The following is a 72,089-nucleotide window of genomic DNA, read 5'->3' as shown; positions in this document are numbered from 1 at the left end:
TACGAGAATAGCGTAGCTGAAATCGAATATCTAAAATCGATTTACTCACCCGTCTTCACCGTGCAGGATCGATGTCCGCAGCTCGCCATGTCGATTCCGGAACTCCGTTGGTTTTGGTGGAGTTCCGGAATCGATATAAGCGCGCTCAGGGATCGTTACCCGTCTAAGATCAGACGCGATATATCGATCCCTGAGCAATCGATTTTAACGCGCCGATATGGCGCGTAGTCTAGACGTGGCCTGAGAGAAGGTACCTGAAGCAGAGCAGTGCTAGGGAAGGGCAAAGGGAGCTGGGGAGCTCCAGCCTGGTAAACCCCCAGGCTTCAGGCCTTAATAAAGGCCCAGAAAGGTACAGGGGCTGCAGAGGGGCAGCCTGAGAATAGGCAGAGGCAGCTTGTTCTACCCCTTGCCAATGATGAGTGGCCATTACAGACTGCAGTCTGCCCCAGTGAGCGGGGCTAGATGATGTCTGGCAGTGGCCACTGAGGCAAGGTGAGGATAGGGGGTTGGGGGTTCCCCTGGGAGGGGAGACCGAGACTGTGGGTTACTGCTCGGGGCAGAACCCTGATGTAGGGGGGCATGGGGGTCCAGGACGGACATGGGGGCCAGCAGCAGGCGAGACACAGGCCTGCAAAGGGAGCTCTGGGCTGGAAGAGCTAATTCCCAGGATGACCAGCAGGAGGCCCCACACTGGTGAGTCATCGCCTTGCTAAAGGAAGCATGTATAAGGTCCCTGAGGTGGGCTCATGGGGAGTGAGTTTGTAGAGTTTCTCCTGGAGTTGTGTGAGGAAGGATTTGATGATTAAGGCTAAGTTTTTGTCATGGCTATTTTTAGTAAAAGTCATTGACAGGTCACTGGAAATAAACAAAAATTCCCAGCAGCCTGTGACCTATCCCTGACTTTCACTGAAAGTATCTCTGACAAAAGAGATACGTGAGTTCAGCGTCCACTGCTCCTGGGGCTCCCGGGTCCCTCATCAATGAGGTGCATGGGAGCTCCAGGGTCCCCCTGCCCCTGGGGATGGGCTGATGTGGGGTCTCCTTGCCCAGGCAGCTGGTAGCAGCAGGATCCCCCAGCTACTGGCCCTGGCTGCAGCTGCAGCTGGGGAGCTGTGCAGGATCCTCCACCTGGCTGCCGTGGCTGGGCAGGTGCACAGGGTCCTGCCACCTGCCCGCCACCGCTGGGTAGATGCTGGGTCTGCCAGCTGCCTTCTGTGGCCTGGCAGCTGTGGGGTCCTCCCTCCACCAGGTTGGGTGCTGGGAGCTGTGAGAGCAGGGCTGGCTGGGAGCACAGCAGAAAATGATTCTGTGACTTCCATGACCTCTATGACATAATCGTACCTTATTGATAATAGCCTCAAATTCATAGGTGAATTGTAGTGCGGGGTATTCTTTGAGTTCTTTGTTGTAGGTGGTGCTGGAGAGTTGTCAATTGGCTTCATTGATGTAGTCACCATGGCTGATGAACTGCGATGGCACCCTCTGCTGACAAAGGGGTCACACAATAAAAAGGAGTGTTTTAAAGTATATTAAGAACAAAAGAAATCCCAGCAATGGTATAAGTCCATTACTAGATGGAGATGATAAAACTGTTGATAATTATACAGATATGACTGTTCTGTATTTGGAAAGAAGCAGAATGATGTACTGGTCTCACATGAGGATGATGAAGTACTTTCCAGTCTACTAGTAACTAAGGAGGATGTTGAATAACATATTCTTGGTGTGACACCCTGTATCTCAGGGAAACACCCTGCACCCCCATGTTCATCCTTATAATATGATTGTGTGGCATCCAATGCAAAGTTTGTCTTGTTGGGTGTCTTCAGAAGGCTTGTGATGCACTGAGCATTGTTGTTAGAGTGATGTTATTGGTTGTAATTTCATATATATAGTTATGAGACTGAAAATGTGTCCTTGTGGCTTAAAAGAAGCCCAGGCAAAATCCCTCCAGGAACAGGGGGCAGTTCACACCCCATCAGGGCATGTATGGGACAAACCCAGCCCAGCCTCACAGGAACACTGGCCAGGCAGCAACAAAGGATCTGTTGGACTCTTGAGTGAGTCACCCCATTCCCTTGGTCAGTCAGGGACTCGGATGAAGTAATGCTCACCTAACCCTGAAGGGGGGGGACAAAGCCAAGAGGGAAGGAAGAACATGATAAAAGGGAAAGATGTTTGCCATGCCCTTCCTCTCTCTTCCACCTCCATCTACAGACACCACCACCAAGCGACTGACGCGCTGATCAAAGGGGAGAGCCTGGCTGAAGGGCAACCAGCCAGCCTATGGTGAGAAGCATCTAAGTTTGTAATGGCACTTAAAGTGTTAAGATCAGCTTAGAATGTGTTTTGCTTTTATTTCATTTGACCAAATCCGACTTCTTGTGCTTTGTCTTATAATCACTTAAAATCTACCTTTTGTAGTTAATAAATGTGTTTGTTTATTCTACCTGAAGCAGTGCGTTTGTTTTGAAGCATGTCAGAGACTCGCCTTGGGATAACAAGCCTGGTGCATATCAGTTGTTAAATTGACAAACTCATATAAGCTTGCAGCATCCAGCGGACATAACTGGACACTGCAAGATGGAGGTTCCTAGGGTTATGTCTTGGACTGGAGATATTAGCTAGTTTCATTTAGTTGCACTATCCAAGCAGCTTACATGCCAGAGGTTGTACGTGAACAGCCCAGGAGTAGGGGTTGTCACAGCAGAGCAGGGTAAGGCTGGCTCCCAGAATCAAGGATTCGAGTGACCTAGCTGATCACTGGTCCAGATAACACCAGGGGAACATCACACTTGAGATAAATATTTTTAAATGAGCAGGCTTGATAACTTGCATCCCAAAGTCCTAAAAGAGTTGGCTGAGGAGATCTCTAGCCTGGTTAACTATAATAAACCTTAGAATATCAAAGAAATTCCAGAAGACGGAAAGACTACTTATGTTGTGTCAATATTCCAAAAGGGAAAGAGGGATGATCCAGGTAACTATAAGCCAGTTAGCCTGACACTAATCTAGGGGAAAATAATATGAAAGCTGATACGAGTTTTAACTGGTTCAGAATTAGAGGTTAGGTGTATTGTGGTGATGTAAACACAGAGAACCACTGCTTTAGGCAGTAACTAGAGAATTCCTTGATTAGGAAGTTTGTATGTTTGTTAAGCTCCCCCTGCAACAAATTCTGGTCCTTTCTGGTAACTTGTGAGGACCAGGAACTCTAATTAAGTTTGGCGGAATTTTATTTTTATTTTTTGATAATTTTGACAGACTATCAATGTTTATTTTTAAGCATTATTTGGATGTTTGTCAACTTAAATTATCACAGTAGTGCAAAATTATGTGTTTGAAGTATTTGTTTTTATTTTTATCTATTTGCATGTGCACAGTTGCAGGAAATTGTTGTCAGATAATATAATGACAAGCACTGAGATTCAAAAAGTTAAATATTTATAACTTTTAAAAACAAATTGTCAACATCACATGTCAAAATATACAAAATATCCTTAAATCAAAATCTAATAATTTTTCAAGGAGCACTTTTCTTACTTTGCCTATCTGTCAACTTTTATTTTCTATAGAAAAACTTTTTCATAGATTGTTGTGCGTACTGTAAAAATCAACATTTATGGAATAAAATCTAATCTTTCCAACCAGGGGCGGCTCCAGGCACCAGCCCAGCAAGCGGCTGCTTGGGGTGGCCAGTGGTGAGGGGTGGCACATCTGGGTCTTTGGCAGCATTTCGGCAGCAGGTCCCTCACTCCCTCTTGGAGCGAAGGATCAGCTGCCGAATTGCTGCTCTAGACTGAAGCGGTGGTGGTAGAGCTGCAGATCGTGATCACGGCCTTTTTTTTTTTTTTTTTTCCTGCTTGGGCAGCAAAAACTGTGGAGCCAGCCCTGCTTCCAACTGACCTATAACTACTCCTTGCCTCCCTTTCTTTATAATAAAAAAATTAAAACATATTATAAACCAATGTATATATACACAATGATTCAAAATAACTTCATATTCCTTAAAAAGATGTACTTGTTTCGTGACAGAGTACCTGAAGAGTCTAGATTCTTTCTTTGTTGTGTAGGGAAATATTGAAGATTAACCCAATTCCAATGGAGAAGTCCTTTTAGACTCTCCACTTTGAATCCTAGGTGAAGGTCATTCATTTGTTTTGTACTCCATAATGCCACTAAGGCTTGTGGTCTGTTTCCATGTTAAAATCTAAGCCAAACAGATATGCCCTGAACCGTTGGCAGGCCCGAGTGACTGATAGAGCTTCCTTTTCCACTTGAGTGTACTCCTGCTTGGTTTCCAAGATGCTTCTTGATGAGACTGCAACAGCTCTCTGGTGTCCTCCTTTTGTGTAAGTGTTGCTCCTATACCAGTTGAAGATGCATCTACTGCTATTGTTTTCCGAATGTCATGCCAAACTAGGTGGAGATATCAGTAGTTCTTTTATTTTATTAAATGTGTTTTATTGTGCCCTTGCCCAGATCCACGTATTGTAACCATTTAAGGAGATCTCTTAAAGGTGTTGTTTGATGAGCTGAATGTGGTAAGAACTTCCCAAAGTGATTTGTCATGCCCAGCAATTTTCTTACAGCAGAAATATCTTTGAGTTCGGGTAAGGAGAGTAATGCCTTCAGTTTGTCTGAATCCAGCTGAATTCCCTGTTTGCTCATTATGTATCCTATATATTTCATCTGCTCCTTTCCAAATTCACATTTCTCTTTCAGAGTGAGACTGTCTTTTTGGAAGCATCTCAAAACTGCCTGGAGTCACTCATCCTGCTCATTTCTATCTCTGCCATATACCAACAGATCATCTGCATGGCAAAGGACAACAGGCATACCTGTTATGATCTGAGAAATTCTTTTCTGGAAATATTTGGTTCTGAAGATATGAGGAATGGAAGTCAACTGAAACAGAACCTTCAAAATGGGGCGATGAATGTGATTAATAATATAGATGTTGCAGCAAGGGAAATTTGCCAGAAGCCTGCTGTAGCATCTAACTTTGAGAACACTTTGGCCTCTGATAACTGAGTTTATGCCTTGTCAGCTGTGGGACGCATGTCTCTTTCTCTGCACGTGCTTTCATTAAGTTATGTAAGGTCCACACAAATGTAAATGTTGCCATTGGACTTCAGAACTACAACCATCCCCACAAACCCGTCAGTGAGTTCTTCTATTTGGGAAATATCTGCCATTCTCTTTCATTCTTCTTCGGCTTGCCCTAGCAAGAATATAGAACTCTGCCACGGGGCTGTGAGAACAAAGGGAGTCACTAATGGCATTGGTTTTGTTTTGTACTCCCCTGACAGCTTTCTTAGCCCTGTGAAGATGTGTGGATACGTATATAGTTCGCTTTTTGGCAATTAATGCTTTCCAGTTTCTCTGATAGGTGCAGTCCTTGTATTGCTGGCAACCGTACTAGGGGAGATGTAACTCCTTATATTACGTATATTATTTGTCAAAAAACTTCCTGTCCTTTCTCCAGTTTCCCAGGGAACGGGCCATAAATGTAATGTATTGTAACTAGCCCCATGTAGAAACTCATTTGGTCTTTGGAAATTTCCACCCTGGGATCAATTCTCTCTCTTTCTCTCTCTCTCTCTCTCTCTCTCTCTCTCTCTCTAAATAACTTATATATATATAGAGAGAGAATCTTCTGGAACTGCAGTGACTGCTTCCCCAGTATCAGTTTTAAATGTAAAGTTTAAACTGTTTAGATTCATGCTTGTATGTCAATATGTCTCTTCTATTGAGAATATAGTCCTAGAAGTATAGACTGCTTGTCATCTGATGATAATGCTCCCTCTTGGATTGTTTCCACTACTCTTGGTGACCTTCATTCTGCTGCCTAATGTCCCATTTTGTGGCATCTCCTACATTCTGCCTCTTTTGCTGGACATAGTTGCTACCTATGGGTTGACGTCTTGCCACATCTTCCACAGCTTTTCCAAGCTTCCCACCAATTGAGGTTTTTTGGTTACCCACTCTCTAGTGAGGCGCTGTTTCTTATATTATAAATTTGGTCTGACTGCCCCTTTCACATTTGTATCTTTTCTCTTTATTATGTCAGTATTGTCTGATGCTGCCTCCCCTATGCTGCCAACATGTAAGTCACATTACTGTTTCTTTATGATTTCTTGCATTCTCACTTATGCTACAACTTTTTCTAACATGAGATCTGAGTCTAACTGAAGCCGTGCTAATAAATTGGTGTCTCTTATACCAACTATCCTGTTTCTCATTAGTTCTTCTTTTAATATTCCATATTTGCAATTTTCAGCAAGACTATGAATGGCAGTAATAAATCTCAGCTGTTTCCCTTTGTTCCTGTCACCTCTTGTTAAATCTGGCCCTTTCGTATATATTATTCTGTCCATAGGCGCCAACTCCATGGATGCTCTGGGGCTCAAGCACCCATGGGGAAAAAAATAGGGGGTGCTCAGTACCCACCAGCCATAGTGGTTCCTGGCTCCCTGAGTTTTGTATCTGAGGTCTGCTCGCAGAGCATGCCCTAGCCCCAGCAAAAACAAGTCAACCCCTATGAGTCTGTCTGCCTATGAAGTGGGCATCAAAAACTTCTTTCATTTTGGTTTATTCTTTCTTTTCCCCATCAGTGAGGTGTAGGGTATGAGCAGCAGCATTACCCAAGGCAAATATCAGGGCATTTGCCTGCTATTCTTATGCTTTGTATATTAAACCAGAAGCTGCCTGGGTCACTAAAATCAAACTTCTCTAACAGAGCCATTTGCACTATGGGCATCATGGCTGTACTGAAAAAGGGTTCTGCATCCTTCTTGCTGGAGCTTTCACTGGTCTACTAGAATTCTTTGAAGTGACCACCAAGCATGTGGAAAAGGGTGATCCAGTAGATATTGTGTACTTGGACTTTCAGAAAGCCTTTTAACAAGGTTTCTCACCAAAGGTTCTTAAGCAAACTAATCAGTCCTGGGATAAGAGGGAAGATCCTCATGGTTTAGTACAGGAGTAGGCAACCTATGGCATGCATGCTGAAGGTGGCACATGAGCTGATTTTCAGTGGCACTCACATTGCCCAGATCCTGGCCACTGGTCTGGGGGCCTCTGCATTTTAATTTAATTTTAAATGAAGCTTCTTAAACATTTTAAAAACCTTATTTACTTTACATACCACAATAGTTTAGTTATATATTATAGACTTATAGAAAGAGACCTTCTAAAAACGTTAAAATGTATTACTGGCACGCAAAACCTTAAATCAGAGTGAATAAATGAAGATTCAGCACACCACTTCTGAAAGGTTGCTGACCCCTGGCTTAGTAACTGGCTAAAAGGTAGGAGACAAAGGGTGGGAATAAAAGGTCAATTTTTAGAATGGAGAGGGGTAAATAGTGGTGTCCCCCAGGGATCTTTACTAGAACCAGTGCTGTTCAACATATTTATAAATGATCTGGAAAAGAGGGTAAACAATGAGGTGGCAACATTTGCAGATGATACAACATTACTGAAGATGTTCAGTCCAAAGCAGACTGTGAAGAGATACAAAAGGATGTAACAAAACTGGGTGACTGGCCAACAAAATGGCAGATGAAATTCAATGTTGATAATTACAAAGTAATGCACACTGGAAAACATAATCCCCCATGCAAAATGATGGGGTCTAATTTAGCTGTTACCACTCAAGAAAGAGATCTTGGAGTCATTGTGGGTCGTTCTCTGAAAATATCCACTCAATGTGCAGTGGCAGTCAAAAAAAGCTAACTGAATGTTGGGAATCATTAGGAAAGGGATAGATAATAAGACAGAAAATATCATATTGCCTCTGTATAAATCCATGGTATGCCTTCACTTTGAATACTGTGTGTAATTCTGGTCACCCCAACTCAAAGATATATTAGAATTGGAAAAGATACATAGAAGGGTCACAAAAATGATTGTGTCTGGAACAGCTTCCAAATGAGGAGAGATTAAGAAGACTGAGATTCTTCAGGTTAGCAAATGGGGGAATATGATAGAGTTCTATAAAATCGTAACTGGTGTGGAGAAAGTGAACAAGGAAGTGTTGTTTATGGTCACCCAATGAAATTAATAGGCAGCAGGGTTAAAATAAACAAAAGGAAGTACTTCTTCACACAATGCACAGCGAACCTGTGGAACTCATTGCCAGGGGATGTTGTGAAGGTCAAAACTAGATGTTGCCAGGGGATGTTGTAAAGGTAAAAAAAGAACCAAATACATTCACGGAAAACAGGTCCATCAATGGCTATTAGCCAAGAAGGTCAGAGATGCAACCCCATGCTTTGGGTGTCCCTAGTTTCTGATTCTCAGAAGCTGGGAGTGGATGACAGGGGATGGATCACTCAATATTTGCATCTCTTCTGTTCATTTCCTCTGAATCATCTGACATTGGTGACTGTTGGAAGACAGAATACTGAGCTAGATGGACTATTGACCCAGTATGGCCGTTTTTATGTTCTCATGAGAGTCATTCAAAGCTCATAGCCACAGATTGTAGTCTTGATAGTTTCTCCATGATAAGCCTTCAGTAAGGTGTCAAGCAGGGCAGCTATCTGGATTGCATTTCAATGGGTTTGCCTTGGGCTAAGTTAGATATAGTTCTGCACACAATACAAAATGGCATTCACAGTTTGATACAGACATATCGCCCTCTGTCATATCAGTCATAAATGTTCTCCTTAAAATGTGAAGAAAGAATGTTAGAGAGTTAATAAAAATTCATTTCAATAACGATGTTTCTAGAATTCTTTGTGTGGGTTTAAGACTAAAAGTCTTTCTTTTGCAGAAAGGTGGCTTAAAGAGGCCCACTTTTATGACAGGCGATGTGTACACTACAAATTTTGGTCGATGCAAGTTAGGCCAGTGTACAGCTGCCAGACTGTGTATATCACTTATGCTCATGCATATTTGGTTGCTTGCATGGGCACTCCATGTACTCAGTGGAAGTGCTTGTGCTGATGCAAAGTGAGGTGCGCCCTAGGTAGGTATCCCAGTGTGCCACACACTGTCATCTGGCACAATGCCTTTTGCGAACTTTTCACAATATGTTGGGTAGAAATGACTCACTCAGGGATCTCTGGGAGCTAAGAGTCAAATTCTCGGCAAGCAATTTTCTCCATCCCATAATGACATCCATACCCCATAATTTTTGCACTTTTTTAAAAAAATCCCACAAACCTGTGTGATACTTTTCAGTGTCTGCCATCTCTGACAGAAGCATAAAGCCTGCAGACCTCTGCACTATTTTTATGAACTTTGCAAATACAGGACACACAATTCTCCTGTATTTGCAGACCCACAGGAAGTACTGCAACAATTCAAGCTGGTGGTGTTCGAAGACCAGCTGCAGATGGTGGAGTACAACTTCTTGGCCCAAGAAACAAGCACTGACAGGTGGAATTGCATTGTAAAGCAGGTTTGGGATGACAAGCAGTGGCTGCAGAACTTTTGGATGCAAAGGCCATGTTCCTGGATCTATGTGCTGAATTCGCCCCACTCCTCCAGCACAGGGATATTAAAATGAGAGCTGCATTGACACCAGATTGCTACCAATCAGTAGGAAATCATTTTGGAGTTGTAAATCCACAGAGGGATCATTACCATGAAAGTATGTAGAGACATTAATCATCTCCTACTATGCAAAACTGTGACTCTGGGCAACATGCATGGCATAGTGGATAAATTTGCAGCAATCAGGTTCCCAAACTGTTGTGGGGTGATAGACAGCATGCATATTCCTATTTTGGCACCTGCTCATCTTGCCACAGAGTGCATCAGAAGAAAGGGCTATTTTTTCTATGGTTATGCAAGTGCTGGTAGATCACCAGGGATGCTTCACCAATATCAATGTGGTCTGGTCAGGGAAAGTGCGTAATGATGGCAAGCTTAAGAATACAGGAGAGTTCAGAAAGCTGCAAGAAGGGACATTCTTTCCCAGCCAGTGGATTACTACTGGCAACACTGAAATGCCAACAGTGATTCTGAGGGACCCAGCCTACCCTTTCCTCATGAAGCTCTACACTGACCACCTCATCAGCCCCAAGAGAAGATTCAACTACCTGCTCAGCAGGTGCAGATGATTGTTGAAAGTGCTATTGATAGATTGAAGGGATGCTGGTGTTGTTTACTCACTGGATTGGAGCTCAGTGAGAAAAATGTTCCAATGGTTGTAGTTGCCTGTTGGGTCTGCATATCTGTGAGGGTAAAAGAGGAAAATTTGCCGCTAGGGTGAAGGGTACAGATCGATCAAGTTGTCTGCTGAGTTTGAAGAGACAGACCCAAGGACCATTAGAAGAGCTCAGTATGGAGTCATGAGGTTGAGGGAGGCTTTGAAACAGCACTATAGCCAGAAACAGAGTAGCATTCTGCACTGCACCATTCTCTGGCCCTGGAGCTTTGGGTGCTGCTGGGAACTGGGTAGTGCTTGTTGTACACTTAGAAATAGGACAGCGTGTTTTCCTGAAACTATGAAATATATGGTGCTTGCTGTAGGTTTACAAGGACTGTGTGTTTTCAGTACCACTATGCATTCTGAAATGTGTTGAGAACGAATAAAGATAATTTTACTCTCCAACAATAGAAATGTATTGAGTGGCAACACCAGTGCAGAAAAATGACGTGCACAAAACAAGAGGCAATGCAATACAACCTTTTAACGTACATTAATGGAATGAGACTTTAACACTGGAAAGGCAGCAAACATTTGTGTCCATTTCAGTGCACAAATGTAATCCCTGGTGTCTACATATACAGGAGCCTTAGTTCTCACAGGTCAGTGCATATGAAGCTGTGTTTTCTTCACTATGCCCTGGCATGGAGAGATAGGGGTGAGGATGTGGCCTGTGATGCAGGTGGTATGTGGGAGGGGCAGGCTGTAGGTAGCTGTTACCACGGAATTCTCCAAGGACTGCAAAGAGCAAGAAGTCCAAGATTTCTGGGCCTGCAGGTCAACCAGGGTCTGCAGCATTTGAGTTTGCTGCCTGAGAACCTCCATTACGTCCTGGTACATTTATTTCTCCTTTCCTTTCTGGGACTCCTGGGACTTCCTCCTGCCCACTCTTTCCCTCTCCCTGCTGTCTGTCATGTTGACCCTCCAAGCCCTCCTCAGGATCAGGCATTCAGTGGGTGTGGAGGGGGCACCCTTCAAGGCCACAATGGCAGAAGCTGCAGATAAAACGATACAGGTGGATCACTGGATTTATAGTCACAAAGGAAAGCAAAAGAAACATTTCAAAACTCCCTTCCCTCAGTCCCACAAACAGTTTTAATATGACATGCTTATTGACAATTCAGCTCTGGAGCACTTCTGCTCAGCATCACTCTCCAGCCCCAGCCATGGTGAGTATGGCCCACCTATGGTGAGGGAGTGGGGGAAGAATTTTTGGTTGCATGAAACAATAACAGTTGGGTCCCTATTCCATGGGTATGAGTATAGAGGAACTGCACTGAATATAGACACTATTTTCCACAGACGTTAGTGGTTTTAGCTGATCTCATTCCTGAGAGTGAGAAAGACAGAGAGAACACACATGTAACTGGTGTCCCAAAGCCACCTGGGCTCCTCTGCTGCTAGCCTGTTTACTGGACTGGTGCCAGCCAAACTCATCACAGAGTGGTGGGGGAAAGTGTCCATGGAGGAAGAAATAAGGCAGCCATCCCTAGAAACCTTTGGGAGAGGACTGGAGATTATCTCCATGAAAGTTTCATCAAGATCTCTCAGGAAGATACAGGGACATCCCTATGTACATAAACAAACTGTTCCCAATCCCATAACACCCCACCCTACCCTTGGCTAACTCCAAAGGGGAATGAAAAGCAGATAACAACTCTACCTGTTTCATGTACCTCTAACTCCTCTCCTATGAATGAAAGAATGAGAAGTCAATACCTTTTTATTGTTAACTTGGGGATGGGCCAGGTGACATCTTTAAATTCAAACATTGTAAGGAAAAATTCATGCAGACACTTACCAAAGGTTCCTTCCTTTTCATCAGGCTCATCCACTCTCGCCTGGTGAGACTGGCTAGACAGTGGTAGAGTCTCAAATAGGTCCAGGTGTGTGGCATGGCTGGAGCTCCTGGCTGCGTCTTTCCCCACTCCACCCCTCCTTTTCTACAGTGTTTATGGCAGGGGTCTCTCTCCTGGCCTCCTCCAAGGTATCCACAGTGTTCTGCTGGTGGGGTCTCTGCCAAGTATGGCATGCAGCTCATTGTAAAAGCACCAGGTCTGCTGCTCAGCTACAGGTCTATTGTTGGCCTCTCTGGTCTTGTGGCTTGCCTAGCAAAGTTACTTTGTTTTCACATGGCATTGCTACTGATTCCTGTCATACCCCTTTGCCTGCATACCCCACACAATCTGTTCCTAGATGTCTATATTTCTATAGCTGGTCCTTAGCTGTGCTTGAACAGCCTCTTCTCTTCACAGGCCCAGGAGATCCAATACCTCCAGCCTACTCCAGGCAGGAGAACATTTGGTGCGTGGAGCCAGCATGGTCAGTTGGGCAGTTGCATACAACAAGGGTTAACTCCTAGGTGTGCTCACCAAAGTGTCCAGTCAGGAAAAGACTGGGGACTCTGAAGGCTGTGGAGCTGGCTTCTGGTTTCTGTGACCCTGAGCAGTGAATTTTACAATTGTGACCAGAGGAAAACTGTCACACAGAGTGGGACAGCTGTTGGAGGACTCTTAGGGTCAACAGTGTCTACAGTCAGACTGCATTGACCTCACTAGGTTGACCATGACTCCATGCTGTTCCAGGAAGTGATTTTACTGTGTCGTCGTAACAGGGCACTTATGTCAGCTGGATACAAATTTGAGTGTAGGCACATGCACGAATAGGATGATGATGATGCAAAGCAACTTATGTTGACCTAACTTTGTAGTACACCTCAGGCCTTAATTTATAGCTCTGATAACACATCCTGAGCTTTTCTCCTCTTTGGAATATCCTGAATAAAAGATAGCCTTACATTCTTTTACACAACCCGGTCTCTTTCTAAATCAAATATCTTAACAAGTTTGTTTTCTTGAGATAAAGATAATAGGAATCCTAGAAATGTAGAGCTAGAAGCGATCTCAAGAGGTCATCTAGTCCAGCCCCCAGTGCTCAGACAGGATTAAGCAAACCTAGATGATCCCTAATAGATGTTTGTCTGTCCTGTTCTTAAAACCTTCCAATGACAGGGATTCCACAGTCTCCCTAGGTAATCTGTTCCAGTGCTTAACTATCCTTATAGTTAGAAAATTTTTCCTAATATCTTACTTAAATCTCCCTTGCTGCAAAGTAAGCCAGTTACTTCTTGTCCTACCCTTGGTCAACATAGAGAACAATTGATCATCGTCCTCTTTATAACAACCTTTCACATATTTGTAGACCTATGTCCTCTCTTGGCCTTCTCTTCTCAAGAGTAAAAATGCCCAGTTCTTTCAATCTTTCCTCAGAGGTCAGGTTTTCTAAACCTTTTGTCATTTTTTTATAGCTTTCCTCTGGACTCTCTCCAGTTTCTTTACATCTTTCTTAAAGAGTGGTGCCCCAAACTGGACACAGTACTCCAGCTGAGGCCTCATCAGTGGAAAGTAGAATAGAACAATTACACACCATGTCTTACAAACAACACTCCTGTTAATACAGCCCAGAATGGTATTTGCCTTTTTCACAACAGCATCACACTTTTGGCTCATATCCAATATGTGATCCACTACAAAGCCCGGGTCTGTAACTAGCCAGTATTTCCCATTTTGTATCGGTGCATTTGATTTTTTTCCTTCCTAAGTGTAATACCTTACACTTGTCTTTACTGCCTTTCATCTTATTGATTTCAGATCAATTCTCCAATTTGTCAAGATCATTTTCAATTCTAATTCTGTCCTCCAAAGTATTAGCAACCCCTCTCAGGTTGGTGTCATCTGCAAATTTTATTAACATACTGTCTATTCCATCATTCAAGTTGTTAATGAAAATATTGAATAGTACTAGCTGCTTGATCTTTTCTTTCCTTTTCTTTCTTTTTCTTTTCTTTCTAAATTTTGCATTGATTTTTATACTAAAAAGTAGATAGTAAAAAAATACAACAAGATATGCTTCCAAATACTGCACACTTCACAGGATCTCTGATAGAATTTTGCAGTTTTACAACTTGTCAAAGCTGCAAGACCAGATGATACGAAACTGAACAGTATTACATGGACAGAGCACAGTACAGTGGGGGATTACAGTAATAAAAGAGGAGAAGACATACATACATAGGAAAAGGAGGGAAGGAGAAGACTAGAAAAGGCAGGAAAAAGGAGAAGAGATTAAGTGGAATGGCGGTCAAGCATTCTGCGAGAAGTCAACATTTCTTATCCAAATGTATCTAAAAACAGGTCCCATAGTTCTTTGAAATGATATAATTAATCTTTATAGTGATAAGATATTCTTTCTTTCTGACTACCGCTGCTCTATACTTAGCATAAGCCCACTCTTCCATTCTTGTAAAATCATGCACTTGGTGATTATTGCAGCCCTCAAGAACCAAAATCTTAAACCCAGTTTAGCAAGTACATATGAGGTCAGGGGCAGCCAAACTTACTGACCCTCTGAGCCACATACAACAATCTTCAGAAGTTCGAGAGCCGGGCAGGGCCAGTGCAACCATTCAGGCGACCTAGGCAGTTGCCTAGGGCACTGGGATTTGGGGGACATCATTTTCTTCGGCAGTGACTGCGGCGGCCAGATCTTTGGCCGCCCTGGTCGCCGCCGGTGTTTAGGCAGAGGGAGCTGGGGTAGGGGAGTGTGGGAGAGCCGCCCGCAGGAAGTAGGGGGGGTGGCATGCAGGGGAACTCTCGGCCCCAGCTCACCCCTGCCCCACCTCCTCCCTGAGCATGCCGTGGCTGCTTCACTTCTCCCGCCTCCCAGGCTTGCGGCACCAAGCTGATTGAAGTGAAGCAGCCACGGCGTGCTTGGGGAGAAAGCGGGGCAGGAGTGAGCTGCTTCACTTCTCCCGCCTCCCAGGCTTCCAGTGCCAATCTGCTTAGGCACTGAAAGCCTGGGAGACAGGAGAAGTGAAGCAGCGACAGTGTGCTCGTACTCGTGCACGGAGCAGGGGCGAGCTGGGGCTGGGAGGGGGTGCCTGAGGGTGGGGGTTGGGGAGCTGCCGCAAGTGGGATGCCTCAGGGCAGAGGCGGGTAGCTGCCATGGGGGGGCGCCTCAGGGCAGGGGCGCAAGGTGGAAGTTTTGCCTAGGGTGTGAAACATCCTTGCACCAGCCCTGGAGCTGGGGCACACCTGCTGGAGCTTGGCGATTCAGCCCCATGGGCGGCTCCTGCTGTGGCTCAGGGCTTCAACCTCGCTCCTTGCTTGTGGTGCCAGAAGCCATAATCAATCTCATGACAACAGGTACACCAAGAAGGAGAGTGTGAAAGTGGCCCAGGGGTAGCAGACCCCTGTCTGGCCACAACACTGACAGAGGGTGAGTCAGCATGTTCTGGCGTGGATCCCTACTGACCCAGTGACAAAGCACTTTTTCATTGCTAGGGCCCTGGGCTGAGACGCAGTGGAGTGGGTGGGCCTGCATCCCCTCTGCCACCCCAACCCAGAGGTGGCAGTCTCCCCTTCCCCACTCCAGAAGCCTGAGCCTCAGACTCTGTGTTGCCCCACCTTAATCCAGGGCTGGGGCCAATTTGTTTCCTGCCCAGCCTAAGCACAGGCCTGGGCCTCAGCTGCAAGTGGAGACTGCTTCGTCCCCCATGGTGGCGGACATATCAGTGAAGTAGTGAGGCGGGGTGGCCTCCCATGGACCCAGAGTGGGAGGGCCCCAGCTCCAAGCCACTACAGGCTCTTTTCCCTTATTGCAGTACCAACAAACATCAGAGGATAAAACTTTTCTCTTGTGCAGCCTATTTGACATCCAATACATTTTTGAATAAAACCTTTTGTTGTATCGAGCATAACCTAAGATCCGCAGAGGCATTCTTAACATCATGTATTATGGTGGGAAACTGGGATTTTTTTAGGGCTGTGATAAATCCTTTTCCCGTTATTTCACAAAGAACTCCAGACTAATGGAGTTCCTCTTCACTAACAGAGCATATATAGTGGACATGGGCCTGGGGAGGTTATGAAGCATTTCTAAGGTTCCCAGTAGTTATGGGATCTTGGAGTTTTAGGGTGTCCCATGCTTCCTCTCTTTTTGGGTGGGCTAGCACCATTTTCAAATTACTGTCAGCTATTATGGCCCCAACAATGCTCCATGCAGCTACATCAGCAACTTCAAATACACAGAGGCTGTCTGGGCTTTATTTGAGCTCTCAGAGCTGGGTGGCTTTGGTTTTGGACTTTGTCTGCCACATCACCAAGTAGATGATGGGGCTGCAGCAACGGCTCCTCCAGCAGCAGCAGCGGAAGATGGGGGACAAGGACGAGGACAAGGATTTTACCAAACAACTTCTCGTACAGGAGCTGTTCCTGCAGCAGCTTCACACAATGTAGTTCCGTTCCTGAGCTTGGAAAACCAGTGTCAATTTGTGGGAAAGGATCATTCTGCAGACCTGGGATGACCAGCAGAGGCAAGAGAATTTCAGGGTGGCAAAGGCAGCCTTTTTTGAGATCTGTGCTGAACTGGCCCCAGAGCTACAGTGGCAGCATACCAACATATGATGCCTCATACCTATTGAGAAGCAAGTCACCATTGCCACCTGGGAGCTGGCAATCACCAAATATTGCTGGTCCACAGCCAACCAATTTGGTGTAAGGCAATAGACTGGCGGGGCCATTGTCATGCAGGTGTATGATGCCATGAATAAGGTATGGTTGCACCAGCTTACAAAGTTTCATAATGATCAGGAGATTATTGACAGTTTTGCATCCATGAGGTTCCCCAACTGTTTTGGGGCAATTGATGGGACCCATGCGCTTATTGTTTGTCCCCTGTACCAGGGCCGAGAGTTAATCAGCAGAAAGGGATATTGCTCCTGACCACCATGGCAGGTTCACAGATATAAATGCAGTGTGGTCTGGAAAGGTCCACGATTCTAGGATATCATGGAATCTGTGAATGTTACATCTGCACTTGTACAGAATAATACAGACTCTCTTGTTTTGTTTGTCTGACAGCAAGAATAAACAATTATCTTAATGCGCCATCACTCAGCAAGTCCTGTAATAGTTTGAAAATGATGGAATTTCAAACATCAGACAAGATTTTTGTTGACCTCAAATACATTCTGCCATGGAGAAAAAGATGTTTCAAAATCCTTCCTTATTTCCATTAAATTAGCCCAAACTACAAAAAAACAAAAACAAACAAACACCCTATGGCTTTATCCTTTGGAACCACAAGAATTTTAGTTTTAAAAAAATACACATAGATGTATAGTAGAAAAACATTTTGCTTAGATTGGTGCATACCTGGGAGGATTGTTTAGTGGGGATATGCAAATAGAACTTTCCTGAGGTACTCATCAGAGGTGGCTATGAACCAGTCTCTGGAGGCCTACGTGGAGACCTGGAATATAGAATCATAGAAGATTAGGGTTGAAAGAGACCTCAGGAGATCATCTAGTCCAACTCCCTGCTCAAAGACCTAACTCAGACCTCCAGGAAGAACCCAAGCACACACGTAGTGGTTTGTTCTATGCTAGAAAAATGATCTGTTAAGTATCAGGATAAGGTGCAGCTGAATTGGTGCTGAACATGGCTTATCTGCAAGTCTTCCACCATTTCATAAATGGAGGCATGGCAGCTGAACCCAAGACTGGCAACCATCATCAGCAATAGGTCTTTTTTTTTCTGTTGTGGGCTGTGCCCCATAAACAAACCCACGATGGGAAGGAGAACACCAGGCAAGAAAAGCCTTCCATTCTGGAAATGAAGAGGGCTGGGGAGCCCATGTCTAGAACTGAAGAAGGAAGAGGAGAGTCTTGTCTGAGAAGTTCAACCTGTGGGCAGACACTATAGGAGGAAACACCAGCCTGGGGAACACAGCCCCTGGTAGGGAGAAGTGAAACCGTGTCTATATTTGGTGGGGTTTCCCAAAGCTTGGAGGAAATTCCACCTAATGGCTTAAGATGTGGGCTCCTCTGCTGGAAGGTTCAACTTTCCTCTGATCAGGAAATTGGGCTCACCAAGCAGGAGTATCCTTTCTCCCTTGCTCAAGTGCTGGGCTCTCAGGTGCAGAGTGTTCTCTTACCCAAGCACAACCCTTCGGCTTATCAGGCAGAAATGTCTATCTCTCACCCCCACCATAGGCCTGAATCCCAGAACTGGGATCCTGTGGGAGAGGCCTGGGGCTAAAGGAGTCACTGCTGAGGTAGCGAAGAAGTGAGGCCAGTGGGTCACAAACCTGAACCCCATCTCAGGTTCAAGAACATTTTGCAAATCTGGGCTAAGATTTGCCAAATAAATGGCCCCTTTGCACTCAAGGCCTGTTTAGGATTGTTTATGAATACTTTCTGCAGCTCTGATTTTGTTTGTGGTGGTTGAGAAGGCTGTGAAATTAATGTCCTGCCATCTAGAACCTTATAGCGGTTACTTTACTGGGTGAGGCTGGAGCAGCTTCCTCAGAATTGTCTCCTGTTTATCCCACCCGTCAATTCTTTGAAACCATGTTGCTTGCAGCTGAGATGGACAGATGGTGTAAAAGCTGCAGGTTTAATGGGGTCTTTAAACTTCTGTGGACTTCAGTAGTATGATCAAGCCCCTTAGTAACTATTTCCTGGGTCTTACTATCATACTTCTCCACTACCCTTCATTACATTCATTTTAGACTAACATTTAACTACAGGTCACTCCTTGTCTCTCATTTTTATTGTTGTAAATAATATAAGAAATACAGAATTATTACATTAATTATTATTCATGCTACAAAACTGAATCCCACGTCATTTTTAGCTTCCTTCATGAATAACTTTCTTATATCCCTCATTCTGATTCTTTGTCCAACATTGTTCCATATTATAAACTTAATAAACTGAGAAGCTTATGTTCTATTTTTATTCAACCAGTGGTCAGTGTGTCATATGTGTCTTTTGCCAGTTTTTAGCTATTACAAGCTTCTTTTAGCCCTTAAGAGTCTAAAGCTTCTTTCCCAAGCTCCAAATGGAAATAGAGGCCACTTTCAACTCTAGAAAGAGTCTAGTAATGGCAAAAATGTCACAGGTCAAGGGGGAGTCAGTCAAATGTCAAAGATTAGTGGCATAAGATGGGGTTGGTAAAAAGCAAGCCAGCTGTCTAGCATTACTCTCCTTCCATGGTCAGTCACTTTTCAGAAGAGGCGCCCTTAAATCAGTGACCTCCCAAACAATGAAATGTCTTGCCTCCATCAGCAGGAATTGCACTTGGACAAGTATGAGTTCTTGTTGATATAAATAATATTTATATCACCGTGTGGTGGGTACTTGGCACTGAACAGATATAGAATTATAGAAATTTCTGAAGGAATCTCAGTAGGTCATCTAGTCCAGTCCCCTGCACAGAGGCAGGATTAATTATTACCTAGATCATCCCTGACAGGTGTTTGTCTAACCTGTTCTTAAAAACCTCCAGTATTGGAGATTCCACAATCTCCCTAGGTAATTTGTGTGACGTTGCACTCCATATGTTTTATGGAAATATGTTTATGAGTGTGAATATGTTGTAACTGGAATATACGTTATGCAAAAGGTCTCTTGTAAGGTATCAAAGGTTATAACCTACTGAATATATTCCTCTTATTTGTATGTATGTATCATTCTTGTATCTGAAGCTAGAAATAAGAAGTATAACTCTGAGGTCCTATTGTAATTATGCAAAGTGTGGGCTATTAATGGTGGTTTAGAAGCGTGATGGCTCCCATTGACTAGGACAATTGGTTGTAAATGGTTTATTTACCTGCAAGCTTTCCTGTGTATGTGTGGGCCAGCTCCTGCATAATGAAGAATGAGGTCTTACAGTGATATGTGACCATGTCCCATGATATTGGAATCCATCTTAAATCTGGTACTTTTCCATTTAGAAGGAGGAGTGGGGATCCAAAGAGACATAAGATTCCCGCCTTGTGCCAAAGCCAGAAAACGGGATGAAACAGACCAAAGGGGGCTGCCAGTCATGAGAAGACCCCTGCTTTCCACTTAAGCTGTCTGCTGGGACTAACAAGGACTGTACCAGGGGAAAGGATTGGCCCAGACTAGGAAGGAGTCTAGTCTGTGAAAGAAGCTTAATGGAAAACCTCTGAGGGTGAGATTTTACCTGTAAACAGTTTCTTAACGTATTAAGCATAGACTTGAGTGTTTTTGATTTATTTTGCATGGTGACTTACTTTGTTCTGTCTGTTATTACTTAGAACCACTTAAAATCTTATACTTAATAAAATCACTTTCGTTTATTAGTAAACCCAGAGTAAGTGATTAATACCTGGGGGAGCAAACAGCTGTGCATATCTCTCTAGCAGTGTTATAGAGGGAGGACAATTTCTGAGTTTACCCTATACATATAAGCTTTATACAGAGTAAAACGGATTTATTTGGGGTTTGGATCCCATTGGGAATTGAGTGTCTGGGTGCAGGAAATAGGTGACCTGCTGGGCAGTTTTTGGTTAAAGTCTGCAGCTTTGGGGGCATGGACCAGACCTGGGTCTGCGTTGCAGCAGGCTAGCATGTCTGGCTCAACAAGGCAGGGTTCTGGAGCCCCAAGCTGGCAGGGAAAACGGGCAGAACACCACATCCAGAAGGTGTGTGGGTTACACATGCACTAAGAAGAGGGTAGCCGAGGTTTGTGTTGGCTTGGACCAGCAATTGTTTAATCCAAATTTGAATCTGGTGACAACCATTTATTCAATTTCCTCAGTTCCTTTCATCACCACACAGAGAATACATAGCCTCTCACCTGCGCAGTTTGAATATGTTGGTTCTGTATTGGATTCAGTTATTATACATATGCCTATAGCAGTATATTCAGAAGCTCAAAGTACTTGGGTCCAGCCTGGTAACCGGCAGAAACAGGTTCCACAGCCACCGGCTCTTTGTCAGGAAAGTTGCCTGTGGCCCATGACTGTTAAATTTAGTGTCCATGTAGTTGCAGTTGCCATTCTCATTGCCTGAACAGAAAAGTAACTTCCAAGGTAGTTGGGTCCTAGTTCATTCAAGGCTTTGTAGATGATAAAAAATAGTAATACCTAGCAGGGCCAGCTTTAGCAATTTCGCCGCCCCAAGCACGGTGGCACACCGCGGGGGGTGCTCTGCCGCTCGCCTGTCCCGTGGCTCCGGTGGACCTCCCACAGGCGTTTCTGCGGACAGTCCGCTGGTCCCACGGCTCCGGTGGAGCTGCCGCAGGCGTGTCTGCGGAGGGTCCGATAGTCCCGCGGCTCCAGTGGAGCTGCTGCAGGCATGTCTGCAGGAGGTCTACCGGAGCCGCAGGACCAGCGGACCGTCCACAGCCACGCCTGCAGCAGGTCCACTGGAGCCGCCTGCCACCCTCCCAGCAACCGGCAGAGTGCCCCTCGCGGCGTGCAGCCCCAAGCACGCGCTTGGCGCGCTGTGGCCTGGAGACGGCCCTGATACCTAGATATAGTGATTTCCATCAGTAGATCTCAAAGCAATTTGCAAAGAAGTATCATCATCTCCATTTTCTAGAAGAGGAAATGGAGGTGCAAAGAGGTAAAGTGACTTGCCTGAAGTCATCATCCAGCAGCTAAATTGAAGAGCCTGGAATAGAACGCAGGTCTCCTGAATCCTGGTTCACTACTCTAGCCACAAGGTCACACTGATGAGGACTAGCTCCTTTAAATGAATTTTCCACTGTATAGTTAACTATAATTGAGGTGGCATATGAGGCACTGATGTGATGTACTTTCATTGGCCTGATCTGCTTAGTAAGCTGGGTACAGCATCTGCACCAGCTACAGTTTCCATGTGGGTTTTTTGGTCAGCCTCCAATATAGTGCATTATACTACAATAGTCAAGCCTGAAAAGGCATGGATTATAGTGACTAAACCTAATCTAACAGACAGCGGTGTTGCCTTCTGGCTAACTAGTGAGGGAAGAAGCCATTTAATTTAGTACAATAAGTACTACTTTCTGGGGCTTTCAATAAGAGATGATGCACATTACAAGTTAGTGACTGTGAGTGAATCTTGGACTCAAACTCTCTAAACTGGTTTAATCCATATGATGAGACTGTGGAGTGCAGTTTGGAAACCATGTTTTACTAGATTTATTGCCAATCCCAAGTGTCAAAAAAATTTGAAATCATGAGATCTTAAAATGTAATAAATGTGGGGTTGTTTTACGTGACTTTTGGGTGTTTGAGTATTTGGGACACAAGATCACAGTTTCAAGCTTTTCTCTGCAAGTGGGAGGGCTAGAAACATACTTAGAAAGAACACTGAGAGTGTCATGTAATCAGGGGGTGACTCCAGCAGCTGGGCTCTAACAAATAGTGTCAGACTCACAATAAACTGGTGAGAATTAGCAGCCCTGCACTCAGGCCTGGATTCTTCAATGTGATCCATGGGCAGATTCCTGAACTGGTCCATAATCCTATGGAAATGGATGTCCAGGGGCACAGGGCAGGGTGCAGGACTGGGGCTTTATATGACATTGATTATGATTTTATTATTAGATAAATACTAAGCAGGTTGAACAGCCTGGGACCATTTGAACATGGGGATTTAAATGAAAAGGACTGCAATTAGGTCTCACTGAAACAAGATCCCCGGCCACATCCTCAGCTACCCTCAGACCCCAGTGGATCTTGAAGCCCGGTCTTAGGATACCTCCCTGCTAGTGCCTGAGGAGTGTGCTCCCCAGAGAGGGAGGCAGGCAGTGGCTCTGGGGTGGGGCAGGACCTGCTCTAGGCACCAGCAAAGCAAGCACATGCTTTGGACGGCACATTTCCAGGGGCAGCATTTCGGCCATTCTTTTTTTTCGGAAAAAACCCTAGAGACAGTCCTGAGCACAGGGCAGGCACCATGGAGGGCAGCAGGGGTACTGCAGCAGAGCAGCATTTCCTCAGTGGGGAAGCGGAGCAGCAGCCTGGGGCCGAGGCAGTGGCGGCGGAGCCAGGAGGGAAAGGCAGCATCCTGGCCCCGCGCACTGTTCCCTGAGGGCAATGTATGTGCTGAAGCACAGCCTGAAAGTCAGGGCCAGGGCGCGGAGCCCAGAAGCCGGGACGCTGCAGTGCCTGGTGCAAGCCTGCAAAGTGCAGGGAGTCCAGCTCACCACGGTTAACTTCAGGGAGCTGGACTTCGGGAAAACAGCGGAGCTGGACGCCTTCTATGATGCAGGTGAGCAGGGCGAAGCGCATCACCCAGGTTGCCACCCTCTCCCTAGTCCGGGGAGCAGCTGGGTGGCGGGGCAGGGCTGGGCAGAGGTAGGGCTAGCTCATTGGGGGCCTAAACGGGGATATCCGCAGGACCGGCGCTAGGGTTTTTGAGCGCCCTAGGCGGACGGCAATTTCGCCGCCCCGTGTGCTGGTCCCGCAGTTCCGGTGGAGTTGCCACAGTGGTGCCTGTGGAGGGTCTGGTGTGCCTGCAGGCGGTCCACCGGAGCTGTGCGAGCAGCCAACCATCCGCAGGCACAACTGCGGCAGCTCCACAGGAGCTGCCTGCTGCCCCCTCCAGTGACGCCCTAACCCAGGGGACAACCTGGGCTGCTGGCTGTCGCGGCGGCGCCCTGACCCAGGGGACACCCTGGGCTGCCAGCTGCTGCCGCGACGCCCTGACCCAGGGTCAGAGCGTCTCTGTGGCAGCCGGCAGCGCAGGGTTTCCCTGGGCCAGGGGACTCCTTGGGCTGCCGGCTGCCGCCGCAGTGCCCTGACCCATGGGACACCTTGGGCTGCCAGCTTCTGCCGGCAGCTCAGACTCCCTCTCTGTCCTAGCAGCAGCGGCTGCTCAACCATTTAAAAAAAAATTGGGGGGCGCTTTTTGGTGCTTCCAACTCTCGGTGCCCTAGGCAACTGCCTAGTCCGCCTAAATGGTTGCACCGGCCCTGGATATCCGCCCCCCAATACTAACTGCGTTATTTTCACAAGCCAACGCATAGCCAGACCCAGCAGTACTCAGACTCTTGTTAGAAAGTCCACCTTCAATAAGAAGCCGGAGGGAGCGGGGAATTGTTTTATTTCACTAACTACAAATCCTCTAAAAGCAGCAAAGAATCCTGTGGCACCTTATAGACTAACAGTTACCCCTGTAACCCTTCTGCCCCTCTGAGTTGGCAGCAACAAGGGCCAGGTTCAGTATCCAGGGGTTCTGTTTCAATAACACAAGGCATAACCGGCTCGAGCCCCCAGCCAGTGACCTGGGACACTTACATATCATACCCTCCTGGGCGCCTCTAGGACGCAATACTTCCCCACTCGCAAGCACGGAGTCTGAGTGTAGCAAAATCTTTTTAATAAAGGAAGGAATCAATGCGGCATCCCATTGGAGAAACACCACAAACAGAGTTATAACACAAACCATAACCACCCCCCCCCAAGCATATTTGGCAATGTCCTTTTCCCTTAGGTCTTAAGTCCAATCACTCCAAAGTCAGCAACCCAAAAGTCTCTGGTCGATGCCACCGCCAGAATTCAAGAGTCTATCTGTAAAGGTCCCTCCCCCAGCCTGGGTGAAAGGGGCACTCTACGTGGTCCAGGGCCAACTGCCCTGCCTTCCGTGGTTCTGCTTCGCCTTCTCACGAAACTGCTCCGCCTTACCAGCCGCTCCACTCTGCTCCTGCCGGCCGTCCTCACAAACTGCTCCGCTCTACAGCTGCCTCATGAGCTGCTCCAGTTGTCCCAGCAAACTGCTCGCTCCATTCGCTCTGTGGCTGCTCCACACGCTCCACAGCTACTCGCCTTGCCAGCCGCTCCACTCACCAGCTGTCCTGTGATCCACTCCAGCCATTCCCACAAACTGCTCCCTCCACCAGCTGTTCTGTTCCATAGCTTCAGGCCTCCCACTAGTTAGCACAGTACTCAGTGCTCCAGCTCAGTAATTTCAGCTCTTTTGTGATTTCAGCTCTTAGTGATCTCAGCACATAGTAGGGGAGCCCATGGTAGTGCACCATTAGCCAAAGTGATTCAGCTCAGCAACCTGTATCTAGAGTTTTAAGGAATAAAAATCAACTCTGACATTCACAGTGGAGGAGAGGAGGGGGTGCAACTGATGCTTCTAGCTCTACAGGAGCCTGCACCACCAGGCACAAATACCTATCCCAACCTCTCTTCCCTCCAGGGTTTTGAACCCATGTCCTTGTCTAGCAAGTACCCACCAACTGAGGTTGAGTCATTTCTGTCACAAAGCACCACAGCTCGGCAGTCTGGGACGGGGTAGGCGTGCTTATGCAAATATTTGAGATTTGCATTCCAGACATTCTTTCCACACTTCCCATACTTCACCACCAGATGTCAGGGTAAGCTCATCCTGACTCTGCTTACACCCCTCTGATACAAATTCTCTGTTTTCATTTATTTTTTTAAAAGTAAACAGTAAAAAAAATAACATTGCAAAGTGCAAACGTGTAAAGCCAAAAAAACGGGGAGGAGTAAGCGGGCCAAAATTTTTTTTGCTTGGGGCAGCAAAAACCCAGGGCTTGGCCCTGGGTGGGGGCTGGGCTGGTGTCGCCTCCCCCCTTGCGGACAGAGCCAGACCCGGGCAGGGAGCTGGCCTGAGATGCGGCTGGGAGGCGCTGCCGCGCCTTGGAGGAGGGGTTCGCCTGCGCCCGCTGCTCCGCCAGCCGGGAGAGGGGCTGCTCCGCGCGGCGGGGGCTGCCTGCGGGGCCGGGCCGGGCCGGCTGCTCTCTCCAGAGGAGGCGGGAAGCGAGCTCCGCTGGGCCCGGCGGGATGTGGAGGAGGCAGCCGGGCCGGGCAGCCGCTGAGCCGGGGTGAGGCGGAGCCGCCGCCGGGAAGCGGGAGGAGGAGACGCGGGGCGGGGAGGGGGGAGCGATGCAGCCGCCACAGCCGCTTCCCCCGGTCGTCTGCGCCGCCGAGTGAGGAGGGCCCCGGAGCTGCCGCCCCGCTGGGGGGAGACCGAGGCTGCGATGAGCGGCGCTGCATGGCCCGGTAGGTGGAGACGGGGCTCCGGGCGCAGCACCCATCCCGCGGAGGCGCTGCCGAGCCCGCCCGGGGCAGGGGGAGGCCTGGCTGCGGGGTCGGGAGTAGGGCGGGATGCTGCGCCGCTCCTGGCTTCTCCGCCGGAGACTCGTCCCTGTGCGGGGCAGGGGCTGGCGGCTGAGATGCTGCAGCCAGGGCAGACCGTCCGTCTCCCGCTAGGGCCAGAACTGTGGATGCGCTTCCTGCTTGGCCCCTCCAGCCTCCCGGGGCGTTGGAGGTTGAGGGGTTGCAGAGAAAAACCCACAGCCCACCCCTGGATTAATGCAAAACTCCTAGGCACTAAAGACCGATAACCCACTGGCACTTCTCAGCCCAGCGTCCAGAGCCATGCATGGGGCTCTTGAAACCCAGCAAAGTCCAGGGCGCAAGGGTAGGTCAATACTAAAACCACTGCAGCCCACAGCCTGCTGTAATGCTATGTCCACACTAGCACTTTGCCAGTAAAACTTTTGTCAGTCAGGGTTGTGACCCCTCCTCCCCTTCCTCACGGACAAAAGCACCAGTGTGGACAGCACTATGTCAGTGGGAGAGCGTCTCTCTTACAGCGCTATGCTGTGCCATTGCAAGGTCCATAGTGTAGACATAGCCTAACTCAGGCCAGGTCTGCACTACAGAGCTGTGTCAGTATAACTATCTGGCTCGGGATGTGAAAAATCTACACCCCAGAGTGATGTAGTTGTACCAACCCACCCCCTGTTTAGACAGTGTTACGTTGGTGGGAGAGCTTCTCACATTGACATAGCTATTGACTGTGGAAAGATGGATTTACTACGCTGATAGATCTCTCTCATGTGGGTATAGAACAGGGGAGGGCAAACTACGGGGCGTGGGATTGTCAGCCCCGTGGCCCAGCAGGACTAAAGCAGGCTCCCTGCCTGTTTTGTCCCTGGCCTCGCTTCCGGAAGCAGCTGGCACCACGTCCGTGTAGCCCTGGGGTGGGGGTGGGGGTGGGGGGGCAGAGGGCTCCATGCACTGCCCTCGCCTGCAGGCACCGCACTCCGCAGCTCCCATTGGCCGGGAATGGTGATCCGCAGCCAGTGGAAGCTTCAAGGGTGGTACCCACAGGTGAGGGCAGTGGTCAGCGGAGCTGCTTGCCCCACCCCACCCCCAGGAGCCACTGCCGGACTTGCTGGCCTCTTCTGGGAACAGCGCACGGCCACGGCAGGCAGGGAGCCTGCCTTAGTCCTACTGAACACCGCTGCCGGGCCGGAGCCCACACCCCAAACTCCTTCTGCACTCTGCACCCCAACCTCCTGCCCTGAGTCCCTTACTGCACCCCAAGCCCTGATCCCCTTCCTGCACACCGCACTCCCTCCCCTACCCCACACTCCCTCCGACACCCCAACCCCTGTCCTCAGCCCTGCATTTGTGGCCCTGCATTCAATTTCCCCACCCAAACGTGGCCCTTGACTGTTTGCCCACACCTGGTGTAGGAGCATTTTTGTTGAAGTGCTCCAGTGGCCTGTGGTGATGTAGCATTTTTAGGCTGTGTCTATGCTACCGCAGTAAGTCAAACTAAGTTACGCTACTCCAGCTACGTGAATAACGATGTAGCTTAGGTCGATTTACTGTGGTGTCTATCCATGCTGGGCTGATGGGAGGCACTCTCCCGTCAACTTACCTTACTCTTCTCATTCGGGGTGAAGTACTGGGATCAACTGGAGAGCTATTTGCGGTTGATATGGTGGGTCTTCATTAGACCTACTAAATTGACCCCCGGCGCATCTATCGCCCGAGCGTCAATGTGGCTGTAGTGTAGATGTAGCCTTAGTGTAGACCTGCCCTTAGACACATGCAGTGCATAGGACAGTCGGGGAGAATGAGGATTCCTAAAAAAGGGTAGAATCCAGGAGATCACTTATACCCCTTAATTGAGAAACAAGGTGGGTGATGTAATATCTTTTATTGGACCAATTTCTGTTGGTGAGAGAGACAAGCTTTTGAACCATACATAGGGTGACCAGAAGTCCCGATTTTATAGGGACAGTCCCGATTTTTGAATTTTTGTTTATATAGGCTCCTTTTACCCTCCACCCCCGTCCCAGTTTTTCACATTTGCTGTCTGGTCACCCGAACCACACAGAGCTCTTCTTCAAGTTTCTTATTTTAAATTTATGTCTCTTTTTTTCTGTGGATTGGTTCCCTTGTAACATTTTGGTGAGAGGCTCACTCGCTCTCTCTCTATCTCCAAAGAAGGAATCCAAAGCAAAAATATCCTGAATATCTGTAACTTCTCATGAGTGAGTAATTGAAATTAAAATGCATGGTGGGAGAGTTTTTCTATGCGTACTAGTTCTATAAAGAATGCTGGGAGGTTAAAAGCAATGTGAGTACATTCAGTTCTCTTGCTGACAGTCAAGGGTCACTGTCAGAAATGAGACGTATATTCTGTAGAGACTTGTCTATCAAGCAAAATGAAGGAAATCTGCTGAGCTTTGTGAGTTTTCTTCCCTTTAGAAGAATAGGTGAGAGACCTCTAAAAGGGTTGGTAGACATAAATCTGGAAATCAATGTGTGATGCTGTTAAACCAAGTGCCAAGGCCATAGAGATTAACTAAGAACTGACAAATTCATAGCTGGAACCAAACCAGTTCGCTGTATGTTAGTTTTGTTCAAAATAGGTATTAGTCTTATAAGAATGTGTTTAGTCTCTGTGAAATGCTTGTAAGTTGCTGCATGCATTAATCTCACTTGTAATGCTGTATTCCACGCTATAAGGAAATATGTAAGTTTTGCTGCATAACTTGGAAAATGTTTGCTCTGAACTTGTGAACGCAGGCATGGGAATTGTTCCCTCCATTCAGGAGGCCTATAAAGATTAAACGAGCTATTAACAAACATTATGACGCAAAGGATTGGTGCATGTCCCTATCACATCTTGGAAATACTAAGTGTAAGGCAGCTCATCTCATAGACCTGAAGACTAAATGGAAAAGATAAAACGGGGAGTCACAAGAAAATTTTTCATCTCTTTGCTGTTTGAACTCTCACAGGGCCAGAGACTCTAAACTGAGGCAGGAGATCCCCGGGGTTTATCCCTCGGTTTGCTCTGAAAGAGACATCTTGAATTGACAGATCACTATCACTCTGTCTGTCTTAGGATTTAGATTGCAACTCATTTGTGTGTATATATTGGCTTGCTTTAACCTGTAAATAACTCCTATTTTTTTTCCTAGTTAATAAACCTTTAGTTAGTTTATTACAGAATTGTCTACAGGCTTTTTGTGTAAGATCTAGGGTACTAGTTGATCTGGGGTAAGTGACTGGTCTTTTGGGACTGGAAGCAACCTGAATATTTTGTGCTTTTTGGTATAAGTGACCATTTACCAGCTTGTCTGGGTGGTGAGATAGACTGGAGAGCCTAATGGGACTATATTATACTCCATGGTAAGGCTGTTGTAGTGATGCAGGCATTCACATTTGTTATTGGGTTGGTGAAGTCTAAGTATAAAACACACCACCAGTTTGAGATGTCTGCCTTGTTTTTGACAGTCTGTCCTGAGGTTGACACTCACAGTCGTGAGTCATTCCAGACAGCGTGACAATTGGCATAGTCTTGGCAAAATTCACATGCCACAGATTAATTGGGTTTATAGCTCATAACCCCAGTGCTATTAAAAGTTCAAATTTTATACTGAGAGTTTTTAAGTATTTAAGATTAGTCACAATGAGTGAATCGCAGTAAGATGAGGGTCTTCAAACAAACAACATTGAAAAATTATGCAGAAAATAGGGGAATATCCCAAAAAGAAAGCCTCAGATGAGGAACTGAGAGCTGCACTTATAGACTTTTTAACTAAGGAGCAGGGTCTGAGCACCCCCCTATTCCAGTTGCCGCAGAAACCGCTGAAGTGGAACTGATTCAGCTGGAGCACCAGGCAGCCCAGGAAGAATGTGAGCACCAGGCACTGATGGTGGAACTCCAAATCAAGGGAAAGGAAGAAGCTTGGGAGGTGGAGGAGAGGGTCTACGAAAGATGGAAAGCTCACCGCAGATGCATGGAACAACTGCAAGCTAAGGAGAGAGCACACCAGAAACAGACGGAAACTCATACTTTGCAGCTCAAAGTACTGGAGCAGCAAAAGCAGCAGCCTCAGCCAGTGAGTACCCACCCAAAGTACTGGGGAGTGGGAGAAAGCCCACTCAAGAGACTGACTGTCCACCTTTGACAGACTGGGATCCGCAAGATTCCAGAGGATAAGTGGTTGCCAGTCCTTTTGACCAGTTTACCTCGGAAGGCAAGACAAGTTTTTAATGATATGGAGCAACGTATGCTAAAGGTGTATAAGAAATTTAAAGAGAATGTTTTGAAAAGGTTTAAGGTTACCCTTGAGTCCTATTGATTGAAGTGTAGAAATCTTAAAATGTCTGACAGTATCACACATGTTGAATATGTGCATCAAATGTATAATTTTGTGAAAAAATGAATAAAGGGGAGCCTAAAGGTAACTATGAAAAACTGTTTGAAATGATGGTGCAAGAACTATTGTGAATGGTGACTGATGAGATAAAAGCAGCCATCTGTGGGGGGAAAAAAACGTTCCACTCTTTTGGAGGCAGCAGAAATTGCTGATGAATATACTGAATCAAGGACTCATGGGAGGGTGCAAACATCAGGGAAAGGGTAATCTCTCTGTTCCCCAGGTTAAGAGAAAAAAGGGGTGTAGGAATAAACTGAATCTCAACTTTGATTAAAAAAAAACACCCCAAGGGATCCCAGGTTTTAAAATCCCTTGCCCTAAAGGAAGGCAGGCAGTCTGCCGTCACTGCAGGTCTCTTGGCCATATAAAGCCAAATTGCCCCAAACTTAAGGTCACCCTGTGACCTGCACCCCCAGTGCTACTACCGTGGCCCCAGAGGGAACAGCAGAGGAAGTGCATAGCACAGTGAACAATGTTAGAGCTCTATCTTGGGAAGGTAGTGAAGAGCTTACTAAGAATGCTAGAGTGAATGGCATAGATTGTAGGCTGGAGAGATATGGCATCCCAAGGCACTTTGGTGAAGGAGAGTTTGGTAAGAGAAGAAGACAAACTCCCTGTAAAAGTTTAAATATATTAGCTTTGGCTGAGTTCTCTGTGACTGTGGCTTTGGTTAAGATCTCCCTTGAGTGGGAGGATTTTAAGGGTCAGAAATTTACTGCCTGCTGATATTTTAATAGGTAATAGCATTTTAGCCATGTCTAAGCAGGTTCATGTTCTATCTAACATGCAGCCAGAGACAGTGTGGCTCTGACTCACCTGCTTCGTCTGTGGACAGCAGGGAGTGCCGTGAGAGAGAGGAGAGAATATCCTCAATCCTTTGTCTATTGAGAGTAGCAGCTTGGCTTCAGAGGAAGAGTGTGAGAATTCTTCTGCTGTGCCAGAGTCCAGGGCTGGATTAACTTTTTGTGGGCCTGCACCAAACATATTCGTGGGCCCCCATGGGGCCAGGTGCAGGGGGGCGAGATGGTCAGTCTCGAGAGTGAAAGGCGGGCTGGGGGCAATGAGGCACAGTACAGCGCATCGGGAACAGCCCCGCTCTGTGCAGCCCAGCAGGGGGCACTGTTTACGAACCTGCAGCTGCCAGACACACACTGGCCTGCCTAACCCTGTGCTGCCAGCATGCCCCTTCCCCTTGAGAGTGGGCCCGCACCACCCCACCTCCCTCCCCAGTACCCCACCCTTATGCCCAGCTCCCCCTCACCCAGAGACCTTCCCCGCTGGCCTCCCATCACAACTGCACAGCACCCTGCACGCCGCACTGCTCGCCCAGTGCTCCCTGCCCATAGACCAGCCCACCACCTTCCTTATAGTCCCACCATCACAGCTGCACAGCACCCCATATTCCTCAGGAGATTCTGCACCAAAAAATTAAAAATTCTGCACACAATATTTTAAAATTCTGCAAATTTTATGTCAGTAAATAAATGTGGAGGCTCCAACATGGCAATGGGGAGCACAGGCCACTGGTTGCATGGAGATGGGAGTTTACCTTGCAGCCTCTCCTCACCCCACCCTGGGACAGGGACTCGACAGTGAGGCTGTACTCGACAGTGAAACTGCCCCCCAGCACGAGCCGGCAGAGCGGAGCGGGCTGAGTCCAGGTCACTCCACTTCCTGCCGCCCGGTGATTGCAAGGCAGGCCTGACCCCGCACTCACAGTGTGATGGGAAGTGGAGTGACCTGGCCCCAAGCCCGCTCCACTCTGCTTCCCTGGATCCCAGCCTTGGGACTTGGGAGGCAGGGGGGAACTGCCCCCCAGCACTCATTGTTGGCACGGAGCTTGTCGCTCCACTTTCCACCACCCTGTGAGTGCAGGGCGCACCCGACCCCTGCTGAAGTCCCCAGGGACATAGCTCAGGGGAAGGGGTGGAGTGTGGGCAGGGCTGGGCCAGAGCAGGGGTGGGAATAGGTGAAGCAGGGGAGGGGAGAGCTTTCCTGGCCAGCTCAGCCGGCCGGGGTATCGGGCTGGCTGGGGCCCCTTCTGACTCTGAGCCTGGCACCATGGTAAACCCAGAGTCTGCTCGAAATTTAAGTGAGGCTCAAAAGGAAATGGTGAAGGCTCAACAAGATGACCATTCTCTGGACCAGAAGAAGGTTGGAGCTGAGAATAATACCCCGGTTGAGGAAGGAGAAGGTAATTTTTTTTTGTCAGAGGTTTGTTGTATAGACAGGCTCCCACAGGGAGAAAGAGACAGTCCTACTGAGGTCTTGAGAATTGTTCCAATTAGCTCATGATTGTCCATTTGCAGGATGCTTAAGAGTGGAGAGAATCTGTGGCAGGCTTAAAAAGAATTTCTGTTGGCCTCAGCTGTTTGAGACAGATACTGTAAGAGTTGTGCCTTATGTCAGAAGATAAGAGCTTGAAGGGACCCTGCAAAGCACTGTTGCAATCTCTGCCCATTATTAAATAGGTGTTTGCCAGAGTATCGGTGGATATTGTGGGCCCCCTCAATAAACCTTCCAGGATGGAAAAATATAGGCCTAGTCTACCCTACATGGTTAGGTTGACCCGAGGCAGCTTACACTGACCTAACTGTGGACATATCTTCAGTTGAATTTGGCTCTCGCCAACGTAAGCGCCCCGCTACACTGGTTTAATAACACCACCTCCCTGAACAGTGTAGAGTCACGGTTGATGTCGTTAGATCAATGCAGTCGGAGTGTAGACACTATGCTACTTATGTAGGGTGCCAAATATCCCAATTTTATAGGGGCAGTCCTGATAGTTGTGGCTTTATTTTATATAGGCACCTATTACCCTCCATCCCCGTCCCAATTTTTCACACATGCTGTCTGGTTACCCTATGCTTATGTAAACTGTTACTGGACTCCAGCAGCTGTCCCACAATGCCCCACACTAATGGCTCTGGTCACCATTGTGAATTCCTCTGGTAAGGCAGATAGAAAGCCGCCCCTCCCCTTTAAAGACCCACAAATTTTTGAAATTCCTTTTCATGGCTGCTTGGCTTGGTGAGTACACCTAGCAGTTCTCCATTGTTGAGTGTGTAACTACTCAACTGACTATACTGGCTACATGCCACAGATATACTTTTGCCTGGAGTAGACAGGAGATATTGGCTCTCCTGGGCCTGTGGGGAAAAGAAGCTGTGCAGGCACAGCTTACAGACCAGCCATAGAAATCAAATTTCTATGAGCAGATTGCTCAGGGGATGCAGGAGAAGGGCTGTGACAAGTGCCAGCAGCAGTGCCGCATGAAATTCAAGGAGCTGTGACAGGCGTACCAAGAACGCCAGGGAGGCCAGCAATCAATTCAGTGCCAAGCTGCAGACCTGTCACTTTTACAAACCTTACTTGGCAGACACATCTGCTCCCGCCCCCTGCCCCAAGCACTGTGGATACTTCCAAGACTCCAAGTCAGAGGCCCTGCCATGAACAGTGAGGAGGAGAAGGTGGACAAGGAAGTATAGGAGGAGTATGAGAGACAGGTGACTGGGGGATCCAGCCGTGCAGCGAGGCAGGACCTATTTTTGATTCCGCGGTAGTCCAATCAGTTTTTAAATTTTATTAAGTTTTGAATGTTTATTGCCTACTTCATGTTACAGAATACAATTATTATTATTTTTTTTAACAAAATTCATCTTTATTAGTTCACAGTATATGCTGGCTGACTGGTGCTGAGCAGGTCTGATAGCGGTCAGTTACCTGTTACTGCAGTGTCACTCATAATATCAGAACATCAACTCATGTCAACAGTATGTCAACTCTTAACATCATTCACATACATTAATAGGTGCATTGACACTGTTATATTCCTACATACACAGCAATCACCACAAAATTCATACCACGCTGCAAAAGAGCAAGGCCAGGTACAGCACACTACAACAAAACACACTACTCTGGCTCACTATTAAAATGTTCTTTCAAAGCCTTCCTGAGCCATCTAGCTCTGCATTGAGCTCTTCTAATAACCCTTTATTTGGCTGTTCAAATTCAGCTGACAACCACTCTACCTCCATCCTAGCAGAAACATTTCCCATTTTGCTTGTCAGATTTATGCGGGACACAACAAGCAGCTGTAAACCATTGGGATATTTTTCTCACTGAAGTCCAATCTTGTAAGTAGACAAATGCCAGCGACCCTTCAGACAACCAAAAGCACATTCAACTGTCATCCAGCACCTGTTGAGTCTATAGTTGAATCTCTCCTTGGTGCTATTGAGGTGGCTGGTGTATGGCTTAATGAACCATGGGAGAAAGGGTAGGCTGGGTCACCCAGGATCATTAATAGCATTTCAACATTCCCAATGGTAATCTGCCAGTCAGGAAGAAAGTCCTTGCTTGCAGCTTTCTGAATAGTCCTGTGTTCTTAAAGATGCGTGTGTCATGCACCTCCCTTGACCAGCCCACATTGATATTGGTAAAACATTCTGATGATCCACCAGTGCTTGCATAACCATTGAAAAGTAACCCTTTCTGTTGAAGTACTGTATGGTAAGGTGGTCTGGTGCCAAAATCAGAATATGTGTGCCATCTATTTCCCCTCCACAGTTTGGGAACCCCATTGCTGAAAAGTCATCCATTATGTCCAATGCATTGCCAAGAGTCACAGTCTTGCACAGCAGGAGATGATTAAGGGCCCTGCAGACTTGCATGACAGTGGACCCTGCAGTGGATTTCCCAACTCCAAATTGAGTCAGAATACTGACTGACGGATAGCAATCTGGCATTGCAGTTTCCCACAGTGCAATCACCACTTGCTTTTCTGCTATAAATACAGCCCTTATTTTAATGTCCCTGCACCGAAGGGCTCAGCCAAGTTCAGCACACAAATCCAGGAATGTGGCCTTGTACATCTGTAAGTTCTGCAGCCACTGCTTGTCATCCCAAACCTGCATGATGATGCCATCCCACCAGTCAGTGCTTGTTTCTCAGGCAACAGAACGGGCACTCTACTATCTGCAGCTGCTCTGCGAATGCCACTGACAATCTTGAATTGTTTCCTTCTATGTCCACAGCAATCTAGCCTCCAAGGAACTGTCATTTTCCCTGCAGCTCCTCTTGCAGCTATGAAAATACTGCAGTATTAGGTGCATTGCGCTCATGACGCTCATCACAATTGCGAGAGCTGTGCAGGCTCCATGCTTCTATCAGAGATGGTGGACAGTGAGAAAGGATGCATGGGTTTGTGAGACTTTGAAAAGGAGTAAAAATTATAGTTGCTGATTAAACTATGGGATGGAGACTACTGCATTATGGGAAGTGGACCCCCTGCTCGTAGTCACACCTGGGTGACTCATTTCGGTCACCATCAGTCCTTGCAAAAACTTCCGAAAAGACTGCACTGGATGGTGATGAGTTGCACAGTGGAATACCTACCCGTGGTGCAATGCACTCAGCATGGATACAGGTGCTCCTGGTGAGGATGTGTACCACTGACACAAGGAACCAAGTATGTACATGTACAAGTGATGTAATAACTGCAGCCGCTGTATGCCAACGTAACTTAGGTTAACATAAGTTTGTAGTGTAGACATGGCCATATACTCGTGGTGGATTCTACCACCAGGTACCCCGAAGCCACAGCACTATCTAATACAGAAGCTGAAACAGATTACAGCTTTATTCACTATTTTTAGCAGAGTAGGTTTTCCTGGAGAGATCTTGACAGGGTGTGGTGCAAACTTCACATCTGTAGTCTTTAAACAGTTATGGGAATTATATGGAGTAAGGGAGCAGCTGTTAGATTCCTATCATACAGAAATCAATGGTTTAGTGGGAAGATTTAATGGAACTTCAAAAGCTATGCTAAAAATGTATGTCAGCAGGTGCGAGAATGACTGACTGGGATGTGTTACTCTCGTACTTGCTATACAGGTACAGAAATATTCCCCAAGAATCTACTGGATTTGTCCCCTTTGATATACTGTATGGGAGGCAGTGAGAGGATCCCTAGCTTTGATTCAAGGCTCTTGGGAGTGCAGGACAGAGGAAACAGGACAGCCTGTAGGGGAGTATGTCACTTGTTTTAAGGAGAATGTACAGGCTGTGAGGGATTTAGTGCAACAGAACCTTGAAAAAAGTCAAGAGACACAGAAGGGTTGGTGCAGCAGGCATGCTGAGGAAAGATCGTTTGCATTGGTGATTTGGTGCCAGTGCTAATTCCAGTGTGGAAAAACAGAGTGCAGGACTGTTGGTTAGGACCTTTGGAGGTGATAAAATAATTGAGGTCACTTATGATAGGGTGTGGCAGGGGATCTGTGCAAACATAGATTAAAAATTGACCATGAAGGGGAAATGGCAGTGAATATGATTTGTTGTGCTGATGAAGAAATGTTTAATGCTCCTTTGATTGATTTGGTCAGAGAGAGCAAGGCAGAAAGTCCCCTGGAAAGCACTGAGTTCGGGAAGAGTTTGGATGCATCCCATAAGCAGGAAATGCTGGCCCTTTTGAACTACCACAGACCTGTATTTTCCAACTGACCAGGGTTAACTGACAGGATTATACATTCTATTGAAACTTCAGGGCCCTGCCCTGTTCCTAGAAAGGCATGTCATGCTAAAAAGGAAATGCAGAAACGGATCCAGGAAGAGGTAGATACCCCCATCACCAGCATGCTATCTACTGAGTCAAAAAGCCTCTAACATCTCTTATTGTGATGGTACCTAAAAAGACAAACCATGAAGTTTTGTGTGGACTATAGGAAGTTAAGCATTATCATCTAAACTGACCCATAACCCACACCCTGATGAGATGACCTGTATCCATGATATAAGGAAATATGTAAGAGGAAAATGTTTGCTCTGAGCTTGTGAACCCAGGCTCAGAAATTGTCATGTCCCCTACCCCTGTGCCCATTCAGAGGCCTATCAAGATTAAACGAGCCGTTAATGAATATTAGGACCCAGAGTATTGGTGAATGGCCCTATCACACCTTGGAAATGCTACATGCAAGGGAGCTCATTTCACAGACTGGAAGACTAAATGTAAAAGATAAAACAGGGTCACAAGAAAATCGCTACAACTCTGTCTTTTAGGATTTAGATTGCAACTCATTTGTGTTATAGGTTGGCTTTCTTTAACCTATAAGTAACTTTCTTATTTCTTTTTCCTAGTTAATAAACCTTTAGTTAATTACAGGATTGGCTACAGGTGTTGTCTTTGGTGTAAGATCTAAGATACAAAATGATCTGGGGTAAGTGACTGGTCTCTTGGGACTGGAAGCAACCTGAATATTTTGTGACTGTTTGGTGCAAGTGACCTTTTAACACCAAGTCCAGCTTGCCTGGGTGGCAAGATAGACTGGAGAGCCCAAGGGGACTGTCTATGACTCCGTGGTAAGACTGTTACAGTGATTCAGGAGTTCACCTTTGTTACTAGGATTGTGACATCTAATTATAGAACATACCACCACTTTGGGGTGTCTGTCCTATTTTTGCCAATCTGCCCTGACGTAGGCACTCACAGTCATGAGCCACTCCAAACAGCGTGACACAATGGAATAAAGTAAAGGAATAAAATACTTTCCTGCCTAGTAGTCATAAGAGTTTATATCTGTCTAAATACCTGCATGGCTTCCATCTCTGTAGGATCTGAGCTTCTTTTCACTTTAATGGTGTACTTTACATTTTAATGGTGTGCAGGAGGCACATGGTAGTTGCTCACTGTGGCCTCAATCCTTTAATATACTGAGCTTTGGCATATTGCTGCACCCATGTAGCATCCTTTTAATGACAATGGGGCTCCATTCAGGCAGAGTAAATTGCAGAATTGAGGCCTATGGTGGTGTTTTTATTCCACTGGAGTATTTTGCTCTGGGCTGTTCAATTACCCAGTGTGAAGAGTAACTGTCTTCCCAAAAGTACTTGCCTTTTTTCCAGAGAATGGGTGCACATGCCATACTCCATCCTGCCTCTTTTTGTGGCCTGCTATTGGTTTATGAATATAGAATAATAGAAGATTAGGGTTGGAAGAGACCTCAGGAGGTCATCTAGTCCAACCCCCTGCTCAAAGCAGGACCAACACCAACTAAATCATCCCAGCTCAGGGCTTTGTCAGGCAGAGCCTAAAAAACGTCTACGGATGGAGAATCCACCACCTCCCTAGGTAACCCATTCCAGTGCTTCACCACCCTCTTGTGAAATAGTTTTTCCTAAAATCCAGCCTAGACCGTCCTCACTGCAACTTGAAACCATTACTCCTTGTTCTGTCATCTGCTACCACTGAGAACAGCCTAGTTCCAGCCTCTTTGGAATCGCCATTCAGGTAGTTGAAGGCTGCTATCAGATTCCCCCTCACTCTCCTCTTCTGCAGACTAAACAAGCCCAGTTCCCTCAGCCTTTTCTCATACGTCATGTGCCCCAGCCCCCTAATCATATTCGTTACCCTCTGCTGAACTCTCTCCAATTTGTCCACTTCCTTTCTGTAGTGGGGGGCCCAAAACTGAAGACAATACTCCAGGTGTGCCTCACCAGTGCTGAATAGAGCGGAATAATCATTTCCCGTGATCTGCTGGCAGTGCTCCTACTAATGCAGCCCAATATGCCATTAGCCTTCTTGGCAACAAGGGCACACTGTTGACACATATCCAGCTTCTTGTCCACTGTAATCCCCAGGTCCTTTTCTGCAGAACTGCCACTTAGCTAGTCGCTCTCCAGCCTGTAGCAGTGAATGGGATTCTTCCGTCTTGAGTGCAGGACTCTGCACTTGTCCTTGTTGAACCTCATCAGATTTCTTTTAGCCCAATCCTCCAATTTGTCTAGGTCACTCTGGACCCTATCTCTACCCTACAGCATATCTACCTCTTCCCCCAGCTTAGTGTCATCTGCGAACTTGCTGAGGGTGCAATCCATCTCATCATCCAGATCATTACTGAAGATGTTGAACAAAACTAGCCCCAGGACCAACCCCTGAGGCACTCTGCTTGATACCAGCTGCCAACTAGACATCGAGCTGTTGATCGCTCACCGTTGAGCCCGATGATCTAGCCAGCTTTCTCTCCGCCTTATAGTCCATTCATCCAATCCATACTTTTTTAACTGGCAAGAATACTGTGGGAGACCGTATCAAAAGCTTTGCTAAAGTCAACATATGTCCACCGCTTTTCCCATATCCACAGAGCCAGTTATCTCATCATAGAGGGCAATCAGGTTGGTCAGGCATGATTTGCCCTTGGTGAGTCAGTGTTGACTGTTCTTGATCACTTTCCTCTCCTCCAAGTGCTTCAAAATGGATTCCTTGAGGATCTGCTCCATGATTTTTCCAGGGACTGAGGTGAGGCTGCCTGGTCTGTATTTCCCTGGATTCTCTTTCTTCCCTTTTTTTAAAGATAGGCACTATATTTGCCTTTTTCCAATCGTCTGGGACCTCCCCCAATCGCCACGAGTTTTCAAAGATAATGGCCAATAGTTCTGCAATCACATCCGCCAACTCCCTCAGCACCCTCGGATGCATTAGACCCAACCCCATGGACTTGTACCATGTTCAGCTTTTCTAACCTGTTCTTTCACTACTGAGGGCTGCTCACCTCCTCTCCATTCTGTGCTGCCTAGTGCAGCAATCTGGGAGCTGACCTTGGCTGTGAAGACTGAGGCAACAAAAGCATTGAGTAGTTCAACTTTTTCCACATCATCTGTCACTAGGCTGCCTCCCCCATTCAGTAAGGGTCCCACACTTTCCCTGACCACCTTCTTGTTGCTAACATACCTGTAGAAACCCTTCTTGTTACCTTTCACATCCCATGCTAGCTGCAATTCCAATTGTGCTTTGGCCTTCCTGCATGCTCAAGCAATATTTTAATACTCCTCCCTAATCATCTGTCCAAGTTTCCACTTCTTGTAAGCTTCCTTTTTGTGTTTAAGGTCACCGAAGATTTCTCTGTTAAGCCAAACTGGTTGCCTGCCATATTTGCTATTCTTTCTGCACATCAGGATGGTTTGTTCTTACACCCTCAATAACGCTTCTTTAAAATACAGCTAGCTCTCCTGGACTTCTTTCCCCTTATATTAGTCTCCCAGGAGATCCTGCCCATCAGTTCTCTGAGGAAGTCAAAGTCTGCTTTTCTGAAGTTCAGGGACCATATTCTGCTGCTCTCCTGTCTTCCTTTTGTCAGGATCCTGAACTCGACCACCTCATGGTCAGTGCTGCCCAGGTTGCCACTCATTTCTACTTCTCCTACCAATTCTTCCCTGTTTGTGACCAACCCCTAGCTGGTTCCTCCAGCACTTGCACCAGGAAGTTGTCCGCAACACTCCAAAAACTTCCTGGATTGTCTATGCACTGCTGTATTGCTCTCCCAGCAGATGTCAGGGTGATTGAAGTCCCCCATGAGAACCAGGGTCTGCAATCTGGAAACTTCTGTTAGTTGTCCAAAGAGAGCCTCATCTACCTCATCCTCCTGGTCTGGTGGTCTATAGCAGACGCCCACCTCGACATCACCTTTGTCACTCTTGCCTCTAAACTTAACCCAAAGACTCTCAACAGGCTTTTCTCCAGTTTCATACTAGAGCTCCGAGCAGTCGTACTGCTCTCTTACATACAGTGCAACTCCTCCACTTTTTCTCTCCCGCCTGTCCTTACTCAACAGTTTATACCCATCCATGTCAGTGCTCCAGTCATGTGAGTTACCCCACCAAGTTTCTGTTATTCCAGTCACATCATAGTTCCTTGACTGTGCCAGGACTTCCAATTCTTCCTGTTTGTTTCCCAGGCTTCTTGTATTCATGTACAGGCACCTAAGATAACTAGCCAGTTGTCCTCAGTATGAATCGGGAGGCCTCCCCTGTTGCACCCTCTTTAATAAATATATTAAAGAGCAAAAATGTGATAGTACTTTTAGAACTGGTGACAGAATATTATAGCTGACTGGATTTAGGGTTCTGTGGAAATTAGGGCAGATAGTTGAGCACAGCGAATGGAAGGCAAACAAAGAGATGGTGAGGAAGCTTTTCTGATCTCACTATCCTACAATCGATTTGGTGGTATTGAAGTGAGAGACAAGAGACAGGGAAGAGGCTGAAAAGAAAAGACCCAGAAGAAACTTAAAACTACAGATAAGAAAAAATAAAGGGATTAAAACTAAATGCAGAAGGAAGCAGAAGAGTTTAAAAAGGAAAAACACCTCTAAATAAAAGAAGCACTTCAGAAACAAACAAAATTAAGGAGACAGAGGAAGCAGGTAAATATATGAATGAACTAGCAGAATGATGAAAAACAAAGATGAAGAGGAGAGATTGGAAATATCTTGATATTCAGGTACCCTGGTTTGGAGCATGATAGAAGCATCTGCATAGAAGGATTTAGAGAGAAGGAAAATGTAAGGTTTTGCTTTTTGTAAATTCTTAAAAGGGCATTATTTTGAATTAGCATAATCTCTAAACAGGGTTTACTATTGAAATCAGTTACCTTTATTTAGACTCCTGACTAGTCTGGTTCCTGAGATAGTTAAAGAGCTGGTTAATATAGAGGCAGCTTGGCTAGCTGGCTGGGAGCAAACTCCAGGGCCCACTGTTTATATACAAGTTACCGTGAATCCTGTGTGAAAGATATGTGATCAATATACATCTATGGCTGCAGAAAGTAGACAATGTATCTACCAACAAATTAGATAAAAATCGCTTAACTTCTGTGCCACAGCTTCTCCTTGTGTAAAGTGAGAATGATAATAGTCAAGGCTATGGGGCTGGCTGTACCTCTGTCCCCTTTCTAGTCTCTGAGCGCACCCCCTCAGGTGATAGGCCTCATGGGATAAAAGGGAAAGTCCTTTCATGGATTGGGAACTGGTTAAAAGACAGGGAACAGAGGGTAGGAATTAATGGTAAATTCTCAGAATGGAGAGGGGTAACTAGTGGTGTTCCCCAAGGGTCAGTCCTAGGACCAATCCTATTCAATTTATTCATAAATGATCTGGAGAAAAGGGTAAGCAGTGAGGTGGCAAAGTTTTGCACGATGATTACTAAACTACTCAAGAATTATAAGACCAAAGCAGACTGTGAAGACTTCAAAAATCCCAAAAACTAAGTGATTGGGCAACAAAATGGCAAATGAAATTTAATGTGGAATAAATGTAAAGTAATACACATTGGAAAATAATAACCCCAACTATACATACAATATGATGGGGGCTAATTTTAGCTACAATGAGTCAGGAAAAAAGATCTTGAAGTTATCGTGGACAGTTCTCTGAAGATGTCCACCGCAGTGTGCAGGAGGTGGTCAAAAAAGCAAACATTAAAAAGGGGATAGGAATAAGACTGAGATATATTATTGCGCTTATATAAATCCATGGACGCCTACATCTCCAATACTGTGTACAGATGTCGTCTCCTCACCTCAAAAAAGAATATACTGGCACTAGAAAAGGTTCAGAAAAGGGCAACTAAATGATTAGGGGTTGGAGAGGGTCCCATGTGAGGAAGATTAAAGATGCTAGGACTCTTCGCTTGGAAAAGGGGACTAAGGGGGATTATGATAGAAGGTAATATAAAACCATGAGTGATGTGGAGAAAGTGGCTAAGGAAAAGTTATTTACTTATTCCCATAATACAAGAACTAGGGGGTCACCAAATGAAATTAATTAGCAGCAGGTTTAAAAACAAATAAAAGAAAGTTCTTCACGCAGCGCACAGTCAACTTGTGGAACTCCTTACCTGAGGAGGTTGTGAAGGCTAGGACTATAACAGCGTTTAAAAGAGAACTGGATAAATTCATGGTGGTTAAGTTCATAAATGACTATTAGCCAGGATGGGTAAGGAGTGGTGTCTGTAGCCTCTGTTCATCAGAGGATGGAGATGGATGGCAGGAGAGAAATCACTTGATCATTACCTGTTAGGTTCACTCCCTCAGGGGCACCTGGCATTGGCCAGTGTTGGTAGACAGATACTGGGCTAGATGGACCTTTGGTCTGACCCGGTACAGCTGTTCTTATGTTCTTTGTGTTTTCTTATCTTGGGGTGGAATCATTCTTCCACCCTTAGACCAAGATCTGGCTATAGTTTCCTGTATATACCAACTGCTACTATCCTGCAGATCTGAGTACGCTGAAACTGTCTGCTCCTCTCTGATCGCCTAACACACCATCTTAGAAATCAAATACATAAATCACATTTGGGGATAGAGGTTAATAATCCTTACTGAGCACCCACATATTCATCATAACAACAAAACTTGTCTTCCTAGCAGATACATTACGAATATTGAAGGACGAATTCTGCCTCCCTCATTTGTGTTCAGTAGACCTTAGTTGGAGTAATCCTGTTATTTTCTGCAGAGCTACTCAAGGAATGAGGTACCATTAAACATGGTGAAGGGCCTCCTGGCTCACATTTTGTATCTGTATCTAATCAATAAGCTTTTCAAGTGCTGGTGGATGTGCTAAGATGTCTGTAAACAAGAGTAAAAGTTTTGACTCAATTGCTAGAAGATGATGATGTCATGGGTGTTGTGATAAACTGGAAAAGGTCACCTCTAAGACTTGAGACTCTAGCACGAATCTTAGGGAAAGAGCTGTAACAATGTTATGCTAGGATGAAACCTATTTTTGAACTATTGCTGATTTGAGTCTGGAAAGAAATCAGTGGGAACTTGCTCTCAAATTCCGATCATAGTACTTGCCCTTTCTGGCCTCCAGTTTTCGATAATGGCGTAAAGCCTGATTCAGAAATTTTGTGCTTAGAAGATGGGAATTGATCTAGAAATGGGATACAAGATATTTGTTCTCCTGTGAGGGTAGCAGAGATGAATCTTCTACAGAGTCTATAAAAATCCAAAGGATAGTTGACTTGAATGTGACTGAGCGTGGTTTTTGAGAAGAAAACTCTTAAAGTATGATAATAAAGGAAACTGTCTCTTTCAACAGCCAAACTAAAAATGATACATTTGAGAACTGAAAACTTCCATAAGATTGTCATTGAGCACTTTGTGCCAGGGCTCTGGAATCCACATACCCTAAATTCCACACAAGCAGATCCTGGTGTCCACACACAGATCATCATACTGCAGGGTTGGGCCCTAACTCAGCTAACCAACAAAAACGACATTGCCCAATTTTTTTAAAGAGAACTTTGTTGTGTAGGATAGTTTTTAATTTGATCTCTTTTATTACTGCAAAAAATAGTATTAATGTTTCAATATGCACTATGGTTAGGAATGTGTCTGTCCCTGGTGAATATTTAAAACAACAGAGGAACTGTCTTCTTAGTATACCAAATTCATCATGCACATTAATCTTTCTAATAAGATTAGATTTCCTTATGCATCCTCCAAAAGCAGCTCCAAAAATTCAAAGATTGTTGGATTTTTATTTGTAATTGGAAATACAATATTTCTTCCTTTTTCCCACATCCATTTCACCTACTTATATTCCAGAATTCCCAAGTGTGTATTCTTCTACTTGCACGTGTTCCAAAGAATGGCCCTCAATGTCATTGTCACTATGACTGACAGGAGCAAAGCCTTCTTGGATGGGCCTTGCATGAACCAGTCAGGCAAACATTGGCTAGAAAAGCAGTCAGCACTGGGATGTTAGAGATGGTGCAGGTCAGCAGGTGGAAGGAAAGGGACACAGCTGAACAATATGAAATACATTTACTTTTGTCATTTAAGCTTTGCGGGAATGAGAAAAGTAGGGGTTGAGAAAGGCATCGATTGGTAATTGATTATCAATCTTGCAAATGGAATCCCAGAAACAATACTTTAAAGATGCTTTGTTTTTACTGTATACTTGATAAATGAACTGTTCAATAGGACATGATTTTTTTTCATTCTGTTTAAAGTCTATAAATAGTGTGGTCTTATGATCTAAGCAAAGACCAGGGAATCAGGATAACTAGTCTGTCTTCAACTCTGTCACTCACCATGACATCTTTGGCAACTCGCTTAACAGGGTACAAAATCCCAAGGATAAGAATTTGAAATTCCCATTCCAGTGAATGGAAGTTACATGTGATTACCCTCTGATGGAATTTGGTCAGGTCTTGGTTTCCCTGGTGATTGAAGGGGTGGGGGAGCTAATAATTTAGCTAAGCCTCACCACATCGTTTTGACATTCGTATGTTAGATCCTCATTTTGTTAAGAGCTATCAAAGTTTCATTGTCATTTATCTTCATGGAGAAGAGTTTTCTTAGAGTGAAGTGCAAATACCTGAGTTCAGGCCCTTGGGTGTCTTGTGTTTATCCAGCCACAGTTGAGGCAGTGCTGATATTGAAAGCAGGATTAGAAATATAGCTTCTGTTTCTTTCTTTCAATGAAACATCAACACTTGAGGCATCTCAGGTCTTGGCAGGTAAATGGAGGTTGAACTAGAATTTTAAAAAGTTGTATAGACTTAACCTTTATGGGTGGGATTTGCAAAAGCACTCAACATTGGCCTGGCTGCTCCCATGGAAGTCAATGGGAGTTTTACCAACCAGAGTTAGGCCAGTGCTGAGTCCATTGGAAAATCCCACCCTACAAATGCATAGATTTTGAAAATGTGTATTCAATTAATGTATGGGATCCTAAATCATTTTTGGTTTTTATTTTTAAAAGCATTGCATTCTACCTTTCAGAGAATTTTTTTGCTAAGATGTCAGCTGCTGATCAAAACTAAACAAAAACAACATAAAACCTTCCTACCCCAGCAGATCTGCAAACTGCATGCATTGGTAGCCTATTACTGTTACTCCATCCTCTCTCCCATCCCTGTTTGGTTCACTGCCTGTTGTACTTTGCCTTTAAACCAAGAACTTGATCCCACAATCTCTCCAGGTGAAACTTTGCGCCTTCCTGGAGCCCTGTTGACTTTGAAGGACTCTGTAAGAGAAAAGGGGCTTGACATGTCGATCCGATTGCAGGATGGGGGCCCAAAATAGTAATGTCTTTGGGGAAGGGATATTCTTTTACTACCCTTTCATACAGGACCCTAACATGATGGCAGCCTTGACCAGGCTAGAGCCTCTAGCAGCTACTATAACACTAGTAATAAAATGATATCATAACTGTAGTAATATTAAGTACATCTCTACCCCAATATAACGCGACCCGATATAACACAAATTCAGATATAACACCGTAAAGCAGCGCTCTGGGGAGGCGGAGCTGCACGCTTTGGCAGATCAAAGTGAGTTTGATATAACGCGGTTTCACCTGTAACAGGGTAAGATTTTTTGGCTCCCAAGGACAGCATTATATCAGGGTAGAGGTGTATATTAAAGGCTATATTGTTATAAAGTTTAAACCGCTAGGTGTATTTGACTTCAGGCAGAAATATAATATGTATATTTTAATGTCTGCTATACAAAGTACTGGTTTTATAAAATAGAAACATATATTTTGTATGTGTTAATTGTTTTATTTTTTTTTTTTAAGCAGGAAAATACAAAATTTTTATAAGGCTCACACGTCTGACAACATGCACCATCAGTGGCTGCTGTTAGCTGCATGCTTTTGGGTGATATTCATGTTCATGGTTGCTAGCAAGTTCATCACACTGACTTTTAAAGACTCAGATGGTAAGTTCACCTTTAATTAAATTTGATATAATACAGAATATTGAACAATATTCTGTCCAAAAGTGGCAGTGTAATCATTGTGCCCAACGCAGATCCCAACACATTGTTATCTCTTTGTTTATTTTAGAGGATTAGAGATTGGAGCAATGCATTTATACATTGCTAGCAAGTGACAATGCTAATACTTCTACAGTTTACATTCTTGTTTATAAAGATCTGAAAAATAACATTTTGGAACAGAGGGGATTACATTTTGAAATCTTTTAATAAACAACTTTTAATAAACAAGTTCTTGAACCAATTCAATTTCAACATCTTAGTCAGTAAACAAATGGTGTGTGTTTGAAGCAATGCAGAACAATCCCCTGAATTGTTTTGTTCCTTATTAGAGAGAAGGGAAATTTCACAGTAACTAAATAGTAACTATATAGTCTTTGTTTTCTGCACCATTTTAAATATTTGCCATCTTACAGCATTCAAGAGACATGGCGTAAAGTTTGATTAGTAGTGCACGTACCCTAACCTCTCCTGCCTTGCTCCTTACTTTCAGTTTTATCCTCTGCTGTTTGACTGACAACTAGCTTATAGGCTTTTGCTTAGCCTAAGTAGCCCAGATGTTATTAGACTGATAAGGAGTTTAAAGCTACTTGATGACACTACACACAGCATGCCGCATTCTCTGTATACTGATGTGTTGCTGTTAACAAGCAGACCTGCAGGGAATGTATGAAGAAAGCACTGACATGACATGCAGATAGTGGTTTTGAGTGTGTGTGTGATGTTAGAAGATACTCTATTCTTTTATCTTTTTAAGACACTTAAAGAATTGCTATTGGAACAGAAGACAATGCAATTCCTTAGGCTCCAATCCTGCAAAGCCTGAAGCACATAGTTAACTTTACACTCTGCGAATAGCCTTGTTGATTTTATTGGGAGTATTCACATAGAACACGTACATACCTCTGCAGAATCAGAGCCTTATTTATTGTGCTAAGTAACTGCCATCCAGTGATATTGTGTGGAATGCAGACAGCTGTAAGAACAGTGTTCGTTAGCTAAAGATTTCTGGAAACGGATCATGAACACTAGTTTTGTGTATGACTTACCAAAATGATGGCGAGGGGGAAAGAGGGAGAGTAATTTTGGCCCTGGCCTGTTTTGGTCAGGAAATATTTAATAGTGATAGAAAAACTTTCTAATTACTCATTACTTATAAAAAATATTCTGACCCTCCTAAGTGACAAGCAGTCAACCCTCGCGAGACAATTTAAAGGTAGAAAATACTATTTATTTGAGTTAACTCAACCAGTTTTCATAAGGTGTATGTTTTGTCCAAGTTGCTTTCAATGGATAGCTTTGTAGGTCTTTATTTGCTCCTGTGATTCAGTAGGCAACTCTCTGTCTTATTTTTAATGTGTTTGGAACTTGGGCCCAGGTCCCACAATGACCTGTGATTGAGCAGACTGCTTCATCGGCGCAGTGTGGCTCAGAAGTCTGCCTACAGGAGCTCATTGCAGGATTGGCGCCTTAGAACTGAACTGACTCTTTGGGATCTCCTCTGGTCTCCAGTGAGACATGATTTGCTTTGCCTTCTGTTTGATTTTTCTATCTTATCTGCATGTAGCCTCAAAAATAAATAACTGACTTCCTTCCCGTTGTCCTTATAGAAGTGGTAGTTTTCATTTTGTTTAATCTCCTTCTGCTGTGATATACAAGCTTTTAGCAAGCATTGATTTATCCTCCTCCACCTCAGTCTGCTTAAGTTACATAACTTTTTTTCACTACTTAATTTTCCTATTACGACTCCTGAACTAATTTGAAGAAGAATGAACCTGCTTGACAGGTAAGATAGCTTAGCTTGCAAGTTGAGAAACTTCTGTTCTAGTTTCAGCAATAATAAATTCTCACTGAGACTCATAATTGTCCTTAATTTGCAGGTGGCTTGCTCTTTCAAGTATTTTTATACATCTATAAAAACGTGAGAGTAACGTAATGAAGTGCCATATACTGTCTTGATGAATTATTATTGTAGGAGACATCTTAAGCCAGTGTTTCTCAAACTGGGGTCACCGCTGCTGGTAGTGGCAGCCAGTAAGTCCTTCGGCCCATGCTGCTTCCAGCAGCTCCCATTGGCCCAGAGCAGTGAACCGCGGCCAGTGGGAGCTGCAATCGACCGGACCTGCGGACGGGGCAGGTAAACAAATCGGCCCGGCCTGCCAGGGGCTTTCCCTACACAAGTGGCAACCCCAGTTTGAGAAACACTGTCTTCAGCCGTAGGGCAGAGGGTTGGGAATCTTTGTTTGTTTGAAAGTTACAATAGAATATTATTTTTGAAGGAAGGCTTTGCAGGTGTGGGTGTGGGTGTGTGTCCCACAATATCTTTGCAACTGTTATTTATTTATCATTTGTACTGTGGGTCATGTCTAGGAGCTCCAGTCATGGACCAGGACACGATAGCACTACAAAAATAGAACAAAAAGACTGTAAGCCAGGAGTGGGAATACTTTTTGGCCTGAGGGTTGCATCCGGTTTCCAAAATTGTATGGAGGGACAGTTAGGGGAGGCTTGCCTCCCCAAACAGCCAGGTGTGGCCCGGCCCTGTCCCCTATCCAACCCCTCCTGCTTCTCACCCTCTCCCTGATGCGCCCCCCCCCCCAGGACTGGGGGTGGAGAGAATAGGAGGGAGGGGCTGGGGGTTAGCCTCCCAGGCCAGGAGCTCGGGGGTCAGGCAGGAGAGTCCTGCAGGCCGTAGTTTGCCCACGTCTGCTGTAAGCTCTCTGGAGCAGAGGTTACTGCAGTATAAGATAAGAGACCAGGTGGAGACAGCCAACAGTTGGGGAACACAAGGGAACAGTCTTCCTTTTTTTCCCATTTATCTTCCTGCTCACTTCCCCTGTCTCTCCCTACTGTGCTACTTTGTTCTATGTACGAACAGAGTTGACGTGACAGGAAATTGAAGCGTTTCCCTAAATTTCATTTTGCTGCTGCCATGAAGGGAAATGGCAAAATCTGATTACTTCCTCTTTACTCCAGTTTCAGATTGCTGCCTTGCTCCCTGTGCAAACAGTAAAGTTAAAGTGAAAAGATCTTGTAAATTTCACTTTGCACTACAAGCACGTGAATGGAGCAAGAAGTGCTGGAGGGTGCCTATCTTTGTACTAGGACAAATGGAGACAAGTGATTGTCTTCACAGAGGAAAAAAAATATAGAGTGCTAAACTGGGGGAAAACTAGTATGACCCACCCCCTTACAATTAATACTCATAGTGAGGATTATCCTCAAAAATATTTTACTCAGTTGACAAGGGGCTTGTTTTTTTTAATTTATTTTGTTTAGCAATTGTTCTTTGAATCAATTATTTGTTTTCCATATTTTATGAGTATGGCATTTTTTTCCTTCTGCCCTGGACCAAATATTCCTCTGAGTGCACGGGGTCTAGGGGGGAAGGTAAATGCAAATTCATCACTCTTGGTTATGCAAAAGCTTTTTGAAGGTACCTCTGAGCAGTGGGCCATTGTGAGCTGATCACCTTTTACATGAGGCCAAGATCAAAGTCCCAAGCTGTATAAAGGAAAGACTGAAATATTCATGATGGTTCTGAGTCTGAATCTGAGACTGTCATGAACTTGTTGCCATGGGGAAAAAGCATTTCTGAGTTCTGAAGGATTGACACCTACCAAATCCCTTGTTGAAATTAGGGTGACCTCTGATAAGATTTTTAGTGTGTGTTTTTTTTAATTGTTTTTAATATGTTTGTAATGCTTTCATGTAAAAAATAATATGTGCTTGCTTAAAAAGAGTTGTGGTGTTAACTTGTAACTACAGATGATACATGGGTTCTAGACTTTGGAGAGAAAGCAAAGTGCAGATACTGGCCTTTTGAGCAGTCTAGCTTGCTGGGATATCATGGTGTAGGCAGGGAATTGTGCAGCCTGGAAAAACCGGGGTCAGGAGAGAGAGATAAGTGGACGTCGGCCCAAGAGAGGTGATGGCTGAGGAGATGGGAGCTTGGAGTGGGTGCCCTTATGAACCACAAGGAGGAATACAGGCGCGGTTGCCCTGAACAGTCACATTTACAACACGACAAACCTGCATACTAAGATGCGCAAACACTGATGGATTAATTTTCTTTTTGGCTACACTTAGCTGAGTTTACTAAAAGTAAAAATCTCCTGCTGTCAAACCCATATAGTTATGCTCATTTGTCTACTGAATATACTTTATATATCATACATTAGTGTCTCGAACAATATGTGAAATGACTGGATGAATCTTTTTTACAGCATTGGATTTATGAATTCATGTGTTTCTCTGCTCTTCCTTATGTAATGTTAATAAAAACCTAATAAAGACATAGGGCAATATTAATCCCTGGTGTAATTCTACTGAAATTATACTAAAGGTGAATTTGGTCCTTAGCAACCAAAATCCCAGAAGAGGACATCCTCTAAAATATTAGTGAGCCATATTGTGCCATGTTTGTTTCTATAACCTCCCATTTTAAAGCAAGCCCTAAAATGTGTGTGTTGATTCAAGAATTGATACCAGTAGTTGGCTGTAAAGCAGAAATAATTGTCCATTTTTCTATAATTCTCTTCTCTCTCATTCTTATCTAGTATATGGTGTCAAGCAAGAGCCATTAATGCTGACGGCTATGACAAAAGTTGAAAAGATACAAGTGCCAGAGGAGAAATGTTTGCCTGAAGAAATTCAGGTGCCTGCTTTTGAGATAATTGTTAAGTTTGCTGAAAAATGTGTGAAAATATGGAGTTAATGAAAGAAAACTCTTGTTTTAGGGCATCAGCAATTGCTGGACAAGAAATATGTACCTGGCCCTTTTATTTAGAATAAAGTTAGGTGAACTTCATACATTTCCTCTTGGAGTTATCATGGGGTTAGCTCACTGCTGGAGCGCCTCTTGTGGCTGCACCTGGGGATTAGCTTTGAACTGGTCTGACATACCCTTCTTTGGTTGCTTGCCCCTGATTTCTCTCTCTTTCTCTCTCTCCACTCAAGTTACTCCCTCTTTGTGAGTTGCCCTGTGGTCTCTCTCTGGAGTCAGGATGCTCCCTCTTCATGTCTCAGCCATACAGCCAGTCACTATTTAAGTCTCCCCTTCCGCAGTATCAAAATCCCACTGTTTCAGGCAGTCTTCTGATTCACTGCCAAGTCTATGTCACTTTCCCAGTAGCCAGTAGGGCAACCCAGGCCCAACCACTACTCCAGGTTCCAGCCCAGGGACACCTGTGCCCAGCAACCATGCTCTGCTTAAGCTCTGACCCTGTTTCTGTGTCTGTAGTCTCTTTCTTACCCCTCTAGACAGTGACTGCTGTGCTTCTCTCTAAACAGCCCCCTCTTACCACCAGTTTCCTCTTTTTATAAGCCTATCCAGCTCCTCCCCCAGTTGGGCATCATCAGCCATTAGCCTTATCAGTGCCTGGCTTTCCTCCAGGTGCAGCCTGTAAGTTTAATTGGCCTATTCTATGTGTTCAGGCCTCTTGTGGGATAGGCACCCCATCGCAGGGATCACAAAACTGGTTTGTACCTATAAACCTCTTCCCCTAAATAGTGTAAATCCCTTGTTTTCTAATAGTGAGTCAACCTGAAAAACTGCCTTTCTATCTAAAGGGAAATGTGTGCTGTGTATTCAGGAGAGAATAGCATCCGTGCTGCTCACAGAGCTAGCAAAGTGGTTGCCCTATCTGTGACAGATATGTACCACCCTAAATTCTGGGCAGCTTGTATTGCAGTCAGTTGGGTTGCACAGTTCTTGACAGCAAAATTTGGCCCACTGTATTTATTTTTATAATTAGACTCTCTCTCTCCACTGCTCCCCAACTCTTCCACTTTTGGTTCCTTTAGTCCTCTGTGCAGTCTCTCTGTTTTTGTCTTTTGCTCTGCCTGCTCCATTGCACTTTTCCCCCACACTCCCCTTCTGCTTGTATTGTGTACTGTCTGCTCCACATCTCAAGGTTTCACCGAAGCAGAACATGAACCCAATAGACTTCATTACATGAACTTTCTAGCATGCAATCTTGAGTGATTGGAAATTAGGCAAAACAAGTCTGCTACTCTCTAATTTACAGAGACATGCCAGTAACCCCATGTCATGGAATAAAGAATTGATGAGGGAGGCTGTTCTGGTGATGTTCTGAGGGAAGCATCTTTTTCCCACTGTCTCAAGTCATTTTATGGCTGATTTTTTGCATGTAGAGGTTGAAATTGAAGTCGTTACCAGAATGCTCAAACCAAGAAAGGCCTGGGTTTTGGACAGTACATTGATGTAAGGCTGGCAATATTGTAAGTGTATAAAATCTGCCCTTGCATATCTGGGAAAAAATAATGAAGTGTCTGGGTCCATTACTATCTCTCCCATGACTTTATGACAGTTTGAAGTGCTGAGCAGTGCTGTTAATCCAGAATACACGCAAAGGGGATGTTTACAGTCAGACAAGCAATCTGCTGGGTTTTTCAGATTTCATTATGGCCAAGAGAGATTGGAGAGGAGTAGCAGCAGAAAGCAAGATCCTGTTTTCCCATGGAGAATTGGGGTGGAAAACAAAAAGGCTTTTAATTAGCCTCCTTACCTATGTTTCACAGTCACTTTGCTTGAGGCTTTTGACACTTTGAATGCTAACATGGATGACAGTGCTTGGGTTTCCAAGCTCCCTTAATCAAATCCTTCTGAATTTTACCTGTGTAGCAGTGAGCTCTAAGTGAATAGTGGACTTATTCAAGAAAATACGATGAGGAGGGTCTCTTCTTTCAAAATATGTTTCTAACATTTGTGCTGAGGTTGGCAGTGACCATAAGAAATCTATAAGGATAGTATGGATAGAATGCAGCTGGAACCAATAACATGGGGGATTAAGGGCTGTCAGTAGCCACACCATAGTTATGGTTGTAAATGAATTTTCCTTATAAATCAGATTTTGGCCCATCCCTCTTCTAAAATCCAAAAGCTGGTAGTCAGGCATGGGCCAAAGGTAAATTTTTCTCCCGCATTTGACATTAATGGTTCCTGATAACCTAGAAGTGGAGGTGTTCAGCAGAGTCAACAAAGCTTTCCAACTTTTAACTATTTTGCACCGAGAGACAATATGAAAAGGGAGGAAAAACAAGAGGAAAATTTGAGTGAAAATTAGTTTGTGAAAATGTGTGTTTTTCCTCAGTATCCAACAACCTAATATAAAATTTAGTTTGCTGCACTTATCAAGTTGAGATCTAGGGCACAGGATCAAATATTACTTGATTGAACAGTAACTTAAAAAAATATTTTATATAGCAGTATCAAGATAGCCCATTGGCTTAGACTCACTTAAAATAACTGCTGGCAATGTAAGGACACTTTTTCTTTCATTTGTTTTCTTTTAACCTCTTCTTTTCATTTTTAAATGAAAATTTCTAGCCTTTTCCTTAAAGAATCTTAAGAGGCCCAGTGGAGATGGGTAGGGTAAGGAGAGCTTGGAGGTACAGTGGGGAAGTGGGTCATGGAGAGTGCTAGCACAATGCGGAGGTTGCATCACTCAGGGAAAAATTGGAGGTTGGGTAGCAGAACAGAAGTGCAAAAGGAGAACATAAGAAGCATTGAAGAAGAGGCCAGAATGTGCTTCAAGCCTTATGTTTCTTCTTGCCACTTCCCTGTAAGCAGTAGGTTGTTCACCAGCATGTCATACACTCTGAAAGATTTAAGGTGCTTGTTGTAGATGCCCTTCTTCAGAGGATCAGATCACTTACGTTTAGCTCGCCTGTCACATGCTTGACCGTAACTCTCTATATGTAGTAACCCTTGTTCTGAGGCTAATGCAGAAAGGCGATAAGCTTTATTACCCTGCAAGATCTGTAAGGCTGTAGCAGCTTTCAGCCTCATAAACCCAAGCTGCTTTACTTTAAACTCACAACCCTAGGTTTAGCAGGCCAATGCTCAAACCACTGAGCTATCCCTCCCCCCTTAGACTGTAGATATGACCATTTCCATAAAACAGAGTTTGAGCTGTTTACCCTGATGTGTTCTTAAGATATTACTGCTGCTACTGTGAAATCTATGATCTCTGCTTGTCTTCCTGATTGATGGGTTGCTATTTGATTAAGTAATTCCTCCTCTCCACCCAGAATAATGCTACAGCCTGCCTCTGCTGCTGTGTAAAACTTTCCCAAGCAGATGCAGAGTGAAAGGATGTTAATGTTTGCTTCATTGCTGCCCGTTGGGGGTTCTGAAGAGCGTTTGTGAAACTGAGCAGAATTTGGTCAACCTTATTTTGCTGCAGCTTGGAAAAACAGATGCATTGGGGCTGTCTGTGTGTGCAGATACAGGAAGTCAGCATAGCATCAGTTTGCATCCGGAAGGTTATCTTCCCATCCATAAAGGCTAAAAATCTTTTATATTTCAAATGAAAACTTAATTTCTGCTGAAATTAATGGTTTAGCTCTGCCTTCCCACCACCTGGAAAATTTCTTACTTGCCACTGCACTTAGATAAGAGATTTTAAGTTATGGTAAAAGCATGGTTTGTTCCTTTCTATACAGACTAGACCAAACTTGATAAAAATTGCTGTATAGAAAGGTTCTTACCCTCCTAGATAATGACTGAAAATCACCAGCCTCTGTAGTAGCAACACTGAGGAAGCCAAAAGAAACCAACTGGGATGATGTAAATTTTGCAATATTTTTTATACAGAAGAGGGGGGAACATAATATATACTTTACTAGGATACTGAATTTGACTGCTTGGTCTCTTACTCTTAAAATTTGATCTAGAAGTTAAACTTTTGCTTGTTTGTTTGTTTGTTTTTTTTAATAAGCCGACTGGAAAAGTTTTTTCTGAAGATCTGATGCACCAACCCCTGGTCCATGTGAAAAGGATTGAGCTTCTCAGGAATGTGTGCAGAGATGCAGCGTTGAGGAATCTCTCTCATACTACCGTTTCCAAGTTTGTCTTGGACCGAATATTTGTTTGTGACAAGCACAAGATCCTGTTCTGTCAGACTCCAAAAGTGGGGAACACTCAATGGAAAAAAGTCCTGATTGTTTTAAATGGTACCTACTTGCTCTAATGCGCGTAAGGTTTTTGTGTGAGAGTGAAAGGGCAGAATGACTAGAATGAAGGAAGCATTAAAACTAATTTCTTAACATTCTTCTTTACAAACAGATACTTAATTCCATTCATTCATTCCTTGCAGTTCCTTTTAGTCCTTTTTAAATGTCTCCTTTTTGAAAAATTAAAAATTACCGTCTTTCTGCTAGAATAAATATCACTGTAGCTTACCTCGGAAGTGATTTATCTGAGCCATTGAGGATTTATTTGGTGGATATATTTTCACTGCAGGCCGGGCACCGTGTGAATAGAATTTTTAAACAAGTGAATCATAAAGTATCACAATCCCCTAAACCAGGGTAATTTAAATCCTATGACTTGAACCCAACAACAAAAGGAGCAATTGTTATTTCAAGTGTCTAGCCATAAGAAAAAGTTGCATTTTTCAGCAGTACTATAAGATTTCCATGGCATGAAGTTGGAATTTCTGTTTTGACAGCTATTCTCAGTTTTCAGTTTGGCAGCTGCTGTAACACTGGGACTTTGTATATACATTATTAATGGGCCATGGCATGAGTTATGAAGAATCAATCATACACTTAAGGGTGTAGAATTGTAGCCTGGTCAGTGAAAATAAATTGAAAAATGACTTAAAACAAGAGAAAAGGAACAATGTTGTGATTTATGTTAAAATAACATTCTGATAGGTGCATGTTCTCTCTCTCTCTCTCTCTGTCTATATATATCTTTGAAGTGCTATGGTATGCGAACAAAAATAATCAACCTCATCAAGGCTATATCTCAAGGTGCAGCTTGCACAGTTAAAGTAAATGCAAACATGGGTGACTGGTTTAATGTAATCACTGATGTCAAACAAGGATGCATTCTCTCATCTCTCCTGTTTGGTATTGCCACCGAGTTCATTCTGGAAAAAAATGTAGATGAATACAACACAGGCATCACATGGCTCGACAACAGTACAATATTAAATCTAGATACCATTGACAACATAGGTCTTCTGAGTTACTGCTCAACCAATGCATAAGTAAATACCAGAAGTCCAGCATTGCAAAAAAGACAGGGTTAGTAACTAATTATGAAGAAACAAATCTAATGATAACCCCAGTAACTCCCAACTCAAGCATTATAGTAGAAGACAAAGGAATACAAAAGATGAGTCCATTCACGTATCTTGGCAGTACTGTGCAAGCCTGTGGGGATGTCCAAATAGAATATCATAGAATATCAGAGTTGGAAGGGACCACAGGAGGTCATCTAGTCCAACCCCCTGCATAATGTTATGAATTTGCAAGACAGCAGCTCCATTCACCATCTTAAACAAGATTTGGTCATACAGAAACCTACCACTTAAAGACCAAACTACAGAGCTTGAACACAAATGTTATTTCTACCTTAACATATGGATGTGAAAGCTGGAAATCCACCAAAGGTAGAGACAGACAACTAAATGATTTTGGAAGCAAATGCCTCATGAAAATACTAGATATTGAATTAAATGAATTATAGTGAATCTCAGATTCATTAGCAACTTCAATTACTCTTTACCTCTTGAGTTGTCCAGAAAAGATGATGAAAATGTCTGAGACATGAGTTAAGAATGAAGCCAGCGTGTCTGCCACTGGGCAGCTAGAGGAACACGTAAAAAAAGCTGGTGGAAAGATTGCCTCCACTGAACAGTACTAAGAGAGGGGAGAACATAGGGGACTTAGGGGCCATGCAAAGAGTGGCTCAGGATAGACATAGATGGTGGAGCTTTGTCTGGGCCCTAAGCAATGTCTGATAGCACAGGAAGGATTCAGATCCAGATGTGCTTTTTGCAAAGCTTTACTGAGTATGAACAACAGGATTGATCATTAGATACAGAGAGCATCTTACCTGCACCTTACTGGTTCAAATCCAGCCCAGCTTGATAGCGACAGAAAGTTGTTACCATTTGATTATCGGTGGCCTATGTAAGATGCATTTGGTGGTCTTGTTCCAGTTCCCAGCAGGCAGCACCACCCCAGTTGGCACTAATCACATCCTTATTGAGCAGCCTCAGCAGACAGACCTAATAATAGAGTGGGTGCCCTAGAGGTGATCTTTGCAGATTAGGATTGATGTACACTCCTAGGGCAGCATGGAGTAATCGACGCTGCCATTGCTTATGCTGTAACTTCGCTCTGAATGAATAGAGAACTTCAGTGTCCTAGGCTGTCAAGTCTGGCATTTGCCAGCATTAAATTCATGCAGGAAAAGAGGAGGACAAAAAGCATTAATTATAAAACAGACAAGACTGAGGACATTAAGATTCCAAGCTGTGTGAATTTGTCACTGCAACCTTATTGACACTAGGCTTTTTTCTGAAACATGTTTCCTGGCACTAGTGCGACTCTTGTGGTGGGAGCACTCGTGTATAGATGGGCACGGTGGCTTTCATGGAGACTTGCTAGTTTGATAACACTGCACTTGTCCTCCCGCCCACATGGAATTCCACTGAGTAACATGGTGCTCTATATTGGCACGTCACTGCAGGATTGGGGTCTTAACTGTTACCCTCTCCTGCACCTCATGTGCCTACAGAACGACTGATAAACTAACACCCGGATGCTTGCCATTCTGAATGTGTTATGTATTTTATTCTCTTATGCACCACGGAAGGATCTGAAGTTTTGTAGTTTTCAGCATAGTGTTTCGTTTAATTAAAAAAGGACCCAAGCAAAAAAAGTTTGCCAGGAGCCTGACAGTGAAGTGTTTAGAGTTAACATGGTTCAGGTAGACACTTTACAGTATTTCCTGTTTGCTGGAAACTAAACCAAAAAAAGCCAATCCCTCCAGCAAAGCTAAGCTTCAGAGTCTTTCCAACTGGGTTATGTGGGAGGAAAGTTGTGGGAATGCGGGGGAGGGTTGACAGATAAGGCTTGTTTAACATGCGTTATTGGGAGACTTGAACACTGCTTTGGTTTAGACAGGAGTTGTCATGTTACAAATCTCCAAATCTGTATTCTTTTGAGTGTTGAACAGCCGTTAGTGTTGCAGTCTGAATCTTCCCTTATTTAACAGCTTTTGTACCTAGTAACCATAGCTACTAATGCCACAGAAGAGAGAGAAACCAGATAAAAATACCACTATGAGATGAATACCCTTCCCCACCTCTTTTAAAGGTAACATTTTCTATCTATCTTTTTTATTTAGGAGCATTTTCTTCCATAGAAGAGATCCCAGAGAACATAGTACATGACCATGAGAAGAACGGACTTCCACGCTTATCCTCCTTCAGTGACTCTGAAATTCAAAAACGGTAAGAGGTGATTTCCCAGGGAGATAGTTAGTTAGGTTTCTGAACAAGAGAGGAAAATTGGAGGATCACACATTAAAATACAGATCGAACCGTGGAGATCTCAGTTTCTGTTACGCTGGTGTTACCACTGGTGTAACTCTGCTGATTCTGTTGATGTTGGTGTTACCATCTCATGTTCACTTCAGAGGAGTAAAACCAACATTACCGGTGAAATGAAGTGGAGAATCAAACCCAGGCTGTGCTTAGAGGTGCTTAGGTTTTCTCTGGTTCATTTGTTGCTTATATAAGTGTTATGGGTGTTTTAAATAAAAGATAGACAAAGATTCCTTTCTAAGAAAAACTTACAATCTAAGGGCCAGATTGTGCCACCCCTATTCACATCAACAAGTGCCTTCATAAGTAATGCTACTGAAATCAATTGGGCCCCGAGGTTGAGAAAGAGGGAGGATAGGAACAAAATGATTGTGGTCACTTAGGAGACTTGGATGATTATGAAAATGTAGTTTTTTGTTGGGTATAAAACTAAGGGTTTTCATAAGCCACCTTGAAGAATTGGTTTCGAAAGGGGATAGTTCCATAACAGAAAGGTGGCATCTCCTTTGAGGCCAGGTCTACAGCCCAAAGCTCATCTGAGCTCAGGTCCGAAGTCAGTGGAATGATTCCCATTGCTTTTAATGGCCTTTGAATCAGGTCCCTGGAAATGCGTACTCTCTAAGGGTATGTCTACACTACAGGATTATTCCAATTTTACATAAACCGGTTTTGTAAAACAGATTGTATAAAGTCGAGTGCAAGCGGCCACACAAAGCACAATAATTCGGTGGTGTGCGTCCATGTACCGAGGTTAGCTTCGATTTCCAGAGCGTTGCACTGTGGGTAGCTATTCCTTAGCTATCCCATAGTTGCCGCAGTCGCCCCCGCCCATTGGAATTCTGGGTTGAGATCCCAATGCATGATAGTGCAAAAACAGTGTCGCTGGTGATTCTGGGTAAATGTCGTCACTCATTCCTTCCTCCGTGAAAGCAATGGCAGACAATCATTTCGCACCCTTTTTCCCTGGATTGCCCTGGCAGACGCCATAGCATGGCAACCATGGAGCCCCTTTTGTCACTGTCACCGTATGTGTACTGGATGCCGCTGATAGAGGCGGTACTGCAGCGCTACACAGCAGCATTTATTTGCCTTTGCAAGGTACAGAGACGGTTACCAGTCCCTGTACCGTCTGCTGTGCCATTGTAAATTGGCGATGAGATGATGGTTATCAGTCGTTCTGTACCGTCTGCTGCTGTCATGGGTGCTCCTGGCTGACCTCGCTGAGGTCGGCCGGGGGCGCAAAGACAAAAATGGGAATGACTCCCGGGTCATTCCCTCCTTTATGTTTTATCTAAAAATAGAGTCAGTCCTGCCTAGAATATGGGGCAAGTGTACTAGAGAACCAGTGTGATCAGAGAACCAGAGAGAGCACAGCCCCTCCGTGTCAGATCCGCAGAAATGATGAGCTGCATGCCATTCTAGGGGGTGCCCCTGCAACAACCCCACCATTGCTTCCCTCCTCCCCCAACCCTCCTGGGCTACCGTGCAGTGTCCCCCCATTTGTGTGATGAAGTAATAAAGAATGCAGGAATAAGAAACACTGACTTTTAGTGAGATAAAATGAGGGGAGGCAGCCTCCAGCTGCTATGATAGTCCAGGCAGGACATTAACGGTGGGGGGGAAGGAGCCCAGCATCCCACTGCTATGATAGTCCAGGCAGTACAGAATCTTTTCTTTAGACATGAAAGGGGGGGGGGGCTGATGGAGCTCAGCCCCAGTTGCTATGATGAGGACGGTTACCAGCCGTTCTGTACCATCTGCCGGGAATGACCAGGGAGTCATTCCTTTTTTACCCAGGCCCCCAGCCGACCTCACCTGAGGCAGCCAGGAGCACTCACGGGATGATGACGAGGAGATGGCTACCAGTCCTTTGTACTGTACCGTCTGCCACCAGGAAGGGAGGGGAGAGGATGCTGCTGTTCAGTGCCGCAGCACCGCGTCTACCAGCAGCATGCAGTAGACATAGGGTGACATTGAAAAAAGTCAAGAAACGATTTTTTTCCCTTTTCTTTCACGGGGGGGGAAGGGGGGTAAATTGACGATATACCCTGAACCACCCGGACAATGTGTTTGACCCTACAGGCATTGGGAGCTCAGCCAAGAATGCAAATGCTTTTCGGAGACTGGGGACTGTGGGATAGCTGAGTCCTCAGTCCCCCCCCCTCCCTCCATGAGCGTCCATTTGATTCTTTGGCTTTCCGTTACGCTTGTCACACAGCACTGTGCTGTGGACTCTTTATATCGATATAAAGGGCCTCGTTGTGTGGACGGGTGCAGGGTTAAATCGGTTTAACGCTACTAAAATTGGTTTAAACGCATAGTGTAGACCAGGCCTAAGAGTAATCCTGGATAAGATTTCTCCTAGAAACTTCACCACATGCCCTAGAGGACATGGATTCAGCTATTTTGTCTCCTATGAGTAACCCTGCTTAGTAGGAGACCATTTGTACGTCCTGTTTTGTATTAAAACAAGCAAAACATTTTATTTCAAGTGTTATTGGTAGTGGCATTCAGAGATAGATGAAAAGTGGGCTACTTCTTACAAGTCATATTCTTGGTATTTTAGAGGTCATATTTTATCTCAGTTTTGTAGCTCTTCGATACATAGTTCACTTTTTCTATCTGTTTAATCCCTTCCATTTCTGTTTTCCTTTAGACTGAGTTTATACTTCAAGTTTTTTATTGTAAGAGATCCATTTGAAAGACTTATTTCTGCATTTAAGGATAAGTTTGTCCACAATCCTCGATTTGAACCTTGGTACAGGCATGAAATTGCTCCTGGCATTATTCGGAAATACAGGAAGAATCGCACAGAGATCAGGGGGCTGCAGTTTGAGGACTTTGTGCGCTATTTGGGGGACCCTAACCACCGATGGCTAGATGTTCAGTTTGGTGATCACATAATTCATTGGGTAACATACGTGGAACTTTGTGCCCCATGTGAAATAACGTATAGTGTGGTTGGACACCATGAAACCCTGGAGGATGATGCTCCATATATCTTGAAAGAAGCAGGAATAGACCATCTGGTATCATATCCCACAATTCCACCAGGAATAACGGTATACAACAAAACAAAGGTAGAGCGTTATTTCTCAGGAATTAGCAAGAGAGATATAAGACGCCTATATGCCCGCTTCGAAGGAGACTTTAAACTCTTTGGATATCGGCAACCCGATTTCTTGCTAAACTGATGCCTAGAAACTGTGAAGACATGTCTATCAGATTGAACTAAAGCATATGAATACCAGCTGCAGCACTGACAGAATTGAAATTGACAATACTGTGCCATTGTTTTCTAATGTTGCTCCATTTTTCAGTGGAATGTTTGTCACAAGAACAATTAGAGGTTCCTAACTGTTAGCCACTGACCATGTTTTCAACATATGACATTGCAATCTTCTATTGTGAATGAAATCCGTCTCATCCAATGTAAGGGGACCTGATGCTTATATAAAGAAATGTGGAGTCTCTCATGGGCTATGAAAACTAGAGGCTGACATAGGACCAAAAACTGATGATGTGCTAGACAAGCAAAAGATGTCCAGAGTCTGCTGTGTGGCTGCTATAATCATTGTGCTGAGCTAATGCTGTTTTTTGCGATACACATAAAATGAGTCTAACTTGACAGAAGCTTCAGTCCTATCCAAAAAGGGCAAATTCCAGAGGCCATTTGTTTTTATTTTGTGTCATGGCGTTATCTGTACTTACTACTGGTCCATCAGGCCACATAGTTGTTCATTTTTTAATTGTTAACTTCCAAGTTTGTATGTTGTCTGAAAACTTGAGGTGGAGCATAGATCCCAACAAGAAACTCGGAAGGACTGTTGGAGAGACTTTGAGGAAAACTAATTAAAAAGTAAAGATAAATTGTATTTGCAAGAGCAAATATAGAAGCCAAGACCTGCTTTCTAAATACTGTGCATTTTAACATTGTTTATTTTCTAATGTTTCAGGCTGTTACAAATATTAAATAAGCCATGAAAACAAGAAAACATATGAAAATAAAAGTTGCCATAATTATTTGGACCAATGGTCCAGCCACTCCAGTATCTTGCTTCCAGCAGTGATCAGTACCTGATGCTTCAGAGAAAAACAAATACCCTCCCAAAATGTACCTTCCCAATTCTAAATGGATAGATTCTTTCTTGATTCTTCCCGGTGATCAGTTGGCATAATGCCCTAAATCAAAGGTTCCCAAACTTTATGCCACCAGCTTTGGCAGCTTGCCAGGAGTTCAAGAGCTACACTTGTGTATAAATTTTAAAAGTAAATTAAATTAACACAACCATAGTATTTGCCTGTGCGTGCACTTTTCCTGTTTGATTATGAGAAGTCTTTTTGTTTTTTAGTTCACCGGCAATAAAAACCTGTGGTTGATCAGCATTGCCCCCACCCTGCAGTAAGTGGCAGAGGGAAGACCACAGCTGCACTTTAGGATTCGCAGAGTCATATTTGGCTGCCAACATGCATTTTTGGCATCTCCCCTAAAGGATGAATTTTGAATATAATAGTTTCTCAACTTCCATAGCTAGAATCCTTAACAATGGCGATAAAGTTATGAAATCTCTCATTCTAAATCCAGCCACAGTATTTGTCTGGATAGCCTTCTCTGGCGAGACAAAGAAAGTCTCTTACCCCTGTGAACTTAAAAAAGGAAAACCAGTGCCAAATTGGACATGGGCTGCTGTCTGCAAAAAGGAAATCCTTTAGTAGCTGGATGTGATTCCAGAAGCATATTGACAAACTGATTGGTACGAGGGAGAATTGTTACTGGGCATTGTTTACAAAAGAGCAGTCTAAGATGGCAAAGCTTGAAGTGCTTTTGTTTTTCTTGAAAAAGCAGCAGTTACAGTGTCTTAGATTTGTTACTTAACTGGTAATTAAAGGATGCAACAGCTCAGTTATTTTTATATAAAGTCCATAGAAAAGTATAGCGTTAAATGCATTTCAGAGCTAATGAGCTGATTACCTCTCTACTGTATTAAAATGTAATTGTGAATAATGTATAGTGAATTAAGGCCTTAAAGTTTAGTCCTAATAAAGGTGAAGTAGAATTTTTCTCTCTCAAGCAAAAGATACTGATCACATAACTGTGTCTGGTTTTATTCTTCTTAGCATAGGGTTTTGGTACTAGAGTTCCAATGCAGTGACCTACTAAATTCAATTAAATTACTATTCTGTGACTTTTTCTAATGGTTCCATACTACTAGCTCTGTGCTCCTACACTTTACAGTCTGGAATTGGAATGCTCATTATCTTTTTCTCTATTTGTAAGTGAAATATACTAAAACAATATCCCTCTGTGCTACTTTTTCCATGTGGAAATCTTCATTCTTTTGTGGTTAATGGCATTTCAGGAATAATTGTGGATGAATATTATAGAAACTACTTTACACTCAAGTCATGTCTATGCTAGAAAGTTAGGTCAACACAAGGTATGTTGACTTAAAGTCACCTCAGAGAGTATAATGAAAGTGTTCACTGAAATCTCTTAGGAGAATTCATTGCCATAAGAGAGGAGGAGGACCATGCTAAAATGAGAGGACCAGGCTTAAGAAGGAGGGCTAGGCTAAAATGGTGAAATCCATGGAGGAGGATGAGAGGAGAGGCAGATGAATGGGAGAGTGGAGCAAGAAAGGCTGCAACATGGGGAGCAGTGGCCCACATAGTGTGCACACGGAAACCATGAGGCAAGATGGGGGCCTTCCACTCCAGCTCCTTTGAGACTTGTCATAAGAACAGCCATACTGGGTCAGACCAATGGTCCATCTAGCCCAGTATCCTGTCTTCTGACAGTGGCCTATGCCAGATGCTTCAGAGGGGATGAAGAGAACAGGTAATCACCAAGTGATCCATCCCCTGTCATTCCAAGCTTCTGGCAAACAGAGGCTAGGCATACTTCAGAGCATGGTTTTGCATCCCTGTCCATCCTGGCTAATAGCCACAGATGGATCTATCCTACATAAACTTATCTAGTTCTTTTTTGAACCCTGTCATAGTCTTGGCCTTCGAGTATCCTCTGGCAAAGAGTTCCACAGGTTGACGGCGTGTTGTGTGAAGAAATACTTCCTTTTGTTCGTTTTAAACCTGCTGCTTATTAATTTCATTGGGTGACTCCTAGTTCTTGCGTTATGAGAAGGAGTAAGTAACATTTCCTTATTTACTTTTTCCACACCAGTCATGATTTTATAGACCTCTATCATATTCCCCCTTAGTCGTCTCTTTTCCAAGCTGAAAAGTCCCAGTCTTATTCATCTCTCCTCGTACCCCTAATCATTTTTGTTGCCCTTTTCTGAACCGTTTCCAATTCCAATATTTCTTTTTTGAGTTGGGGCGATCATATCTGCATTCAGTGTTCAAGATGTGGCCATACCATGGACTTAGAGGCATTATGGTATTTTCTTTCTTATTGTCTATCCCTTTCCTAATGATTCCCAACATTGTTAGCATTTTTGACTGCTGCTGCACATTGAGTGGATGTTTTCAGAGAACTATCCACAATGACTCCAAGATCTCTTTCTTGAGTGATAACAGCTAATTTGGACCCCCATCATTTTATATGTATAGCTGGAATTATGTTTTCCAATGTGCACTACTTTGCATTTATCAACATTGAATTTCATCTGCCATTTTATTGCCCAGTCACCCAGTTTTGTGAGATCCCTTTGTGACTCTTCGCAATCAGCTTTGGACTTAACTACCTTGATTAGTCTTGTATCATCTGAAAATTTTCCCACCTCATTGTTTACCCCTTTTTTCCAGATCATTTATGAATATGTTGAGCAGCACAGGTCCCAGTACAGATTCCTGGGGGACACCACTATTTACCTCTCTCCGTTCTGAAAACTGACCACGTATTCCTACTGTTTCCTGTCTTTGAATTAGTTACTGATCCATGAAAAGACTTTCCTTCTTACCCCGTGACAGTTTGTCATTGAGATAATGTCTGTATTGGTGACTCTACATACTGAGCTCCACTTCTCTTGCACCAGAGAAAACTGATGGTGGTGTGGCTCTCTCCTCTACCAAATTCCCTTTATACACAAATGAATCAAGTAGGTAGGGGGGCTCAAAGAATCTTCTTGCTGACCCTCCTCAAAACAGTAAGGCCAGGCCTACGCTCATAATGAACATAGTTGACAGGAATCAGTTAATTGTAAATGGAGGGAGGAAATTGTATATCCAGTTAATGACCAATTATGATGTAAGCTAATGCCCCTTACACCACCCTGTCAGTACAAAGTGGTCTTAAGGTAGGCATAAAATTAATTTATGTTCACTTTAGGCCCCTTTACATTGCCAGAGTGGTGTAAAGGGGCCTTAGCATAATTGAGAATCGGACCCGAAAGGCTTAACTTAGCTAAATGACTAAGGCACCTAGATAATTGCTCCCTGCACTCCATCCCCATAGGTCACCAGATTTACAGATGGCCTGCAACTGCAAGACAGCAGGGGGACAGAGAAGTGTGCTGCTAGTCCCTTATAGTGTGATTAATTTGCAGCAGTGTGTGTGTGTTCTGTGGCACTGATGTGGAGACAGTTGCAGAATTATATTCTTTTTCTATTAGCAATCGAATCCACAGTGTGATTGTCCAGAATGCATTGCAGGCTGATGCCTCCCCTCTGGAAGAGAATTGAGTCTGTCTCCCTCAAGTTTTCACCATACTTTGGTGCTGCCTTGTGCAGAACTTCATTGGAGTGTTTTGTTTAACTTTAGGATGCCCCATTGCTTTCCCTTTGTCATCTGTTGCAATTGCTTGAGGTGCCATCAGCCCATTGCCACCAGAGCAGCTGTACAGCTCTGAATGCACTGTAGTGTGGCTTCCCTTGTAATAAGAGAAGTGCCCCTACAGGGCAAGCAGCAATACACTTCCAGCTGAACAGCTGATGGCAACAGGCTGACATTACCCAGAGGAAATACAACAGCTGACAAATGATGCTGCTTAGTGCTAAGTAACACTTAATCATAATTTCCCCTTATTATCAAGGAAGGCAGGAGTGCAGGGGGATAGGAATGTATGTTTGCCTGGAGTCATAACAAGGAATGACCTTGACAAAAATTCGAGACAGCACTGAAAACCGCACCTGCTAGTCACTTTAAACCCTCCTATGGAATAACTAACATTTCTTTGAAACAACTGCAAGTTACCCACCTACTGTGATTTAATAAATAGGGATATTCTTATAGATCTTTCTGTTTCTTCAATCGGTAGCCTTTTTATGTTTCTCAGTTCTCACTCTCCCTCCTTGGCAGCATAAGATAATATGCTGTGACATATACTCACTGCTCCTCCCTTGCAAAGATAGAAGATTGTAGGTAGCCACTTCCCTGAATGTGTATCTTTATAGTGTGATCATGCCACAGTTCAGAGTGTAGCATATGGAGACAGAATTGCTATGGATTACAAATAACTTACTATGGGTGTGGGGATCTTGGTGATGTGACATTTCTTGCTTTTAGATATTTCATCTGCCTTTAATACTATAAATCTTGCTAACTGCATAATTATTGCATTTTTTTGTCCCTCGGTTTATCCTGTACTTCCGTTCTTACTACTTCGGTGGTTTCTGATAACATTTCTCAGCAAGTTACATTTGAAATCTGACATGTTGTAAAGTCTCTATTTGGATCCACTTGTTTTGCTCTTAATCTATTTTCAAGGGGCTTTGCAGTATCCTTTGCACTGAATTTCCATCTTTATAATGTTACTTAACCAATGAATGCCACTGTTCTTTTTTAAAAGATATGAAATTACTTACAAACTACAGTATAAAAAGGAAGCTACCACACAGCCTGCTGAGACAGTTCTGTGGGAAATCCAGGGCCCCAAAAGGGTGCTATTGCTCCTTTTTGTATACTTCTGTCTTCTTCACTAAGATACTGCATGAGTATATTGTCAATCTAACTTTCATTTGTAAAGCCCCTCAGGACAGGCTTTTGGGATCAAATTCAGAGGTGAGAAATGGTGGTAGAAATTCCATGTTGGTCATGAGCACTAAAAGGATTGAGGGCAGGGGTTGTAAGATTAAATAGTTCCACACCATCTCCTCCCTATGCATGTGTCATAAACAAATAGTTAAGGGTTAATGTCTCTTTTACCTGTAAAGGGTTACAAGCAGTAACCTGGAACACCTGACCAGAGGACCAATCAGGAGACAAGATACTTTCAAATCTCGGTGGAGGGAAGTCTTTGTTTTGTGTTGTTTGTTTGTCCGTTGGTCTCTGTGGGTTCTGAGTGACCAGACGTGCAACCAGGTTTCTCTCCAATCTCTCTGATACAGGCTGTCATATGTTCAGAATAGTAAGTACTAGGTAGATAAGGCGGTTTTAGTCTTGATTGTCAAGTATCAGAGGGGTAGCCGTGTTAGTCTGGATCTGTAAAAGCAGCAGAGAATCCTGTGGCACCTTATAGACTAACAGACATATTTCTAGCCTTTTCCTTAAANGTTTTAGTCTTTTGATTGTTTTTTTTATTTGCAAATGTGTATTTGGCTAGAAGGATTTTAACTTATATTTTGCTAGGAGGATTGTATCTCTGTTACAACTTGTATTTGTACTAGGGGGAGGACTCTCCCTGGTGTCTATAAGCTGAAAGACCCTGTAACATTTTTCCATCTTGATTTTACACAGACAATTTTTACTTTTTTCTTTCTTTTATTAAAAGCTTTTCTTTTTAAAAGACCTGATTGATTTTTGGTTATCTTGTGTAAGACCCAAGGGGAGGGAGTCTGTACTCACCAGGGAATTGGTGGGAGAAAGGAGAGAAGGGGGGAGGAAAAACCTGATTTCTCTCTGTGTTAGTCACTGTCTCTCTCTCTCCGGGAGAGGGGAGGGGGGAAAGGTGAATTTCCTCTTTGTTTTAGATTCACAGAGCTTGAATCTGTATTGCCTCTTGGTGAGGGGAAAAGAGGAGGGGGGAAGGTGACATTCCTCTCTGTTTTAGGATTCAAGGAGTTTGAATCACAGTGATCTCCTAGTGTACCCAGGGAGGGGAGGATCTGGGAGGAAGAAAGGAGAGAGAGGGAATGGTTTATTTCCCTTTGTTGTGAGACTCAAGGGGTTTGGCTCTTGGGGGTCCCCTGGGAAGGTTTTTGGGGGGACCAGAGTGTACCAGGCACTGAAAGTCCTGGTTGGTGGCAGCCTATCAGATCTAAGCTGGTAATTAAGCTTAAAGGAATTCATGCTGGTACCCCATCTTTTGGACGCTAAGGTTCAGAGTGGGGGTCATACCATGACAGCATGTTATTTTATATTCTCCTGTTGGTTGCTCTCCTGCTGCAACCCCACCCTTCTGTCTCGTTGGTAGATAAGTTACACCTACATATGCTCCTGCCATCTAGGAAGTTGGGCCTTGTCGTTCTATTTGCCTCTAGTGTGTTGAGCATCTAACCCTTTCCCAACTGCAATTTGGTATGTGTAGCATGTGTCTCCAGCTTGCTCATCCTGTCCTTTCCTTTGTTCTATCTCCCTTACCTGAAATAACCAAACAGAAAGTAAACTGTACCCTTTCTTTACCTGTTTCCAACCTTCTCACTGTTGAATCACTCAGTATTTATATTGTCTGGTATACAAGTGGCTGGAGCGTGACCCTTGGGTAACCAGCAGATGGGGTCTAGACCCTGTCGCCTATACCACAGTGACACTTCCTGTGGGTGCTGAGGATTGTGAGGCACCTCACTACCATCTGACCTTGTCTGTGTCAGCTCCCAAACTACCAGCTGGGGCAACACCAGCACTCCCCTCTAGGCCTCGCAGGCCCACTGTCTGTCTGTGGGTAAGTGATAGGCACACTCCAGCCCTTGGGGCCTCCAAATGTCTCCTTGGAGTGTTCAGCCTCTGTTCCACTGGGGACACAGTATTCACAGATTCGCTGTTTCCAAAGAACAAGTACACCCCAGCCCACCAGTTCTACTTCCGATCATCGCTCCTCTGAACACACAGCACTCAGGTATGTTTAGAGTGAAAGCAAGTATAAGTTTGTTAAACAAAGTCCAAAGATTTACTTAATAGCAGGTAGAAATATTGGAAACAAATGGTTACGCATAGAATAAAAGCATAACATACATTCTAGAACCTAGACTTAATTAACTAGATACACTCATGTCTTCTAGAGTATAGATCACCCAAAGTCCTTGCAGCATGTTACAGCCAGGTTTGGCTGTGATCCTCTTTTCACGAGATAGACATGCTACTAGCTTGTCCCCTCAGTGAAGGACCCTCTGTGTTTTTTTGCCTCCCAAGATATACAAGTCCCATCCTTTATCTACATTCATATATAGGACATCCACCTGCTGTTTTGTTCCTTCCTGTAGATTTTCTCTCTTTTAGATTTTGCAGCCTGGCTCAGTATGCAAATAGGCCTCCATTGTGAGGCAGACAATATATAATGCACAAATGACCAGACAGGGAGATAAGCATCTGTTACCACCTGCCTGGAAGGAACATATCTGAGGATGTCACCTCCTGTGACCTGCCTTACCATCAAGACCTTAACATAATTTTCAGTAATAGATACATAACTTCTTAAATATTATCCATATATACATTGCACAATGATCATGATGACTAGAGGGCTCCTGGCTCTCTCTAGAAACCTGACATACCACCCTTTGGTGAATTATTTTGCAGATATCTGACCAAGGGGATCCATCTAAAACCCTATGCACACATGTGCCAGCTGGTTATGGTTTTAAAGTTAGACTGAAAGGATTTGCAATTATCTCCATGTAAAAAGCAGTCATCTAATTTCTTGCTAGCCAAAAGAAATTCTCTTAATGAGATATTGATTTTTAAATTGTAATCCTCTTAGTGGTGTATCACTAGCATAAAGTACAGTACAGAAGACTTGCACTCTACATGCCCATTTGTTCCAAGATAAGTTTATTTATACAGTTTAATACTCTATTTTGGGGTCTATTTTCTGTAGCTTCTAGTTGGAAGTGACTTTGATGATTAAATGTTTTGTATGAGTTTAAGTCATCAAAAGAAGAGGCTTTATACACTAAAGAGAGACCCAGAGCACAATGGAAGGACAGTGGACCTCAATGAGTAGAGAATGTCATCTCTGAGTTCCTCTTTTTTCCAAACTAATCCTATTTCAGCTGGATCCTCTCCGCACAATGAAAGAAAATCACATTTTCTACAAAGCCAACTGTGCAGGTATGTTTCTTCAATATTTCATTCGTTTGCTGGCTTCTGATATACTTTCAGAGAACTCAGGAGCCTGTCATGTTAGTCTTGAACAGTTTATTAACAAAAGAAAAACAAGTATTAAGATAAGGGAACTTTGGTCAGGATGGGAGGGTATACACAGGTGGCTAGCTGAAGTGCCAAAAGATTGAATCTGCCAATCTAGTGTCAAGCTTTCCAAAGCCACTGATTTTTTCTCCCATTAGCCTTTGCTTTGGTGAACTTTTCCCTACCAAGCCTCAAACATCTTAAGCAAATACATGAGGTAGCAGCTTTCTTTGCTGTAAATCACCCATTTCTGGCTGCATTCACCCCTTTGTAAGTCTGTGCCAACCTGAAATCTTTCTCCTCAACTGATCTCTCAAATTTTGTTTTAATTGTTCTTTATTCCCTTTAATTGCTTCCCTCAGATTAAAGCTTTGAGTTAATTTCCTCTTTGGAAGGTGTTTTGTGGGTAGCAACACCCTTTACCACTCTCATCTCCCCCTCCTGT

General features: G+C 44.3%; 1 protein-coding gene across 5 annotated transcripts; it reads left to right on the top strand.

The window, feature by feature from the left end:
• Positions 1-25,847: 25,847 nt before the first annotated feature.
• CHST10 (carbohydrate sulfotransferase 10) lies at positions 25,848-64,579 on the top strand. 5 transcript variants are annotated; one of them, XM_032793914.2, is made up of 6 exons: positions 25,848-25,993; positions 46,836-46,975; positions 51,592-51,689; positions 55,777-56,011; positions 59,205-59,310; positions 62,060-64,579. In XM_032793914.2, exons 1-6 carry the CDS (start codon positions 25,986-25,988, stop codon positions 62,595-62,597), a joined length of 1,125 nt encoding a protein of 374 aa, XP_032649805.1. In that variant the 5' UTR covers positions 25,848-25,985; the 3' UTR covers positions 62,598-64,579. The 5 variants fall into 5 exon arrangements, with proteins under 5 accessions (XP_032649805.1, XP_032649804.1, XP_074917264.1 ...); XM_032793913.2 differs by having other exon boundaries at positions 25,869-25,993; positions 46,833-46,975; XM_032793915.2 differs by lacking the exon at positions 25,848-25,993 and adding an exon at positions 35,379-35,938 and having other exon boundaries at positions 46,833-46,975.
• Positions 64,580-72,089: the final 7,510 nt, after the last annotated feature.

Source organism: Chelonoidis abingdonii, chromosome 1 (assembly GCF_003597395.2).
Source record: "Chelonoidis abingdonii isolate Lonesome George chromosome 1, CheloAbing_2.0, whole genome shotgun sequence".
Lineage (NCBI taxonomy): Eukaryota > Metazoa > Chordata > Testudines > Testudinidae > Chelonoidis > Chelonoidis abingdonii.
This window is presented reverse-complemented; position numbering and strand designations above follow the sequence as displayed.

What these genes read in the sequence shown, in the direction of transcription:
- CHST10 (XM_032793913.2), top strand. An exon ending in GACTTTTAAAGACTCAGATG is followed by an intron (nt 46,976 to 51,591) that starts GTAAGTTCACCT and finishes ATTCTTATCTAG; the next exon opens with TATATGGTGTCAAGCAAGAG. An exon ending in GACTCTGAAATTCAAAAACG is followed by an intron (nt 59,311 to 62,059) that starts GTAAGAGGTGAT and finishes GTTTTCCTTTAG; the next exon opens with ACTGAGTTTATACTTCAAGT.